This window comes from Neovison vison, chromosome 1, assembly GCF_020171115.1.
Source record: "Neovison vison isolate M4711 chromosome 1, ASM_NN_V1, whole genome shotgun sequence".
NCBI classification, from domain to species: domain Eukaryota; kingdom Metazoa; phylum Chordata; class Mammalia; order Carnivora; family Mustelidae; genus Neogale; species Neogale vison.
The window spans coordinates 211,268,586-211,340,428 of NC_058091.1; the positions used below are offsets into that span (position 1 = coordinate 211,268,586).

General features: G+C 45.0%; 1 protein-coding gene across 1 annotated transcript; it reads right to left on the reverse strand.

Annotated features, from left to right (window-relative positions):
• Positions 1-11,974: 11,974 nt before the first annotated feature.
• THBS4 (thrombospondin 4) lies at positions 11,975-55,507 on the reverse strand. The gene is made up of 22 exons (XM_044266317.1): positions 55,341-55,507; positions 49,561-49,764; positions 36,253-36,500; positions 33,822-33,930; positions 33,358-33,440; positions 32,969-33,020; positions 32,541-32,752; positions 30,854-30,991; positions 29,260-29,328; positions 27,270-27,422; positions 24,280-24,384; positions 23,609-23,716; positions 23,190-23,349; positions 21,066-21,184; positions 20,149-20,201; positions 17,466-17,659; positions 16,351-16,529; positions 15,663-15,711; positions 15,369-15,565; positions 14,607-14,779; positions 12,725-12,864; positions 11,975-12,189 (listed from the first exon to the last, which is right to left on the reverse strand). Exons 1-22 carry the CDS (start codon positions 55,426-55,428, stop codon positions 12,128-12,130), a joined length of 2,895 nt encoding a protein of 964 aa, XP_044122252.1. The 5' UTR covers positions 55,429-55,507; the 3' UTR covers positions 11,975-12,127.
• Positions 55,508-71,843: the final 16,336 nt, after the last annotated feature.

Here is a 71,843-nt window from a genome sequence, read left to right on the forward strand (position 1 = left end):
GTGTACCTGAGACCTTTCTTGTTTCTTGAGAAAAGCTTGTACCGCTATATATTTTCCTCTCAGGACTGCCTTTGTTGTGTCCCACAGATTTTGAACTGTTGTATTTTCATTATCATTTGTTTCCATGATTTTTTTCAATTCTTCTTTAATTTCCCGGTTGACCCATTCATTCTTTAGAAGGATGCTGTTTAGTCTCCATGTATTTGGGTTCTTTCCAAACTTCCTCTTGTGGTTGAGTTCTAGCTTCAGAGCATTGTGGTCTGAAAATATGCAGGGAATGATCCCAATCTTTTGATACTGGTTGAGTCCTGATTTAGGACCGAGGATGTGATCTATTCTGGAGAATGTTCCATGTGCACTAGAGAAGAATGTGTATTCTGTTGCTTTGGGATGAAATGTTCTGAATATATCTGTGATGTCCATTTCATCTAGTGTATCATTTAAGGCCTTTATTTCCCTGTTGATCTTTTGCTTGGATGATCTGTCCATTTCAGTGAGGGGAGTGTTAAAGTCCCCTACTATTATTGTATTATTGTTGATGTGTTTCTTTGATTTTGTTATTAATTGGTTTATATAGTTTGCTGCGCCCACGTTGGGGGCATAGATATTTAAAATTGTTAGATCTTCTTGTTGGACAGACCCTTTGAGTATGATATAGTGTCCTTCCTCATCTCTTATTATAGTCTTTGGCTTAAAATCTAATTGATCTGATATAAGGATTGCCACTCCTGCTTTTTTCTGATGTCCATTAGCATGGTAAATTCTTTTCCACCCCCTCACTTTAAGTCTGGAGGTGTCTTCGGGTTTAAAATGAGTTTCTTGGAGGCAACATATAGATGGGTTTTGTTTTTTTATCCATTCTGATACCCTGTGTCTTTTGATTGGGGCATTTAGCCCATTAACATTCAGGGTAACTATTGAGAGATATGATTTTAGTGCCATTGTATTGCCTGTAAGGTGACTGTTACTGTATATTGTCTCTGTTCCTTTCTGATCTACCACTTGTAGGCTCTCTCTTTGCTTAGAGGACCCCTTTCAGTATTTCCTGTAGAGCTGGTTTGGTGTTTGCAAATTCTTTCAGTTTTTGTTTGTCCTGGAAGCTTTTAATCTCTCCTTCTATTTTCAATGATAGCCTCGCTGGATATAGTATTCTTGGCTGCATGTTTTTCTCGTTTAGTGCTCTGAAAATATCATGCCAGCTCTTTCTGGCCTGCCAGGTCTCTGTGGATAAGTCAGCTGCCAATCTAATACTTTTACCATTGTATGTTACATACTTCTTTTCCCGGGCTGCTTTCAGGATTTTCTCTTTGTCACTAAGGCTTGTAAATTTTACTATTAGGTGATGGGGTGTGGGCCTATTCTTATTGATTTTGAGGGGCGTTCTCTGAACCTCCTGAATTTTGATGCTCGTTCCCTTTGCCATATTGGGGAAATTCTCCCCAATAATTCTCTCCAGTATACCTTCTGCTCCCCTCTCTCTTTCTTCTTCTTCTGGAATCCCAATTATTCTAATGTTGTTTCGTCTTATGGTGTCACTTATCTCTCGAATTCTCCCCTCATGGTCCAGTAGCTGGTTGTCCCTCTTTTGCTCAGCTTCTTTATTCTCTGTCATTTGGTCTTCTATATCGCTAATTCTTTCTTCTGCCTCATTTATCCTAGCAGTGAGAGCCTCCATTTTTGATTGAACCTCATTAATAGCTTTTTTGATTTCAACTTGGTTAGATTTTAGTTCTTTTATTTCTCCAGAAAGGGCTTTTATATCTCTGGAGAGGGTTTCTCTAATATCTTCCATGCCTTTTTCAAGCCTGGCTATAACCTTGAGAATTGTCATTTTGAACTCTAGATCTGACATATTACCAATGTCTGTATTGATTAGGTCCCTAGCCTTTGGTACTGCCTCTTGTTCTTTTTTTTGTTGTGAATTTTTCCGCCTTGTCATTTTGTCCAGCTAAGAGTATATGAAGGAGCAAGTAAAATACTAAAAGGGTGGCAACAATCCCAGGAAAATATGCTTTAACCAAATCAGAAGAGATCCCAAATCGTGAGGGGGGATTTCTCCCCCCTCACGATTGGGTGAGGGATCTCCTCTGATTGGGATCTCCTTTGATTGGGATCTCCCAATCTCTTCTGATTGGGATCTCTTCTGATTTGGGGATAAAAAGAGGTTCAAAAAGAAAGAAAGAAATAAAAGAAAAAAGAATTAAAAAAAGAATTAAAATTTAATTCAATCAAGAATTTAAAAAAGAATTAAGAAAAAAAAAGATTGAAGAGATTAGGATCTCTTCTGATTTGGGGATAAAAAGAGGTTCAAAAATAAAGAAAAAAAAGAATTAAAAAAAAGAAAATGAATAAAGAAAAGTATAAAAAAGAAAAATATATATATATTAGATAATCTAGTTAAAAAACGTTAAAAAAGAAAAGGGTAAAAGTTATAAAAAATTTTAGCAGAAGAAGAGAAAAAAATGAAAAAGAAAAAAATTAAATTAACTGCAAGACTAAAAAATCACAGAAAGCCATGAGTTCCATGGTTTGTTTTCTCCTCCTCTGGAATTCTGCTGCTCTCTCCTTGGTATTGAAACTGCACTCCTTGGTAGGTGAACTTGGTCTTGCCTGGATTTCTTGTTGATCTTCTGGGGGAGGGGCCTGTTGTAGTGATTCTCAAGTGTCTTTGCCCCAGGCGGAATTACACCGCCCTTACCAGGGGCCAGGCTGAGTGATCTGCTCGGCTTTGCTTTCAGGAGCTTTTGTTCCCTGAGCGCTTTCCGTAGAGTCCCCGAGGACGGGAATACAAATGGCGGCCTCCTGGTCTCCGGCCCGGAGGAGCCGAGAGCCCGGGGCCCCGCTCCCCAGTGCGCCCTCAGCGAACAGCTCCTAGTAACTTGCGTCTGCCTAACCTCCGGCCGCGCTCCGAGCTCACTGAGCTTGCGACCGGTTCAAGGCAACTCCGAGCTGCGAGCTTACTGTCGGCTCTGTCTCTGCAGCCAGCTTTCCCGTTCCAATATCCTCAAGCTCTGCGACACTCAGACACCCCCGATCCTTCTGTGACCCCGCGGGACCCGAGGTCACGCCGACCCCGCGTGGGCTTCGCCCCGGTTTAGCCTCCGGAGCGATGTCCCTCAGCGGAACAGACTTTTAAAGTCCTGATTTTGTGCTCCGTTGCTCCGCCGCTTGCCGGGAGCCGGCCCCTCCCCCCGGGGTCTATCTTCCCGTCGCTTTGGATTCACTTGTCCGCCAGTCCTACCTTTCCGAAAGTGGTTGTTTTTCTGTTTCTAGAATTGCTGTTCTTCTTCTCTTCGATCTGCCGATGGATTTGCAGGTGTTTGCAATCTTTAGATAAGCTCTCTAGCTGATCTCCTGCTAGCTGAGGTAGTCTCAGCCTGCTACTTCTCCGCCATCTTGACTCCTCCCCCCCCCTCCATTGTTTTTCTACTGCATTCTATCAAAAGACCAACCACAGCTATTTAGAAGAACCACCCCCCCCCGATATGGTAAGAGATATCTTAGGAAACTTCTTTTGTTGTTGAGACATATGTTCCTGACAGTGATTTCCTATTGTGTTTTATAATGTATAAATCTGATACTACTTAGGGTGCCTGGGTGGCTCATTTGGTGAAGCGTCTGCCTTCCGCTCAGGTCATGATCCTGGAGTCCTGGGATCAAGTTCTGCATCCTGCTTCCTGAGCAGTGGGGAGCCTGCTTCTCTCTCTCTCTGACCTTACCCATTTCATGCTCGTTTTCTCTTTCTCTCTCTCTCTCATAAATAAATAAATAAAATCTTAAAAATATTCCGATACTGCTTAGCAAGGTAAACTTAGTGAAGGGAGACTTGTGTGCTAGATCATAGCTTGGATAAATATTTGAAATGAATCTTTTCTTCTGGGTACTTGGAACCGAAGCTGTGACTTCTAAGAGCTGCCCCTCAAGGGTGGGGTCAAGACCTGGGTTCCCCCACCATCATGGATCACTCGGCTCAGTGGCTGTTTGTAGAATTTCTAGGTGCAGAACCTGGCTTGGTCCAAACACAGGCATTTAAAAAATTTTTTTACTTTATTTTTTCAGTGTTCCAGCATTCATTGTTTATGCACCACACCCAGTGTTCCATGCAATACATGACCTCCTTAATACCCACCACCAGGCTCACCCATCCCCCCACCTCCCTCCCCTCCAAAACCCTCAGTTTGTTTCTCAGAGTCCACAGTCTCTCATGGTTCATCTCCCCACCCCCGCCCCATTTCCTCTAACTCACTTCTCTCCATCTCCCAATGTCCCCCCTGTTATTCCTTATGCTCCACAAGTAAGTGAAACCATATGATAATTGACTGTCTCTGCTTGACTTATTTCACTCAGCATAATCTCCTCCAGTCCTGTCCATGTTGATACAAAAGTTGGGTATTCGTCCTTTCTGATGGAGGCGTAATACTCCATTGTAGATATGGACCATATCTTCTTTATCCATTCATCTGCTGAAGGGCATCTTGGCTCTTTCCACAGTTTGGCAGCTGTGGCCATTGCTGCTGTAAACATTGGAGTACAGATGGCCCTTCTTTTCACTACATCTGTATCTTTGGGGTAAATACCCGGTAGTGCAATTGCAGGATCATAGGGAAGCTCTATTTTTAATTTCTTAAGGAATCTCCACACTGTTTTCCAAAGTGGCTGCACCAACTGGCATTCCCACCAACAGTGTAAGAGGGTTCCCCTTTCTCCACATCCTCTCTAACACTTGTTGTTTCCTGTCTTGTTAATTTTGGCCATTCGAACTGGTGTAAGGTGGTATCGCAATGTAGTTTTGATTTGAATCTTCCTGATTGCTAATGACGATGAACATTTTTTCATGTGTCTGTTAGCCATTTGTATGTCTTCTTTGGAGAAGTGTCTGTTCATGTCTTCTGCCCATTTTTTGAAGTGATTATCTGTTTTTTGAGTGTTGAGTTTGAGTTCTTTATAGATCTTAGATATCAGCCTTTTGTCTGTGGTGTGATTTGCAAATATCTTCTATTCCCTAAACGCAGGCATCTTTCAGTTTTAGAAACAAATCCGAGAGAGGGAGAACAAACTGACCTGGATGAGTCAGTTTGTAGGGCTCAAGAAACTGAGCTGCGGTCCAACCTTGGTGATGTGAATTAGGAGGTAAAGCTGAGGTTGTTTGACTTCCATTTTATTTTTTTATATCATCTAATCACCCATACTTCTCTTAGCTAGTATTCTGCTGAATCAGTTTAAACTGTTGATTGGTTTCCTTGATACTTTCTTAACTTTGATTCTATTCCATTTCTTCTTCTAGAAACTACACAGGTGCAGGAGTTTTAGAATAGTGGATATGCTTGGCAGACTCCCTCTTTCTGCAGAAAAGAGGGTCCAAGTCTGCCTGCTTTGGCCTCTGGTGACAGGGTTGGAGGGACAGTGTCACCAGAAACACCTTCTGGAGTTGGGAGTGTGGGGCCTGGAGGAGGTCCTGGTTCTCCCTGTGGCCTCCTTCCTTCCCCGGAACACAGGTGTTTTGACTGTGGCCCTCATGTCCTCCCTTCCTTAACTTTTCTTCTGTCAGCTCCTGTCTGTTAGGGCTAAACAGAGCCCCGCTCCCTGCTCTTGCTCCATCCGCCTGCTTTCTCACTCCATCAGCCTGCATTCAGTTCCTAATGGGACTCCTTCCCTAATGGGTTCTCTGGACTTACGGGAACGGGAAGAGAAGGTGGTCCTTTTATTCGGGTTGTCCACCTCAGCACTCCTCATGATGGGCCTGCCTGTCCTCCCGAGCATGGCTCCCTGGGCACTGCTGTGGGGTGTAGGCCGGGTGCCCAGGCCACAGTCAGGAGCAGGTACCCCCTGAGAGGCTTCTCACGCTTTCTCACACCACATAGGGGTGCGGCAGACAAGGCCACTCTGGACCCCCACCACCTTTCTGCTCCTCCAGCCTCGGGGAAATCCCTTTTCCTTCTTCTGCCACATCCCCCCACCACCGCCCGCCCCCTCGCTGCCTTTTGAGCAACTCTGATTTCATCCCCTAAGTCTAACTTATCCAAACAGTATTCTTGGTAGCTGTTTTTCTCCTTTTCCTTTTCTGTAGGTCCCAGAAACCCAGAGAGGATCCTATACTTTAGATCATCTACATTTGGGGTGGTTCAGACCGTGGTGGGGTAGCTCCTTAAGACACTGACCCCATTTCCCTTTCATAGTACCTGTTTCCTGACGAAGCTCGAAGCTCGCATTCAGGCGGGGGAGGGGGGTGGGCTCTGAGCTTACTCCCTCAGAGCGCAATTCAGCATGTGTGAGTCAGAGCCATCACCCTGTTACCCCATCCCCTACTCCACCTCCCCTCCAGCAGCCAGTCAGTTTGTTTCCTATGATCAAGATTCTTTTACGGTTTGTCTCCCTCTCTTGTTTTTTGTCTTGTTTCACTTTAACCTCTCTTCCCCTGTGATCCTCTGTCTTGTTTCTTACATTCCTCATATCAGAGAGATCATATGATAATTGTCTTTCTCTGATGGATTTATTTCGCTTAGCATAATACCCTCTAGTTCCATCCACTTCATTGCAAAAAAAGATCTTTTTTTTTTTTTTTTGGATGACTGCTGTTTTTTAAGATCTACAGAGAGAGAGAGAGATCACAAGCAGGCATAGAGGCAGGCAGAGAGAGAGAGAGAGAGAGAGAGGAGGAAGCAGGCTCCCTGCTGAGCAGAGAGCCCGATGCGCGACTCGATCCCTGGACCCTGAGATCATGACCTGAGCCGAAGGCAGCAGCTTAACCCACTGAGCCACCCAGGTGCCCTAAGATCTTTTAATAAAGATTTTATTTACTGGGGCACCCCTCCCTCTGCCTTTGGCTCAGGTCATGATCCCAGGGTCCTGGGATTGAGCCCCACATCAGCCTTTCTGCTCCACAGGGAGCCTGCTTCCTCCTCTCTCTCTCTCCGCCTGCCTCTCTGCCTACTTATGATCTCTGTATGTCAAATAAATAAATAAAATCCTTAGAAAATAAATAAAAATAAAAAATGTATTTATTTAAGTAATCTCTATACCCAACATGGGACTCAAACTCACAACTATGAGATCAAGAGTCATGTGCTCTTCCAACTGAGCCAGCCAGGTGCCCCTTCAGTACTTTAAATATCATATATTCAGGGGTGCTTGGGTGGCTTGGTTGGTTAAATGACCTGAGTTGGTTCCAGCTCAGGTCATGATCTCATGGGTTGAGAGATGGAGCCCCATCTTCCCCTCCCATGCTCAGCAGAGGGTCTGCTTGAGATTCTCTCCCTCTGTCCCCCACAACATGCATTCACTCACTCTCACACTCTCTATAATAAATAAATCTAAAAAAAAGTACACACCATATATTTAAAGATAATTCCTAAACACTACATGACAATACTAGGATAGTGGGTTTAGTGTCTCTATACTTAATTTTAAGTTTTCTCAGGAGTAAAAAAACCCTGACCCATTAAGGAAACTACTGTCTCAAGAAATTTAGGGTAAGCTTCTCAGTGGACTGAGGTTATTTATTAACCAAAGATGTAGGCAAGGATGTAGGATATGGAGCTGAGGACACTGCAGGGGATTTTATTCATAACTTTGAAAGGAAGGCTGACTGCTCATAAACCCAGTGATTTTAGGGACCCTAAGTATATGGCCTTTAATAAGGCCTTACTCCCCTTGATTTGTATCCCCTTGATTTGTATCATCAATGACCTAGTTCTCTAGTTTCTTCCAGATCAGATTCTTTTTAGCTGTATCAGTATATTTATTCCAAGTTATCTTTCTAGTCTGGGTCATAAAGAATGCTTATAGACACTTAAATAATGGGTGACTGGATTCTGTATCTCTCTCATTCTCTTTCATTCCATAGCCCAGCATTAAAATTAATCTGAGGACAGTCACCTGTAATAGTTCTCAGATATAGAAATAATAACCTGGGAGAAGAGGAGGAAGAGCTTCCCTTTTGTTGGATGAAGGCAAAATGTGCTCTTTTTTTCTCTCTGCCCCTGCTTCCATACCCCTGGGCCTTCTCCTCATGGCATCAGTGCCCTCCTCCTTTCCCAGGAGTTCTCCCCACATCCTGTGGGAGTCTATCCTGGTATGGTCTTCTCCCACAGCAACATCCTTCTTGTTTTCCCCATCACCCCTCCCTCCCTCAGGACCCTTGGTCTCAATGAACAGTCAGGAGGAAGATAGGCAATAGAATGAGTTAATCCTAGTTGGTGAATGAGGGTTGCTCCAACTCTTAATAAGATTCAAATGAAGACCTTAATAACATGAATAGAGCTCAGAGAAACTTGAGTTTCTGCACTTGGGTTGGGTATAAACATTGAAAAGTCCTGGGTTTCAATATGGGGGAGAGGGGCCCACACAGGCCAGTCTCTTCTCATACTGTGTGGCTGGTATCGGGCTAGACTTTCTCCAATGTTTCCTGATTCTCACAAAATTTTCCACTTCTCCCCCCTTTTTTAATTTAGTCTATTTGACATGTAATATGTACATTTAAGCATTACGGCTTGTTAATTGGAGACCTTTGTAATAGAAGATTGCCATCGTAGTGATATTTAGCACTTCTATCATGTTATGTAATTATTCTTTCCTTTTGGCAGTTGGGATAATTAAGTTTTAGTCCCTTAGTAGTTTGATGATTGTAGCACAATACTGTCTATACTCATTATACTATACTTCAGATCTCTGTGACTTATTTACTACTCATTGCAAGTTTGTACTCTTAAACACCATCAGTCTTATCCTCCCCACCCCCATCCTCTGGCAAGTACCAATTTACTCTGTGTTTTGGGAGTTTGATGTTTTTAGGTTCCACATATAAGTGATATCATATGTAAGTACTTCTCTTTCTCTGACTTATCTCCCTTAGAATATTGTGCTCAAGGTCCGTCATATTGTGGCAAATGGCAGGATTTTCTCCTTTCTCGGGGCTGCACGATATTCCATTGTGGATATTTACCACACCCTTTTCATCCTCTCATCCATTGACGGGCATTCAGGTTGTTTCCATATCTTGGCCACTGTGAATGATGCTGTGGTAAACATGGGGGCGCAGATACCTGGTTGGGCTCCTGTTTTCCTTTCCTTTGGGTATATGCCCAGAAGCAGAATTGCTTGGATGGTATGGTAGACCTATTTTTAATTTTTTGAGGAAACTTGATATTGGTTTTCATAGTGATTAGACCAGTTTACTTTCTCACCAACAGTGTAAAAGTGTTCCCTTTTCACCAGATCCTCATCAGCCCCTGCTGATTCTTGTCTCACTTGGTGAAGTTGCCTGAGGGTCTTTCATGGGCCTATTGGCCATTTTGATGTCCTCTTTGGAAAACTCTTTAGTTCTTCTGTCCACTTTAAAATCAGATTTTTAAAATTATTGAGTCGTATGATTCTTTATATGTATTGAATATTAACCCTTTATCTGATGTATGGTCTGCAGAATTTTTCTCTCGTTCTGTAGGTTGTCTTTTCATTCAGTTTCTTTTCCTGTGCAAAAGTTTTTGAGATTCGTGTAGTTCTGTTGTTGACTTTTGCTTTTGCCGTTTGTGCTCTTGGCATCATATTAAAAAAAATCATTGCCAAGACCACTGTCAAGAAGCTTTTTCTGTATATTTTTTCTGATACTTCCTCATTTTAAATCTTTTTAAAAGATTTTATTTTAGAGAGAGTATGTGTATGAGAACACAGGGAGAGGGGTAGCAGACTCCCTGCTGAGCTAGGGGCCTGTCACCTGTTGGTTGTGGGGCTGGGATTTCAAGACCCTGAGATCATGACCTGAGCTGAAATCAAGAGTTGGCCACTTGACCAATGGAGTCACCCAGTTGCCCCAGTAATTCTCCATTTAAACAAAAATTTTCTGAAAGTTTCAAGCTTTCTACACCAATTTCCAAGATATTGAGGAGGGATAACTAGAAGACAAGATAGTGTACCCACCCAGTTGTATGTTGGTAAATGTTTGACGATCAGCTCTCTGGTGCCCTGCTTTGTAGTGTTTGCCAATTTCTGTGGTGTAAATATTTTTACCATGGCTAATTTCAGGCTATCAACAGCTTGACAACTAGCTCAAAAAATTCCTCAAAACTTGATGGCTGGCTCTCATGAGCTGTAAGTGCAGGCTTCAGCACATCACTGGATCTGTTTGCTCTCTGCATGTAATGACTTTTGTCCTCCCAACAATGTAATAAGCTCCCTAAGGGATGCAATTAGATCCTTGATCTCCAGCAGGCTGATGATACTAGCAGGATTAAGGAAACTTTCCTGTGGATATGCTGCTTTCTCAGAGCAATGGCAGAGCTCATGGTGGGGAGACTTGAGGGTGGGGAGGGCACAGAAAGGCTGCCTCCTCTTTCCACCAGCCTCAGGAAGGAGCGAACATGGGAGCCATAAGATGGTTTTGATAAGGAAACCAGGCTCACTGCATGTCAGATCAAGATACTGGAAGAATTCATCTCAGACTCACAACCAGATCCAGATCAACACAACCTCCCCCTAGAGATTAACATATTTCTGGCCCAGGATCTGGTATGTACTTCAATGATGAGAATGAAATCTCTCAAGAAGTAGATCTGTGGTTTTCATCAGACTGCTTAGGAAAGTGCCAGAGACTCAGTAAAAGGGCATTATTATATATGCTGCACAGTAAAAGGGCATTAAAATGGCTACAAAGGTCTAACCTAACGGTACTATTGATACAGTGGGTGGAAGAGCTCCTAGAGTCCCTAAGCACTCAGAAATAACCTTCCAGGGAGATACAAAAAGTGAGGAAAAGGAGAAGATCGAAAGAGATCTCCAACCAAGTGAACTTGTCCTCCTAAGGTTTTTTGGAATTGGGAAAGATTTGTAGATATAGAACCACAGACTGGGAAAAACCCTTGAGAGCAACATGGCACAGAAATCCTTGGAAGGCAGGTCATGGAGCAGAATCCCCCTGGGAGACTAGACAGTCTCAGTGGAGGGAACAGTTGGTAGGCCTGAATTCGGGCCACTCACTGAAAACCTTGATGTGGGAGATCAAATGTTCTGCATTATGAGGCAACATCTGTCTGTTGGGTTTCCATGTGTGGGTAGATACCGCGAAACCCTCTGTATCTCTCATTGGTCATGCGTCTGCCCTTGTATTTTCTGCCTACTGAAATCATGCTCCAACTGTGGTGACCGTGTCTCTCCTTTATTTAGGATTCACGAGACCTCCGGGAATTGGGGAATAGAGGGATCGTTTACTACCCAGCAATATTCTTTGAAGGAGAATTCTTAGGGAATTTGTAAAAACTTGCCAGGATCTTTGCCTTACAAACGGAATGGTAGAAAGGCTAGTGTAGAGATGAGGCACATCTCTGTACCACACTCATGGGATGTCAGGGAGACCATCATAGTTGGAGCACATATTGCGAGGAGCTGTTTGAGTTGTAGGAGGGATTACAAGCTCCATCTGCACTGCTGTCTCATAACTTAAGAGGCGGCCAGCCCACCAGCCAGCAAACACGTACTGGGTATTTACTACATCCAGGTACTAAGCTGGGCGTGGGGGATACGGATGACAGTAAAACAGGGTCCTTTAGCTCAGTAAGTTTGCCTTCCACTAGGGGGAGCCAAATCTACAAGCATAACAGGCCCTGAAGGTGCTGGTGTAGAAGGTGTGTGTGGAGTGGGGGAGGGGGTCAGAAAAGATTGAACAAATTTGCTCCAGGATTGGTCAGGAAAAGTCTTCTTGGAAAAGGCTCCCCTGAGCAGGTGTTTTTGAGGCTCCTTCCCCAGAAGAGGGAAGCTGCTAATGGCACTGTTAGCCTTTTCTGTGAAAGGAAGCTGGGATGACCACAGAGGAGCTCTCTGGTGTGAGACTTCTGACTCACACACTTGCTCAGTCTCAAGGACTGACCCGGTCTGAACACTGAAAAAGACGCCCCTTCAAATTCAATGTGCATCCCTCCGAGAACAACACACACACCCTCAAAGCCTGAGCCACACGTAAGCAATATCTGAGTAATATGGTTTTTAGAAATTTCTCTTCTTTATTGCCACATTCATATAAAAAGTTTTATATATCTGGACTGGTAAAAGAAAGCCACGGTGTATATAAAAAAAGTGGTAGGAAGTTAAAAAATATAGGGCTTTAGTGTTTGGAAAAGCAGTTACGGACTGCCTCCTTGGTTTAATTATCCAGGCGATCGAAATTCTGGGTTTGAAACTCTTGGAAGTCCTCTGGGATGGTGTCTGCAAACAAGAACAGGCACAGAGTAGGTTAGGAAGGCTTCTTCCACTGGGATCCTGGTCCATCTCATGCTGTGCAAGCGTCCTGTAGGGGTCGCTGTTAGCCCGAGCAACAGGCCCCAGAAGGCTCCACAGCCATTTTCTACCTCCGGCTGCTTTGCAAATTGTTGGCTTAAAGCCCAGGAGTGCTCATTCACAGGCCTGAAGGAAATTAGCAGGCAGAATGGATTTTGAGTGTGATTATGTTTGAGCCATAAGAAAATAAAGGCTGCCTGTAAATTAAATCTGACTGAATTTCTCACTGAACCCCCAAATCCTAAGCCAAGCAGTTAAATTCTATGGGTCTCAATTTCCTCATCTATCAAATAGGAAAAAAAAAAATCTACCATTTACTTCAGTTACACAGAGATGGTTACATGTTCATGAATACAGGGCACGGGCTTTGGGCTCCTGGGAGGAAAATGTGCTATAAACATAAGGTGGTGTTACTTGATGGATTCTAATTCTGATATTGTATAGTAACGAGAATGTACGTTACCATTGCAGCGATACTTGAGGTTGGACCAAATGATGTTTTCTTGGGAGAAGCAGAACACGCCAAGCCGGCCTCCACGCATGGTGGTGTCTATGGTGACCCCAGAGTCAGCCACCAACTCGGAGCCTTCATAAAATCGCACTCTGCAGACAACACAGCCCAAGCCAGTCACCAGGAAACTCACACCGAGGTCAAGGTCAGACCCACTTCTTTGCTGCTTCATAATCCATTTTCACAGGCCTCAATTGTGCTCTAGCTGTTGCCCCTTCCCTACTAGACTGGGAGCTCCACATGGTCAAGGACTGTATGTTCATGCCCACCAAAATTCTCGGTCTCCAAAGGTCCGACACGATGTTGGGCCCACAAACTCGATGGGTACCTGCTGCAGAGTTACACCACACTACGACCTAGGACCAAGAGCCTTGGTGACCTCACTGTCCTTTGGGTTACCTTGTCGAGACATCATGCTTCACAACCACTGCTTTTCCTTTGTTCTGAATGACAGAATCTGCTGGAATCTCAGAATAGTGATCCCGGCCGGGGGGCAGTAGTGCTCCCTAAAAAAGGGTTTTAGAAATTTGCGGGGACATTTCTGGCTGTTTCTTTGGCATTTCATGATAGAAGCCAGGGATGCTGAAGGGCTTACAAGGCCCTGGAGAGAACAAAAGCTTGTCTTGCAAGCCGTATGCATTTGGAGAGTTCCTCCAGACACTTGCGTAGGTGAAGAGCCCGTTTATAATTATCTGGACCTAGAACCTAACTTCCTTTTACTTGTGAACATCAGGTATTTTCTGCACTGCTTTAATATATACTGAATTTTCTGGGGTAAATTGAGAAATGATGGAGCACTTTGTTTTGCGTAAAAAGAGCTGTTCTCCCTTTTAGACCTTAAGTCACCAGCAGAACAATTTGCATTAGAATGTCGCTGCCTCCATTTCCTGTCGTGGAGTTGTGGTGTCTAGGCACTGGCGTGATTTTGTTATACATTCTTATTTGTCTGTTATAGGGGTTAGGGATCAGATTGTATTTTCTACAGTTTCATTCTGAGACAGAAAAGGAGGCACTAGCCTTCACAGGGCTGAGACCACGATCATCTATCTTCCTGTGTGACAAACAGTACATTGGACTTAATGTCTCACAGAAGAACAAAACGTGAACTAGCCGTCCTGATTGTTTTTTCACGAGGCTGCCTTCCTGCCCTGATCAGTACTCCTTCCTCAGTGTGCTATGTCAGAGGCCTCCGTGTTGATCTGCAAGTCTGAGGACTGAGAGTAAATACATGGTCTCAGTTTCAAGGATGCAGCCTAAGCCATCCGCGGCTGCTGAGAATAGTTTTGAGTGTTTTTCAATCGTTCTAGAGGGAAAGGAGGCAGATTGTGTGGGCTCCCAGGAAGATTAGTTCCTGCCCCATGTGGGAAGGCCTGGCAGTGAGGAGAACAAGGTAAAATGAGATCCAGGCATGGCCTTCATAGTGTTTCTAGACCAGCAGGGAAGGACCATAGGGACTCACGGCAGTGTGCTGTGACCTCTTCATGAATAAGCTGCCATCCAGGGCAGGGGCAGAGGGGAGGCTGAACCCCATCTCCCCCACACTGGTCGGCATGGCAGAAAGGGGAGCATCAGTTGGGCACCTCCATCCTCCAATGCTGAGACCCCCGCCCCCACCCTGCTGTGAAGAAGGTCCCTTTAACCCTCAGCTTGGCCCTAATGTCCATGTGGTTGGTCGGGGCTTGGGTGTCTCCTTCCTACTTCTTTGCTGGGAGCTGTAGTCAGACGTCTCGGCAGTCCTGGAGGCCATCCTGGGTCAACTCTGTGATGCAGGAGTTGGGTGTGGGGGGGGAGCTTTGCTTCCTCTGCCTGGTGAGGAGCTGTGTCCTGCACGTACCTGATGTAGCCCACCTGGGGCCTGTGCTGCAGGAACCAGCGGTAGGAGACCTTATCCTTCCAGCCCACGTTCCTTGAGTCCTTCCATAGCAGCCGGACCTGGTCACTGGTGTCCCCCGTGTGCCACAGGGAGTTGCGGAGATGCTCCCCGGGGCCCGTCTTAGACTTCACAGCCTGAAAAGGATATAGGCAAGGTTCTAGAATAGAGGGCACAGCCCACCCATCCTGGGTCCCTCGGGTGCTGACTTCATGGTTATGATCTGGCTGCCTTGGATCTGGATAAAAGCATAAACACTTAAATGCCCTTTCTACTGAGGTCACCCTTAGTCCTTGAGTCATCAACACTGGCTGACACCCCATTAACCCATTCCATGTTTTTCCTGCTGTGAATCCCTTGCTCCCCACATCTGTCCAAGGAGTGCTCAAAAGGCTGCCTTTTCTCCCAGCAGGAGTGACAGAGGTAGCATCTCTAGACCGAGCTGGCCCTAGCGCAGGAACAGACGAGCCAGTTTCTGGCAGTGTGCACCTGCTGACATGTCCCCGGAGTGTCCCCGGGGTCCCCCCCAACTCCCCGTCAGTCACCCAGAGGTTAGGATGTGGCTTGTACAAAGGAATGAAGGCAAGGCCCTGGGTGGGCCCTGCCCTGAACTCAAGCATAAACACCTCAGTTTCACAGATGAACTAAATGCCCTATGGGAGAACAGGACTTAAAAGGAGGGTGAAGGGCTCTGAGGGGAGATGACGGACTGAGAACCGTGGCTACCTTAAGCTGGATGCCAGGCTCGGCGACAGCCCGGAATGGCGTAGCTTGCCAGTACGTCTGCTCTGTCTGCTTCCACATGACCACATAGAAGCTGGAGCTGTCCTGGTAACCGAAGATGAAGCCGGCATAGTCGTCGTCTGTCTGGGTGTTCACGTGGAAGGTCCCTTCAAAGTCAACTCCGTTAAAGGCCGTGTACCCTGGAGGGATCAGAAGCAGGTCAGAAGAGCAGACCAGCCCTGGAAGGAGCTGCAAAGACTGGATTCTAGCCACGGGGTGCAGAGGACCTGGACCTACCCACTGCCAGGCCGGGGTCGCTGTTCATGGTCTGCACAATCTCCATGCCCTGCAGAGACATTTGAAAAGAGTTCAGGGCCGCCGCAGAGGATGGAGAAGCTCGAGGAAGCCCAGGGCCTCCGGCGCGCTGGGGAGCGGTCAGCGAGCTCTGACCTCCACACAAAGATGCATGATCTGAGCAACTGCTCTACCTCGGTCTGTGCTCCAAGAAAGCACAGACTTGTGAGGGGAAAAGAAAAAGCGGAACAGAAAGAATTTTGCTAGAACTGTAATGAAGGGTCTGCTGGATCCGCTTGATTTGGGGAGAACATACACTTCTGATGAACGTGACTGGCTCGGTAACACTAAAATGTCTCAGCCTCTCTGTGCCAGCCTGCTGCAGTCTGATGAGGAGGATGTGGGGGAGGTGGTCTTTGGGAAAGTGCACGAGCAAGGCTTTAGGGCCGGCCTGGAGCTCCATCCCCGCGTGCTCCGCCATGCCCTGCGGTGCTCCACTGAGCCGGCATTGCAGACAGGTGAGGCTCTGTCTCCCATGTGAGCTGGGGCTAGTGGTCATGCTCGGTCACAGGACTACCGTGAGGAGTTCCCTGCAGCCCGGGTCGGTGCCCCCTCCCACGGTTACCTGCCTCTGCCACAAGGGCTGTGCTGAGAGGTAGCACTGCACTGCTGTTGGCCACATGGCACGTACCTGGTTTAGGACCACCCAGTTGGGATCGATCTGGGCATCCCCTTCGGGGTCCAGGACCACAGTCTGGTAGGCTCTGAAGTCGGTCAGGGTGACCTCTGCATTCTCCGGGCAGACATCTATCCGATCGATAACCTGGTCCTGGTCAAAGTCTGTCTCGCAGAGGTCTCCCACGCCGTCGCCTGAGTGGGGTGGGGGAGGAGGACGGGAGCCGGCTGCCACCCACACACCCCACTGCTCCTTGACAGAGACAGGGCTGGGCCAGGAGCTGAAGGGAACCCAGGCCCCACCCAGCTGACGTTTTCAGTGTCGGCAGAAGAGCCCAGAATCAGCTACGTCCGTGGTGGCCCTGGGCCCCACTCTGGGGTCTATATGGTGGGCTGGTGAACCCCACTGTGTGTGACCGAAAGAACTTCCTGGGGGCAGAGTGGAAGACAACTGTTCAAAGCTGATAAGAAACGCTGCAGGTTCTCTAGGGAGACCGGTGTTCACGGACTGGTGGATCTTAAGGCTGACCTTACAGCAAATGCCCATAGCACTTTCTCTAGAGCATATGAATAACAGGGGAATTATTGTCACCAGAGTGTCTCTAAGACCATGATTTCTATTGATCCTTGGGAGGAATCTGGCTCATGGTATGTTTTGTTCAGCTGACATGGTATTAAAATACGTGAATGAAATACTGTCTAGCTGTGGGTGGACATGCCCTCACCAGCTCACTATGGTCCTCACTGCTGTGTCCCGTCTCTGGCTTTGCACGTGCTTTTCCCTACCGGCCCAGCCCGGTCTAAGCCAGTTGCTGCCATGCCCTTCTCTCTGTCCTGCTCCTTCTCTGTGACTCCTGGGGGAAAGCAGCAGGCAAGATGGTGGAGCAGTTGCCCAGGCCCCTGGAGTGGGAGCATGTGGCTGCTTCCCTGTCCCATGTGACCGCATCCCAGAGCTGCTCTGAAGCCACAAAGCAGCTCTTCTCTGAAGAGTTAGAGAATGGTGTCTACTGGCCATCCACTGTCCACACAAGCTGTAGCTGCTTGGAGAAGCTCTGGGAGAGGCCTGACCATGTGCCTAAGGGGAGCCTGGGTGGAGGAGGTCCCACACCATCCTGGGCTGGGCCCACTTACTGTTGCTGTCCTCCTGGGCTGGGTTAGGGACCAGCCGGCAGTTGTCCGGTCCAGGGGGCACCAGGTCTGGGATGCCATCATTGTCATCGTCGTCATCACACTCGTCCCCGATCCCATCCTTATCAGTGTCCAGCTGGGCACTGTTGATGACCGTGGGACAGTTGTCTGTGCTGTCCTGGTGCCCATCTCCATCACTGTGGGAGAAAGAAGAGGTGACGTGTGGCACCGGTGAGCAGACAACAGGGATAAGAAACGAAGGGTGTTTGGGGGCTTGTCTTTTGTCAAACCCATTTGTCTTCAGACAAGCCTGGCCTCTGGGCCTCAGAGATCCTTTTTCTACTTCCCCATCTTGTTGAAACAAGTAGAGCATATCCTACTTAAGTTAAAGGGTGATTCCTGATGTTGTGACCAGATGTTCCTCTCAGTCCCTGGGGACTCTGATCACTGCCAACCTCCCCCAACCCAGAGAACGTACAGTGTGAATCCTGGCTCAGCCACTTACCAGCATGTGACCCCACTGTGGCTCAGTGTCCTCATCTGTAAAACGGGCATAACCGAGCCTACCTCGTAGGGTTGTTACGAAGATTAAATGCTTATGTGATGAGAATTTTTCATGCTACATTTGAATCTATGACGAAGCATTTCTATGTGCCGGCTCCTGGAAAGCCCTGCGGTGTTTTCTAGTCCTCTCCTATTCCCTGCCCAGCAGACCCAAGGCGGTTCAGACCTGAATGCCACAGGGAGAATGAGAGAAGAAGGCCACCCCTTTCTGAGAGGGGAACGTGGAGGCTGGGCTCACTCCTTCTCTCGAGCACTTCTCAGAACTCTTGTTCTCTGTCCACGTGACAATTGTTTGTTCTCCAGGCCTAACGGCCACCCAAGGATGAGACTGCCCTGTCCCCAGAGGTTTCCCTGGGTTAATGGAGGCCTCCCACGGCAGCTCTGAATCAGAGCGGATGCTCCCTTCACCCCGCTCTTCCTGTGGCCTCTCCCAGGCAAGGGTAGGACAGGGGAGGGAAGCTAGAGATGAGTCCATGCCCCTCAGGCCCCGTTTCCCAGATGGGTCCCAGAGAAAATGAGGCCCACCTGGATAAGCAGAAAATGACACGGTTCCAACAGTGGAATGCCTGTGACTATAGCAGGGCTGTTTTTTAAGGAAGATTGAGCTATTTCCATTAGAAGCCATTCTATAGAGCCTTGAACATTTTTTTGCAAAAACAAGCAGTTCCTGTCCTCCTCCCCAAGGTTCAAGTTTGTGGGAATTAAAATGGAGCAGAATGAGTCAGTTGTTTTAGACAAATATCTAGAGGCTGACAGGGTAGGATCTCTTGGAGATTCCTTGGATGGCAGTCAGGGCAAGAGGACCCGCCCCAGGGAACATTCTTGATGCCCACCACTTAGGGGGATTTAAGGGTACCAGTCCCACCACCTTTGCAGCAATGGTGACCTCCCATGTCAGACTCTGGTGCTGACTTGCCTCTCCCCATGCCATGGTAACAGTAACACAGCTACGGCTTGTTGCCGGTCACCCAAGGGCCAGCCTTCTGCCGGGAGCTTTACCTACTTTCTCGTTCATTTTTATCCAAGGCAGCAAGGCACATTTCATTCTCTCTACTTTGCAGAGGAGGAAATTGAGAGTGCACTTGAGAAGCACATTTTAAGTTCACTTGGCTCGCATAGACTCGGCCTCAAGGACGCTGAGCACAAGGACCGAGGTGGGGCTTCCTAGGAGCTGTCCTTTCATAGGGTTGGGCTCGGGAACCACTGTCTGTAGGGCACCCTAGGAGAGGAGGTTGGGAAGGGAATCCCTCTTTCTTCCTGCCCTGCCTTCCCAAATCCCTTACCTCTCACATCCCTGTCCTGCCACCTCCCTAAGCCTTCCAGCTACAGATGAGAGGGGACAGAGCCCTTCTGACTGCAGGTGCCCTCAAGGCAGACATGATCTTGTCTAACGTTCCCGGTGACATTCCTGGTGACGATCAGATCCTGGATCTGATCCAGCCCCGTGTCTTAATACAGGACTGTCTCCATGTGGGGCTAGGAGGGTTGACAAAACTCCCTTGCCCAGAACACTACCCCCCAAATAACAGATACAGAATGAGCAAATTCCAAGGACAATGAAATCACGGTGCTCCCTCAGCCAACTGTCTATTCTGGGATCATGGGGAAGCCTTCCTGGGCTGAAAGAGTACAATAATAAAACAGCTAACCCTACCGAATGCTTCTATGTAAGGGAAACTGTAATGTGCACTCTGTCCATTAACTCAGCCTTCACAAAAGACCTATGAGCTACATGTCACTGTCATCCCCATTTTTCCGGTAAGCCTTCTGGGGCACAGAGACCAGTGACTTGCTTAAGCCTAGCCCATTTGTAAGTGAAGGGGCTGGGGTGTGCATCTAGCAAGTCCTCCAGACCCCAGCTCTGAAGCACGATGGCCCATGGCCTCTCCTGTAATACAGTCTCACTCGCTGGAGTGCCCCGTGGCCCCTCCTGACCCTGTCACCCCACTATGGAGAACTTTCAAAGAGGTGTGGTGACTCTGACCAGCCCACCAGTGGCTCAATCTCTCTCAATCTATTCAGAGAGATCCCAAAGCGAGGCAGCAGCAGCAAGCTCTGAAGGCTAAAATGGTCTCCGAATTTTTCATCTGGCCCTGATGCAGCTGGGGGAAAAGGGTCCTACCTGTCCTGATTGGTGTCACAGGAGTCCCCAACCAGATCGTTATCCACATCAGACTGCAAAGAGAACAGAACATGTTATTTACCCCTAGGCCTTCACGGACAGAATGTTCCAGAGAAGGCAGACCTGGCCCTTCATCCCCGCATCTCAGGAATTATTTCTCTGGAATTGGGTTGGTGTAGAACTGCAAAAGGACAACACCATATTGGTGTAGGCACAATGCTGAATTGTCAAGAAAGCCTTCCAAAATATCAAGCCACATGGCGGGGCTGCCTACACACCAGATGAGCTGATTGGAGAGGGCGCCGGGGCAGGACGCTGGCAGGTGGAGACGTGCAACTCTGGCACGGGTCGGAGGGGAGCCGGCCAAAGGCCTGGGGACAAGGCAAACGGATTTTGCTTCGGCATGTTGGAATTGAGCCAGAGTGGGAGTGAGTCACAGAGGGCAACAAGGACGCCCCTCTCGCAGAGCTTTAAAAATACATGACACATCCTATCCAATTATCTAGACAGGAAGGAGGAGTGAGAAGGGAAACAACACGTCGCTGACTGAACTGCATCTGAGGCATCCATACATGGGTCCTGTAGGGCTTTGGGGTCTCAAAGGACACAAGGCTCCCAGTGGTTAGCCGCCATGTTGCATGCTCCTCTCAACAAACCCACAGGTTTGGGGCATCACTCAACTCCTTCTCCTCACCTCACGGGCAGTCTGCAACATGTGAGACCTGCCCAGGAGGCCTCAGCACCCCCATGGCAGTCTTCCTAGAGCCTCCAGGCCAGAAGTATACAATCCCACCACCTCTGCTCCGGGAGGCACATGGCAACAGCAAGGAGCTGAGCTGGGATCTTTAAGAGTGTCTTAAAGACTCTTTGCACAGGGGAGCTCAGTCTGGAGTCTGAATCCCCCAAAAGCTACTCACCTGGTTAGGGTTGCTGACATCAGGACAGCTGTCACAGGCATCCCCCACACCATCCGCATCCCTGTCCTGCTGGTCACGGTTGGGAACTCTTGGGCAGTTGTCCAGAATATTCTTTATTCCTGCAAGAAAGGAACACTTCCCTGAGTCAAGTGAATATTGCAGAGAGTCTTAGAACACGGACTTCTAGGCGCTAAGAGAGCAGCCCTGTACCCAGGCGCTTGGGGAGTGACTTGTGCCTGGGCCGTCATCCCAGAGCCACTACATTTCTCAGCAGTTATCTGCAAGTAACATCAAAGGATGGATTCTGAGAGACTTAACAATGAGGGTGACCTGAGGCCTTTCCCCATGGAGTTTTAAGTTGTCCAAGATGTCAAGGGCTATCACTGCAACCAGACGAGGAGGTCACGAGGGAAAGGTCTCACCCTGGAGAGGGGCCTTGTTGGGGTGTGAGCAAAGACAGACCCTGAGGGCAGGGGCGGTGGCGTACCAGAGCCAGGCCCACCGTGTCCCTATCTTCTCAGCTTTTGTCTCACCGCGTCCTTTCATATCAGCAGCCTGTCCTTAGTCACGGCAGGAGTGGTATTTCTGTCACGGAAACTGGCAAATGCTGCAACTTGGGGCTTTTTTATTTTGTTGAGCTGGTTCGCCACATACCACTGGATCTGGCCATCAGTCAGGCTTATAGAAGACGAAGTCGTGTTTCAGGGAGGCATAGGGTATTCTGGAGTGGGGGCTGTGTGGTGGTTGGGTGGGTGGAGGGAACGGGGTATATTTCTGGAAAGATTTTCCTTCAAGGCCCTTGTCATGTGAAATGTTTTTCAGAAACGATGAGATCCAGTCTATACCTGAATGACAGTCATCTATGTGTTATGCAAATGACATGGGAACAAATGTCCTTTGGGGCACCCTGGCGGCTCAGTTGGTGAAACGGCTGCCTCTTGATTTCAGCTCAGGTCTCGATTTCAGGGTCTTGAGATCAAAGCCCCTTGTGGAGCTCAGCAGGGAGTCTGCTTGAGGTTCTTTCTCTCTCCCTTCCCACCCCCTGCACTCTCTCTTTTTCAAATAAATAAATAAATCTTAAAAAAGAAAAAAAAAAACCCCAAACATGTCCTTCTTCACATCCAGAGAGGCTCCAGCGCTCACGCTGGGCTCCCGGGGGTGCCATTCGCACAGCCCACACTCGTGAAGGCCCCTTCAGTGGAGCCAGGAGCTGGGCACTGCAGCTCTTCTGCCCCCACCTTCTTCCCGGAATAGGCAGGACATGGACTCATCTCCCAGGAGAAGCCCGACTCTCCACAGGAGCAGCCAGACCCAGCTGTAGCCCGCGACCCTGCTCGAGGCCCCCTCATTCCACTCTCCACTTCTAGGGCTCTTGGGCGTGGAGAGGATGCTGGAGGAGGTGGTGGGGGAGATATACTTTCTCTGGGAGGACAGAGGCCGTACAAAGACACAGCCCTGACAAGACACTGCTTAAAGTAATTCCTACAAAGCTTCTGGCAATGATGTAGAGTTCCAGGAACACTCAGAGTTAATAAATAGGGGAGTGGGTTATGGAGCCTCCTTCCATTGAAACAAGGGGTCCAGGGGCATGTGGGCTACTTAGTCGGTTAAGTATATGAATCTCAATTTCAGCTCAGGTCATGATCTCCGGCTTGTGAGATTGAGCCCTGTGTCCGGCTCTGCAGTGGGCATGAAGCCTGCTTAAACATTCTCCCTCTCCCTCTGCCTGTCCCCACCTCTCCCTCTCAAGAAAAAAAAAAAAAGTAAACAGGTGGGCCAGACACAGATCACGGGGAACCACTTGGTGTGGGAGGACTTCCGAGTTAGCAATTCTTTTTTTTAAAGATTTATTTATTTATTTATTTAACCAAGAGAGATCACAAGTAGACAGAGAGGCAGGCAGAGAGAGAGAGAGACAGAAGCAGGCTCCCTGCTGAGCAGAGAGCCCGATGTGGGACTCAATCCCAGGACCCTGAGATCATGACCTGAGCTGAAGGCAGAAGCTTAACCCACTGAGCCACCCAGGCGCCCCCCGAGTTAGCAATTCTATTTCTGTTCCTAATAGAGAACAAGGGCAAAAGGACAAAGGAGTCCCAAATAAAAGACAAAGCAAGACAAGCCCACCGTCTCCATCCATGTCATCATCACAGGCATCTCCTTTTCCATCCCCATCAGTGTCTTTCTGGTCATTATTCAGGACAGTCCGGCAGTTATCACAGGCATCCCCAAAGATATCTTTGTCACTGTTCCTTTGGTCCACGTTGTGAGTCAGGACACAGTTATCCTAAAGGGTCAGAAGACCAAACACTCAGATTCTACAAAGTCCCTCCCAAGTTGCTGGTCCTGTGGTAGAGGCGGGTCAGCCAGCCTCCGTCCCTGTGGTCCCATGCGGTCAGCGCTCAGGACAGAAAGTCACAATGCCACAGAGTCACAGGCGTGGAAACCAACGCTTGGGATGACCTGTGTAAACAGGTGATTTCACGGGCTTTCTTCCACCGTCCCTGGCATGTGGCACTTCCCTGACCCTCCCGACGAGCACGTACCTGCTCGTTGAGAATCCCATCTCCATCAGCGTCCTCGTCACAAGCGTCCCCAATGCCATCTCTATCTGCGTCTTCCTGGCCAGAGTTTGGCACATACTTGCAGTTGTCCTAGGGAGAAGAAACAGGGCTCAGAGAGACTTCTACATCCGACTCGATTTTTCAATTTTATTGATGCATACGTGAAAAAACTCTAATATATGTGAAGCACACGGTGATGATTTAACATACATTTATATTGTGAAATGATTCCCACCGTGGAGTTAACATGTCCCGCCCCTCACATACTGACCTTTTTTCCCCTTGAGAACGTTTAAGTTCTGCCCTTCCAGTGAACTTCAATTAGACAGTGTAGTGTTATCAATGAAAGTCACCATGTTACACACGACAGCCTCAGACCTTATTCATCTGATCACTGAAAGTCTTTACCCTTTTACCAACTTCTCCCTACTTCCCCCACCCTCATCTACCTCTGTCTTAAGTCAGAAAGGATTTCCAACCTCAATGCTGACCGCACCCACCTGACTTCACCTGGATGGCTGCCTTGTGATGTGTGAGAGGCAGCTACGTGAAAAATGCCATTTTCAGTGGAACCCATAGCATCTCTCCCTGAGAGAAGACAGGGCCCTGGAAGCCACGGTGGGTGCAGTTTTTCTCCCGTGTGTCCCCCTTACCTTCTTGCAGTTCCTGGCAGAGCACGGCAGTTCTTCGTCAGGGTAACTGTCGATGTCCACGTCCTTCCCACAGATATAGCCATCACCAGCCCAGCCAACGCCACACTGTGAAGGTAAAGGCCAGCACATGCTCGGGGAGCTGAGGTGTGTGTGTGTGGGGGGGCACTGACAAAGGCCGCTGCTCTGAACCTGGGAATCCCTGCTCCCCAGTGCACAGCCCCAGAGGGAGGGCCCAGAGCTATATAGCCCTGCTGGGTAGGATTCTAAAATTATTATTTTTCAAATAGTCTAATGAATCAGAAGGTAAGAAGGACATAGAGTGAAAACTCCTTCCCATTCCTGTTCCCTTGGCTTAGGCCATCTGTTCTTCCATATACCATAAGAGACAACACAATGCAGACAGGCAGACAGACATTCTTTTCCGTCTTTGATCTTTTGACGCCATTGAGAGCCCATATATCCACCGTTCTTCACCTTATTTTAAAAAATGAGCATCGTACCTTGGCGCTCTTTCCGTATCACTCCACGGAGGCTCACGCCGTTCTTTTTAATGGTCACAGACGCAGGATGCGTAAAGTGGTAGGCGTGTGCCTCCATGAAGTCACCCAGTGTTCTACGGGTGCCTGTCCGGTTTTTAAAAACGTTTTTCTCTATTGCCAACAATGCCACAACAAGGGATTCTAGTACATTTGTCCTTCCGCGCCTGTACTGGTTTCTCAGTGTGGAATTTCTGGTTCAATGGGTCTTTGTAATTTTGAGTTACTGTTGAAATGTTCTCCATGTGACTGTCTCATTTCCTCTCCCAGCAGAAACGCATGCGTGTGGCTTCTGTGGCACTTCCCTTGCCATTCTTGAACTACAGTTCTACTTCTGCACTTTACAGTATTTTAGATTAGTTCTCAACAACAACAAAAAAAATAACTTTTCAAGGTGCTTTACCTCTATTCATGCTCTTTTAACAGGACTCCCCCAGGTACAGTGTTGGGTTCTCTTTGTCCCTGGAGAAGTCTACCCAAGTACCCTGCCACCAACAGCCACTGCCAGCGTAACAGGCATGAAGAGTTTTCCTCTATCAGATTGTATAACCATAGTCTCCACTCTATACAATGACACTGCAAGGTTGCTGTGATCCTATTGTACCAGAGATGGCCAGAGATGGCAAACCAGAGAGAAAAAAAATGGTTCCCTCCACGGTGCCCTGGGCATGAGGTGGGACCGGGAACTCAGCCTAGGACCAGGATAGGCGCCTGCGGGGGCGGGGGGGGGCAGGCAGGACCCCAGGAACACAGAAGAGGAGGACCTGGAAAAGAGGAGGGAACCAGAAAGGCAGGGTGGGGGATGAAGCAGAGCGTCTGCGGAACAGAAACAGGGCCAAGGGAAAAGAAACTTTCCATGAATAAACGTTAAATTTCTTGGCCTTGCTAATCCGAGTGCGGTGATTGAAGACCAGGGACTTCCTGGGCGGCACGCTGCCTGTTCTCAATCATCCAGGCGCTCCTTCTGCAACCAGGGATTTAGAAGGCAGGAGGCCAAAGACGGCCCTCCCTATAGGGCCCCTATTTCCGCTCAATTGCTTCAACCAGCCTTCAGAAGGCCTGGAGAGCTCAGCCAAGGGGTATGGTCCTTGACTCATTTTAATGAAGGAAAAATTTCCTCTAGGAACAAATACATTTTTAATGAGCCATTTTCTGGCAGATTAAATTATTTTAGTAGTCACACCAAGTATATTAATCCTTTCCCATCTGTCGTTGTGCCTTATTACAAATTCAAAAACATATTAAGAGCCCCATCACCCACCATCCCAGGGAAGTCATTAATTTGTTCGCAGAAAATTAGGATTTTACACATAGATTCACCCTTGCCTCTCAATGGTAATAAACATGCCCAGGCAACTGGAATTAGGAAAACTGTGGGGTTTTCCCCTCTGACCCAGCTTGCTCCTTCATCAGGACGTTGTCACAGACTATCTGTGCCACCAGAGAGAACGGATGCTATTATTATATTTCTTTCTTTAACTTCGGCCTGATTCTTCGCATTTTCCCTATTTGAAAAGCAATATGCTTGCTGTGTAACATTTTGTGAGCCTAACGCTGAAGAAGCCCGCGTTCAAGGTAGAAAGAAGGGTCAGGAGATCAATGGGAACCTGCAGATTCCAGAACCGGAAGGGCCCCGCTGCCCAGGGCCTGGCCTAGCAGGAAGGCAGGCGACCTGGCCTAGCAGGAAGGCAGTCCTGAGGACCCTAGAGCCTGGGATTTGGGAGTGGAGGGCAGGCACAGGCCTGCTTCTTGACCTACGGCTCCCCACACCCCTGCCTGGCACAGCACCAGCCTCAGCCTGTAACGGTCCCGCTCTCTCCCCAGCCGCCTCCTCCCCAGATGGGCTCCAGGGGAACAGAGAGGGAGGAGAGTGACCGTCCACTGAGCTATTCCTGAATCCGGGTGTAGGCGGACACGGAGTGGTGCCGTGGGCCCCCTACTGCTTCCTGAGGGGAGACAGTGGCCCTCGGAGAGTGTCTGGCAGCTCACCCCTTCACTGTCCCCTGCTGCCGGGAGTAATTCTGAGGACAGTTAGAAAGGATAGCAGCGTGCTCCTTAGTTACACAAACAAATAAGAGGGTAGATGGGAGGAAGGGAGAGGAGGTTCCCTCCCAGCTTGCTTCTCGCTTCTTGGCCCATTGCAGTGGGTGCCTGGAAATGGAGGGGGGGCTCCTCTGCTGATGTGCCCGAGGATAGGGTGTCGACCCCCGGCCGAGAGAGAGAGAGAGAGAGAGAGAGAGAGAGAGAGAGAGAAAAGGCAACTGATGTGAAATGGACTTGAGACTGCTCTCCAGGAGCTCAGCAAACCCTGTGACGGTTACAGTCTGTGCTTATCTCCATGGGAATGTTTTCACTTTTGAGCACTTTCTTCCGAGAAGCAAGCAGAACCCCGGGCAGGGGTGGTATTTAAGATGGAGGACGAAAACCTGGTAAAGCAGGTGACCAATAACTCACCACACAGGTCACATCGCCGTGCCTCTCTTGGATGCACTGCGCATTCACGCTGCAAGGATTCAGCTCAGGATTTCGGCAGTTCCTTTCGGTTTTGCACCCCCTTGTCTGATCACCCGTGTACCCTGGTTTGCAGGGCCCACAGCGGTAAGATCCCTGCAGGGAACAAAGATCAGACCATGAGCCGTGGGCTCAGAACCATGAGCAAAGCTACCGCGATCATGTTTGTTTTCACACGTACTCGATGATGCCGGGAAGACACAACCTCCCCTGCCTGCCTCGCCGCGTGCATGCCCTAAGATTGTGGGAATGCAGAGGAAGATGCCACCAGCCCGGGAGTGGCAGCGAGCCACGCAGATGTGAGGGAGGAAGGCTGGAATGAGCCACTGTCACTGGCCTGCCAGCTCCAGTGTGAGGACAAAAGGGGAAAGGACTGATGGCGCCCATGAAGCTCTGGGAGGCGGGGTGAGGATTTATTCTGGGGACAAGGGAGGTGGTTTGATTGAAAAGCAGGTTAGGGGGGAAGAAAAAGGTTTTGTGGTTTTTTTTTTTTTTTACCATTCCTTTGGCTTTTTTACAACTGAGTGATGGAGAACAGGAGTGCAGAGAAATGTCAGTGGCCTTGCCCTGAGAATTCTCAACGAGCGAGGCGGTGCCGGTGGCCAGTGAGCTAGCTGTCGGCTCCACGGCAACGGTGCTGCCCGGGCCAGCCATGACTTCATGGTTTTTAAAAACAGCTTGACTGAGATCAAATTTACATTTCATGAGTGACATCCGTGTAAAGTCTATAGCTCAAGGATTCTGGTCACAAGCAGCCTCCCGCTTGCCACGGCCAAAGGGTGCTCTTTGGTGGCCCCTCCTGACCTGTCAGCCTCACGGGATGGCTCCGTGGGGCCAGGTCTCCCCTTTTCTTTGCTCCTGCTCTTTTGCCTCTGCCCCTTCCTGAGGTTCGCTGGAGTTCTACTTTCTAGAGAGCTCCACCATCTGGTTTCCTTCCCCCAGGTGGTGTGAGTGATTCCCTTCAGGTCAGAGTTTCCCAAATCGATATCGGCACACGAGGTGAGACAGCCCAGGGGAGAAGCCCAGAAGCAACGGCAGCAGAGTGTGTGGATGAGAACACAGGCTCTGTGGCCAGACCGGAAGCCTTAGGAGATGGTAGGCCTGGGCCCCATTACCTTCCCACAGCTCAGCGTCATCAACTCTAAAATGGGAATAATAGTGCCTAGAGACAAAATGGTTGTCAAGATTCAAATATGTGATTTGTTATTTATAAAATGTTTTTACATACAAGGCAACTAGGAACCTAGAGATGGGATAACTTTCCCATGGACCTCAAGTGGGAAGCCGCCATTTTGTCATGGACTCAGTGGCTCTCTTGTGGACAGTTTACTGGGCCACACCTCTATCCTGCAATCAGTGGACAAGAACTTTCAGAAATATACATATATTTCTGAATATATACCAGAATATACATTTTGGACCCCCCCCAAGGGCTAAGCATTTTAATACAAATGACTTTTGAAAAGATTCCTAAAAATAATGAATACTCTTTGGGGATTGTGTCATCACCAATACAATGCATATTCTGAACCATATAAACTCAGAAGATCTTCACGTTTTTAAAATACAAGACCAATGGTTTACTCAATACATTTTTTTCTGAAAGCCTAACATGGCAACTTCAATTAAAGTCTGGCATTATAAAATTTTTTATATAAAAAATTTCATATATATAAAATTTATATATAATTATAAATTTTTACATATAAAAATTACTTATAAGATTATTCTTACATGGAAAGCTCTTTTTCAATATGAACTTTTATCTTCATTTGCCAATCAGATACATTGTGCCCATCTGTTCTATGTGTGTTTTGGGGTTATGATTTATAAACATACACTTGTTTCAATAACTGGTCTGCTTTGATAATGAAAAATACTTACCAAAGTGTTCTATGAAAAAATGAAAAATGAAAAATGAAAAAATACTTACCAAAGTGTTAATACAGATAGAATTGAGAACACATGCTCCATTTCGACACTCATCAACGTCGGTGCAGACCTAGTGCAGGAAAGTTCAGAGAGATACTCTGTTTAAACAGAAATGCAAATAAATTTTGCTTTGTTTTGATAGATTTGTGTGAAGGCATGGAATTTCAGGTACAATGCTAAGAGGAGCATTATTTTAGCCACCTCTTTGTTTTTGTATCACTCTGTACCTAACCCAATTTCAAGTGATAGCTGCCGATCCGGTATTTCACAAGAAGTATGGTGTTGACATTAGCCAGCACCCTGGGGATTTTCCTACTCCAGGGCTAATTTTTCTGTTAATTTTCTGGCTTCTATTCCCACATTATATGTGTAACATAGATTTGAAGCTCCTAGCAGTATACTGTACAACCCTGAAGCTTTGATTTGTTGTGGGCAATTTCCCTTTTTGTCGACCATGTCCCAGAGATGACATCCAGCTTCCTTGTCCCTTGTGAGGGCTAGCGGTTTTCTCATCTCCTTCTAACAGGTAGGGTAGCTCTTTGAAGCTGTGTCTTTCTGCAGGGGCGTTAGGACTTTCCCAAGGTGTGCATAGATGCTCAAACCCCAGATCCCCACTCCTAGGGCCGACACCCAGCTCCCATGTCCCATGAACTTGAATTTGTTAGGCTGTGGCGAGCTGACTCTCTTCTACTTCAGTTCCGTCTACCACACTGCTGGAAATCTTACTAGCTCACGTAAAGCACTGACTGTTTCATTTTGTCTATTCTCCTTGGTTTGGTCTTGGAGATTTTGTCTTTAGAAGAGAGGAAGAAAAACTCTGGGTCATTACTCTAACGGCTTCTTGTCACTCCTACGTGTCCAGCTTGCCTCCTTTTTCTAGTCTAAAAAACGATGCCCTCTAGAGTCCTTTGATAGGCAGCTAGAAAATAACAAACCCCTGCCCTTCTTCAATCTAATAATTTCGCTAAGGTAGTAAAATATATTTATAGACCAACCATTTTCAAGGGCTGAAAACATCAAAAAGAATTTCACAGTCAGTGAGTTAAATAACAGCCACGATATAGTAGAACATTTAGAAATAAAATGGAGACTGTCACAAAGTGCTCAAGTGCTTTATGGCAATTTATAGCTTATAAAGAAGAAGGGGGTTTCCTCAGGGGATTATTTCTACTCTTGAATTAGTCTCATCTCTGAAACAGCTTCTTAGCAGCCACAGTGACTCTATAAAAGTGACCTAATTTTTCAAAGCTTTTATTTGTTTCCCTGATTCTCAAGTTATTCTGTGGGACAAAATGTTCAATGGCTAACAGAAGAGGCTGGAAATCTCGCCGCGTGTTTAGTATTACCTCACTCACTGTTCTCCTAGTGATGCTCTATTATCCTGACTTAACAGCTTCCTTCCTACTAGACATGATGAACATAATTGCTCAGAAATGAGCGGAAAGCGTCCTCATTTGCCCGCAGGGCCCTGTGACATTCCATGTGGCACTGGCTGTTCAAAGAGGTTATAATGAAAGAGGTGGGAACAAACCAAAGTTTTTCAGTTGGTAATTCAGATTAAAAAAATGAATAGAAAGACCATCACTTCAGCCCACCTGCTTGTTTGACTTGGCGAAACTGATGCCGACACCCTGTACCACGGGCCCAGTGAAGCCCACCGGGCAGGCCTCACACCGGAAGCCGGGAGCCAAGTTCACACAGCGCACACCTGGGTAGCAGGGATGGTATTTGCACTGGAAAGGAAAACAAAAATAAATAAATAAATAAACAAATAAAACAAAACAAAAAACAAAAATAAAAAACAAAGTCTTCAGCCTCACAGGGAAAACACAAACTTTCATTCATCTACTCGGATGTGCTCCTTTGCCTAACCATCCATTAGTTGGTGCCCAAAGTGGTAAAAGGAAATAAAAGCTTCTTATTTCATCGTTACCCACAGAATCCCAGACACACACAGGATGGGGTTACATTTCAGTGGGCTTTGCTGAATCACGGGAGAATGGCACGGCCAAGTGAAAAGGTCCTTCCTGATCACCAGTCTACCTCCCAGTATCAATTCCCTGATATTCTACCTTGTAATTGAAAAATCGCCGTGAAAGGACAGTGCTCCGGGACCACTTGTTAGCTGGCTGTTAGATGAATCCAAACACACTACTGGGCCAACTTCTCCACTGAAGAGATCGAGAGAAGACCGAGCCAGAGCACTTGTGTCTTTGTAAGATGTGGTCTATCAGGGCTGTGCCTGCCTTCATGTCCTCTCAAGTCCACAGCTCTTCCAAAGCTCTCTGTGGAGTCTAGGAGACTGGTTTTTTGTTTTTTTTTTTTTTCCTAACCACTTCAACTAATGTAAAAAACATGACCACTTCCTGCACTTTCAAAAGGAGGAAAATTCCAGCTCACAGATAGAAACCAGATGCAGTTCTGTGACACATGCACAATGATTCTCCAATTGAGGGATTACTACAGACCATCTTAATTGCTTACTACTCAGGAGGTAATTAGCCCAGTCCTACCATGAGCCTGCAGAGCTGTGTGTGTGTGTGTGTGTGCGCGTGCGCGTGCACGCACGCACACCCCTAAATTCCTTGCATGCCCCTTCTTTCTTCTTCTAGCCTGGTGGGAAGAGAAAGGCATATTCTCACGGTAGCCTTGCTACACATGTGAATACTGCTTTGGGACTGGACTCAAGACTGGTTAGCTGTGCCCTTGAATCAGTCTCCTGCAGAGGCTTTGCCAGCCCGCCCAGCAGCCTGTACTCGCTGTATGTGTGTCTCTGGCTCTGTCCTTCAGCACTTCTGATTACTCACAGATTACAGGCCCTCCTCAAACAGGTCTTGTTGGTTTGAGAAGCCCGTCTGCACTTCCAGTTTAGGAAGGCTGAAGAAATTAGTTGCAAGCCCTGAAATACACCCTAACACAGATCTCCTCTGCCCCCAAAGGTAGAAGTGTAGAAATATCAAAACTGTAATGCTGATTGCACAGCAGAAATAATCAGCGTTGGAAGCACCAATGTCTGCAGGGCAGCAACACCGCCTGGGGGACGAGCTGCAGACAGAACAAGGAGACATGATCCATGCCGCCACCATGGTGTGTCCTGCCTACTCTGTCCCCCTGCTCGCGGTCGCTCGTGCTCTCTCAGGGTTCACAAGGGTGTAGTTGTTATGTCACCTGGAGGACACCCCAAGTCCTCCACCTTGCTGGAGGACACCCCAGGACAGCCACCTGGCTGCAGGGTGTCCAAGACACTTAGGGAGCCCCCACGCCGTCGAGGTGAACTGTTACCTCATCGATATCAGAACAGGTGACCCCGTTTCCTGTGTAGCCGTCAGGGCAGGGCCCACACTGGAAGCCGTCTCTGGTGTCCATACAGCGGACGCCGCGGAAACACGAGTTGGAGTCACAGCGACGCACGGGTGGTATTGGGGGTGTCGGGGGGGCGGGGGGCGCCGGGGGCATCAGTGTGTTTGGGGTTGGAGACTGAAAGCTGAGTGGACCTAGAGAAAAGCAACAATCCGTAGACCTACTGACCACCAGCAAAACACACACAGCTGGTACAAAACGAAGTTTGGTTTCCCAACAAGCCCTCCCTTCCCTCCAACTTGGTGCCAACCATCCAGAAGCCACCGTCGGTGTCGCCTCACCCCAGGCCCTCCACCATCCTCCCCTGCCCAAACAACTCCGAACAAAGCAGCTACTGGAACAGCACTTACCGCAAGCCTGGCACTCAGCGATAGTGTTCCGCAAAAATGAGGTTTCCTTGACCTTGAGAAATGGGGAAGAAAAAACAAGATGGAAAAGGAGATCTGAGATGTAATCTGGGAATGAAAGCATTCCCGGGTAGCAATCTAGTAAACGCTTCTTAAAGAAGTGCTCAGGTATCCCTTGAGGGCTCCCTCTCTGCTCCAAGCCACCGTGTTTCTCACGTATCCGACCCCCATTTCCAGAGCCCTCCTAATAGACCTCCAGGGAGCTGGATGCAAGAGGCGCCTGAGGTCGGCCTCCCGCCTGCCTGCCCACTTCTACTGCCTCTGCAGCACTGCTCACTCGTACAATGAGCGTCTCTGGCAGGACCAGGGTTTTCTGATGTCCTTGCCATTACCTGCTGTCTCAGAAGATCCTTCACCTCTCCCAGTAGCTGGTTTAGCTGCATCATTTGCCCCAGGAACTGCCGATTAAAGTCTCCTGTAGCAACAGCAAAAAAGCAAAGGCCTTCAGCCGTGAGCAGACGCTCCTCCAGTGCCTTGAAAACCAGTGACTTCCCAGGGAACCATCACAACAAATACCTAACGTACAGGAATTTAACTTGGGGTTATTCATCTAATTCACCTAAAAAATGATACTGAGGCTACTGGCTGTTAGCCCACATTCCTGAGCTATAAAAACAAAAGTGCAATGGACATATTTTCTTGTCCTGGACTTTGGCACAAGAGACTGATCTCTGTAGACACATCCTATTGGGGTTCTCTGCCGAAGTCCCCCTTTCAGGGGTGGGACCCAGGGCCCTTGGGGCCTGAGGCTTTATCTGGACCGATGGAGGTGTGCCACCCGCCCCAGAGCCCACACCTGTGCTTGCCGTGGCCAGCGGCTCACTCTGCTGCAGGAAGCAGTCCTGCAGGCTGGCCACCTGGAACAGCGAGCCTCTCACCACCAACTTCAGCTCTTCCAAGAAGTCCTGGAAGAAATCACATCCATACCACATGCTGCTGCTGCTGCTCAGAAGCTAATGTGCTCGCATACTCACACACTTTTCCTAACAGCCTAAGTAGCCCTGTATCCTTGGACTCGAACATCTTACATAGTTCTGTGGGTTTGATTTTGTTCCTGAAACCGGCCAGCCCTATCCTCTTGACTGAAGCAAATATGGAAGGAGCCAACAGCCTAGGGAACATTTGAGCCTCCAGCTTGGCCTGAGGGTGCATCAAGGTGGATCTGAGGCCAGGAAAGGCTTTGAGTTTCATGGTAAGCAAGTTATTTTATGTCAGGAGCCTATTAAGAATTGTCTGGCCTTTATTTATGGAGCTTAGACCATAATAAATAAGATACTGATCTCAATTTTAAACATGATTGTTTTTAGGATGTCTTAGCTCCAAGTTTTAGCGAAGTCCCTGATCGTCCCAGGCTAGGAGAATGAATAAGCGGTATACTCTAGGGTTATTAGGTAGCTGGGATCGTATGTTTACATTTTGGGTTGATGTCAATCATTTATTGTTAGTCCCAAGGTCAATTTCCTTACTGCTTTATCTTGTAACTTTTAATCGGACCATTATATGTTCATGACAGAAAGAGTTTATGTGAATTGCCAATGTAAAGTCATCACCTTTTAATTTAAAAATGAGGATGCTGAGGATTTTCAGAGTTCTACTTTATGACGCGTACAACATGTGTTATATAATGGATATTGTTATATCCATTATATTGTTATATAATGGATATTGTTTTGGACGTCAGGCTATGAGCTCTGTGGGGGCAGGGCCATGACTGTTTTGCCTCCTATGCTTTCCCTAATGCCTAGAATATACCTATTTGTTAATTCACTGAATAAATGAGGTGACTGTGAAGATAGAGTGTGAGGGTCTCTGATCATCTAAGGATTAGAACTTTTGAAAAAATTCCAGTAGGTATAGTTTCTGTTGACCCTGTCACGGCTGACTCCTGGCTTTTGGAAATTGACTATATTTGGTGGTAGACATGAATTTCTGAAATGTCAGTGACACAATTTCTATCATTCTGATTATTTGGGCTCCCCTAGGGATTCAGAAATAAAGTTCAGCATATTTCTCTCTTCACTATTTTTTTTTTATCTATGGAAATCTATACTAAGTATGTAAACATCTTTCTCTCTTTTTCTGCAAAAACAAAACAAAATCCTTGAATTTTAGCTTTCTTGAAATTTCTGCTTGAAGATGCTTCCTATTTTCCAAGCACAAAATTCTAGTATCAGATTAATAGTTTTACATTATTATATAAAACTTCTCAGCATTCCTAGTTGTAATGGATATTACTATTTATTCCCAGCCTCTTTGTACAAAGGGCTCAGAGCAGCTTGTAACTAAAGCATGTATAATAAAATAATAAAACATAAATGCAAAGTGAGGATTGAGGCACAGAAAATAACATTATGGGCCATAACAGATGAACACAGTTACTGATTTTGGCATTGACTTCCATATCAGATAAAATTCAGGAACTATGATCAGTTATAGTTATAATTAATGGAAAGGACAAAGAATGCTAGTTCTTCATAGGAAACTATCTCCTAACACAAATTTTTTAAAAGAAATACATGCAGCAATTTTTACAGTAGGTGCCATGATATAATGAAAAATACCATCAACATGGCATAAAACAGACAACAGACGTGGTGGAACTTTCAAAGCCTTGTGGAACTAAGTTGGCAATGAGGTCCCTTTTGTTAGGGATGCTCTAATAAGACCTTTGAAAAATATTGTTTCTAAGTTCTTGGCAGCTTCCAATCATTCTTTATCACTTTTGTTAAAGTAATAAATACTATCATCATAGAAAGATTAAAATTATATCATCTACTGCCCTAAGATTTTGTTTTTGTTTTTTGTTGTTTGAAATAATTTCCATGCCCAACATGGGGCTCGAACTCATGACCCTACGATCAAGAGTCACATGTTCTACCAACTGAGCCAGCCAGGCATCCCTTAAGATTGTTTTCTTTAATTTTTGCTAATCCTTTCCAACTTTGCAATTATGTCCAAAAGGTCTTCATTTAGCATCTAAAGCAGCAGCTTTCCATTTTAGCTTCCCATTAGAATCGGTATTTTTAAAAATACCTACACCTTGGCACCATTTCAATCGATTCTGATTCCCTTGATCCTGAGGGTGGGCCCTCTAGCAAGAGTTTAAGTTCCCCAGGTGATTAGAATTATGCAGTCAGACCCACTCCTGACCTCGGCACATTCCTCTGCCCTCCCTGAGCCTGGGCAGCCCATCCTTCCAGGTTGGAGGATGGTTTGTGTGTTCCTACCTGCGCCTTCCTCTGGAAAGTCCTCAGTTCAATGGACTCGGGACTCTGGGAGGGGCTGGAAAAGGCTCTGGGGAGATGGCGCACAGAATCCACTTGGGTGCAGTCCACATAGAGTTCTACGGAGCCAGCCCCTTGCTGCAAGTTGCTTAGTCTCAGGAGGACCCTGTGCCGCCTGCCATCCGCCAACTGCAGGTTGTTGAAAACCACCAAATGAATCTTCCCGTCATTCCTCAGGTAACGGAGGATGGCTGGAAGCAAGCACATACCAGTCAATGATGAGATAAGGGGCGTGGGGCTGGGGGCTGGGGCAGGTCTCTGCTGAGCCTCTAGGTCACAAGGCCCAGTTACAGAAAAGAATCCAAGGAAGCTGGAAGCAGAAATATTTAACACCTTAAGTGCCATCCATTGTTCTAGGCACGGGTAAGCCACTCTGTTACTGAGGATGCTTTGTGCTCATGCAAAGACAGTAGGTGGTAAATCTGAAAACACGCTATTTCAGACAGCAATAAGTACAATGAGCAAGCAGAACGCATTGGAAGTCAACTGAAATCCAAGTAAGCTCTTCAACGCATAAATTAATTGACCAAATATTTCCTGAGCACTACACTGGGGGGCTGGGCGCTGCCCTGAGCTGCTTTCAACATTTAATTTCTAGCAAATTGCAAACTAGCAAATTGGAATAACTCCAGATGACAAAAGTGAAGCTCAGGAAAGGGAAGGCACTTGCTCAAGGACGTCTTAAGTGGCAGGACCAGAATTTGAAACTGACTGTGGCTTATTCCATGACTAAAAGAAGGTGATGTATGGATAGGCCTGTGTAAGCATATACCGAATGGAGCAGGATCTGTCATACTGTCCCTCAACAACCCATCTTCAGTTTAACAATGCTCAGAGAACCGAAGATACCCATGGTCGCAAAAGAAGGACTAGAAGAGGATCCACCACCTCATTTTCTCTTTGTTTTTTTTTTGTTGTTGTTGTTTTTTCTATGTAGGTAGCTGTCTATTCACTTAACTTATTAAGCTCAAGCATTTTCACTTTTTTGTTAAATGAAAATTCAGACATATTTTAGGATTCTAGTTTTCTGTCTGTTTTTACTCTATTATGGTCTTGAATTTGTTGAGCCCTGAGCTAAAAATCTATTCCTGGCTGCTGAGCCTTTGGGAGTAAAGCCCATTGGGTGAGGTTTGCAATAAAGACCAAAGTGAATTGCTTCCAAGGGCTTAGCGAGCCTACCAAGAACACCTCCAGATCCATTCAAAGGTACCGTTGCCAAACCCAAGTTCATTACCAGAAACAATCATTTCAGAAATATATAAGAAAAATTTGGCACAACACGTATGTATAAAAAGAGAGGGTGGGCTGGCTACTTAAATTATGATATAATCATGAAATGGAATACTATGGAATAGGTGCATGCTAAAACCCCAAAAATGTTTCCAGTGTTTTGCTGAGTGAAAAAAGTGTTGAGTCACCGAGTAATCGCATACAGAAAAAATATACAGAATATTAGAAGGAAATATGTCAACATTAATGTGGTCATTGCTGGTTGCTTGGATGATGAATTTTTCCTCTCGTTCATCTTTATTGTCTAATTTTTGCACAAGAAACATGAATTACTTATACAATACACAAAAAAGAAGCAATGACTTACACACCTATACCCAGACTGTGTTTCCGTCAAGCTGTATGCTTTGTAGCAAGTAACTTGGACTATTTTTCCTCAGGTACCTTTTCTGTACCAACTTGGTGCTGCCTCATGGAGTCACCAGCCTATTTATGTTGTGGTGCTGCCAGAGAAAATAATCACTACTGTGAAACTTTTGAGTTTACTTGAAGACTTCCTCCAAATATATTACACTTTCTAGGTTGTTATTCCCACAAGACTAGGTCTGCTTTTCCATTTGACCATGGCTGGAGAGGGCCAGATGGCTTTAGGTTCTGTACTGTAGAGAGACGCCAGGAGGAGTAAGGAGATCTTCTTTTCTGCTTATGTGGTCACCACAGCTTGCTTACTAAGAGAAAAGAATTGGTAAGACTTGGCAAGACAAGACTGGCTAGAAGGCCTTCGTAGGACAATAGTAGAGTACTATGTTTCCTGAAGTAAAGGACTGATAAGACATAAATCACTGTGGTATGAAAAGAAAGAACAGGAAGGAAGAAAAGAGGAGTAAAAATTCTTGAGATATTGTAAATACAGGATACCATAGAATTTTTACCCCTCTATTTAATATTGTTGAGAATTTAGGTAGTAACTGCATAGCTGGAAACTGGAGGCACATATGGTACCCAAAAGGGGGAAAACTGAACAAAACATGTCTTTTTAAAGACTTTATTTGAGAGAGAGAGAGAGAAGGGAGAGAGCAGAGGGAGAGGGACAAGCAGACATGGGGCTTGATCCCACTACCCTGAGACCCGAAGACCACGACGTGAGCCGAAACCAAGAGTCAGACGCTTAACTGCCTGAGCCACCCAGGTCTCCCACTAGTTCAACTTTTAAAACTCTTATTTCTTTACTATTTTAAATAGTTTACAAGTACCTGGAGTTTTTATAGGCCTATGAAAATGCCACTGGGACCACCAAACTTCAATGAGGTCACAGACACGTAGAGTCAACACGTCCTTATTCTCCTTGCAGCTACAATCCAGACTCCTCATATTTTTTTAAAAAAAGATTTTTATTTATTTGACACAGAGAGAGATCACAAGTAGGCAGAGAGAGTGGGAGAAGCAGGCTCCCCGCTAAGCAGAGAGCCCGATGCGGGGCTCGATCCCAGGACCCTGAGATCATGACCTGAGCTGAAGGCAGAGGCTTAACCCACTGAGCCATCCAGGCATCCCCAGACTCCATATATTAACATGTTGGAGAGGATACCCCTAGTGGCTTAAAACAAACGGTCTTGGTTTTCTTCCCCAACCTGGTATTTCTGTGGAATTCAAAGGAAACATATTGTTATGGGCATCTTGTCTGCTTTTTAACAGGCCTTCCAGGGCATGTGGGCCATGATTTCTTTTCACAACTGAATCACCAAGTTTAATTTCATAAATAGTACCCAGCGGAATACTTTGCATATAACAGGTGCCCACTGAACACTGTGCCTGTGCACTTTCGATGAATAATGAAACGATGGCACTGAAAGCATTTCATATATATAAATTAGAAAGTTTGGAGAGTGGCAATTCAACATCCATTGCAGGCAGCAAAACCTCCTGTCGTGTTCATGCTGTCATTTAAGGGCATTCTACACTTCTGCCTTGCTCTGTGTTGCAATGCAATACTGAAATGACAAATTCCTTGTGCTCCTAGATCTTGTGACAATAGTAAGAAGAAAAAGGAAAAAAAAAAAAAAGGACAAGAAGAATTATGGAAACTTCCGTCTTCACGGTGTCTGTTCGCAGAAAAATTATCAAGTGCATTGACATTTGCCATTCTTCATATTTGATCCAGTCATTCGCATTCCTCTTATGGCTTCCATTCTTCATTTTTCTGTTTTATTGCAAACTCCTTACTTCAGTGCTTCAATACTTATTTTATCTTCAGAGGAGTAAGACTACCCCAGAGGGCAGACAGGCACCTGCTCAGGAAGCTCAATGTTTTCACATCAGTCATAGCAACTCCAGAAACAGTTGAAAGCTCTGGCTCCAGGAGCCTGCAGCCTGCTGGGTAGACGTGTCCCTGACCTTCTGCAGAGACAGCGCCACTGGAACAGCAGAGAACAGACATAGAGAACAGACATGGCTGCCTTCTTCTCTCTAGTCCCATTTCCCAGTGTTCACATAGCCCTAGCTTAGCCCAACACACACACACACACACACACACACAGCGGACAGAGAGCAAAACAGAGGGGAAGTACTACAGCGCCAGGAACACAATCATTTCCTCCTCCAGCAGGAGTGCAGAGCCAGCCTCCTGAAGCTGGAAGCAGTGATCTTCTCCTGGGTCCTCCACCCCTCTGCCCATCACCACCTCTAGGAGAACTCCACTCGGGAAAACAGTCATTGGGCGCATCTTTGTTCCTTCAGCGGAGACTTGCTGAGCTCTCATGCTCTCTCTTCACTCACCACTAGCTGAAATCAGCATCTTGGGGCTCTCAACCCGGTTCTCTCAGGGCCAGGACAAAGACCCGTGCACATCTGATTATAACCCAAGGTTGCAGGGCTCCGTGTGGTGTCTCCCACCTCTATGCCCTTCTATCGCTGGATGTGACCCCAGATTCCTGACTCACCTTCCTACTGAAGTTTTCTTGTGGCAATTCTTCTGGATTGACAGCTTGAGCTCCTTTTAGGACTCTTCTGATCAAGTGAATTGCCTTCTCAAAGCCACACGCCACAAGCAAATGAAATCTTTTAATAGCGCTCTAGTGGTTCATACGTCATACCTGAACACCTCGTCCCAGGACTAGCTGCAACCTTCCCCTGGCATCATTCCCCTCTGTGCTGCTGATGCCCACCAAGATGAACAACCTGTCTTACGTTTTCACCTCTCTCTAGCTTTCTCTGGCTTCCCTCGTCCTTCCCTCTCTGTGAAATGTTCTCTTCTCTATCCCTCTCTTTCCTGACCCATCACTGCTGCACAGCGGAAGCCAACATCCAGCTCCAATGCATCCTCCCTGAAGTCTTCCTTCCTCCCCACGCCTGGCAATTGTTCTCATTCCTGTTCCCATAACACCTGCTCTGGGCTTTTCTAGCTCAACGTTCCCAGGATGCACAGTCTGGTCATGGCCCAGATTCCTGATAACTTATGTGACCCTGGGCCGGTTCATTTTGATAAGGGTCCATTTCTTTTTCTTTTTTCTTTTTTTTTTTTTTTAAAGATTTTATTTATTTATTTGACAGAAATCACAAGTAGGCAGAGAGGCAGGCGGCAGGGGGTAGGGGAGGGAAGCAGGCTCCCCGCTGAACAGAGAGCCCGATGCGGGGCTCCATCCCAGGACCCCGGGACCATGACCTGAGCCGAAGGCAGAGGCTCCAGCCCACTGAGCCACCCAGATGCTCCAAGGGTCCATTTCTTAAACTATTAAATGGAGCTAATAATAATTGCCTTTTCTGTCTCGTTTCAGTGGTAGCCAAACATGAAAATGCAGAAACTATAAACTGCTACACAACGGTGGGTTGTGTTTCTTATCTTCTCTATTAGAGCACTTGAGACTAGGATTCTATTTCTTACTAATTTTCTCATACGTATACCATAGCATCTGACAACACCAAATACAACTATCAACTGAATGAAAAATAGATCAAACAGAGTACTCATTGTATCCACTCTGATTTATTTATTTTTTTACCCACAGTCTCTTCCACAATGTGGGGGAGGCAGGTTCTATTGGTTTCTTTTTGAAAATCCTTTCCTTCTAAACTTCGCGTCTTTGCACACTGGACAATTTGGGGTCTGATTTTATGGCTCTATTTCCAGGCCTGGATACCAGCCTGACACCAGAACCGCAGAGCCTAGCCTGATTAAAGACCATCTCCCGGCCTGGCAGGAGATGAAAGTGCAAACCCCAGCAATGAGGATTGGACATACTGTTTTCTTGGAAAAGAATTCTCAAAAGGTGCTGTTTAAAAAGTAGACTTGGTAGTCAAAAATATTATGATGGACTGAATGTCAAAGCAATGAAGGAGGATACCAGCTTTCAAGGACTGGAAATGATAATATTTTGTCTGCTTGGGGAAAAGAGTTCAGAGTGACCTGGCCTGCGGGCAGCAAGCGTGCAAAGGTAGTCTGGGGCTTTCTGCTTTGCTTGGCAAATGACTTTGCTCTTTGGCACTTTTAAATATATGATGAAAGCCACTGCTGTCAACCTTTCCTCTTCTTTTTAAATAATTGTACATTAAAAAAAAAGCCTTCTTGCCATTAATGTCTCTTGTGATGGATACTCTTGTTTGCCTTTGCTTATTTATCTTCATGCCCTATACACTGGGTCTTTGTAACTTCAGTGCTTTGGAAAGACATATAAAAGGTAAATCATCAAATCGCTTTTCTTGAAAGTACTCTGGGTGACTCCCAGGTGTGACGGATGCAGTCTGGAAGTTCTGAAGTCTTCTTATAGCAGTTTGAACAAAGGTAAAGTACACAGAGTGTACCTACCTACCTACACACGCGCGCGCACGTGTGCACTCACACACACACACACACACACACACACACACACGCCCTGTGCAAGGAAACCATCCAGGGAAAGGAAGCACAGTGAGGATATTAAACATCTGCAGAGGGCTTTATATTTTGAAAAGTTATGAGATTCATCATGTCCGCAGCTCTCTGGGGGACGGCAAAGCTGTGATTGTGTACAAAATCCCAAGGTCAGCTTGCAGGAGAGAGTTGCCAAGCAATTCCTTAAGCGCCCATGGAACCTCTCTGGCCTTAGCAGAACCACAGAATATGAGGACTGTAAGTCATCTAGCTCAGCATCTCACTTCACAAATCCTTTCAATGAAAGGATAGCCTCTACCAGCACATTTTCAGGAACAAGGAGCTAATTACTTTGCAGAGAAACCCATTTCACTTTTGGATCACTTGCCAAGATTTTCCAAATACAGGGCCAATATCTGTTCCCTCTGACTCCCACTTACACAATGTGGTGGGAGTCAGAGGGAACAGACAGTAACTATACTGTAACTGTACTATAACTATACTGTAACTACACTCTTCAGAGCTATAGACAGATTGAGTCTTATCCTTCATCTAAACGCTATTCTTCAAATATCTGAAGACAGCTTTCATCTCTCTCATGTCTTCTATCTGGTTCCTTTACTTCTCCAGATCCTTTAACATTTTTATTTGTGAGGTCATAAAAAAAATGGGGTCTAGACGACTACTGTTTTGGCGACTCTCCTTAAGGCAATTCTGGAGTTGAGAATGTCCCTGTGAAATGTGTCCAGGATGAGACAATATTCTAGATGTGGCCTGGACACTTAGCAACAAGGTGGGACTCCTTAGCTCCCTTAATCTGGCCACATAAATGCATTAATGAAGCCTAAAATTTAAGGAGATTTTTAAAAAAACTGTTATATCGCTATATCTTTGCATTCATTCATTCAGCAAACATTTCTAAACATCTGCTAAAGGTTAGGCTGTGTGCTCAACACTACTTGGTTCCTAATGTTGTTGACTGGAACTCCTTGGGTAGGTGTCTTATATCTTGTACTTTGGCATTTTATTTTTTACTCCTAAATGATGGACTTACATTTATTCCCATTCAATTTCACCTGACTGATTGTGGCATATTTGTCGGAATGGCAGGACCTTGTTAATCTTGATGACAGCATCTAACATGTTCCACCGTCTTTTCCAGCTATGCTATGTACTATTTGCAAACATGATAAAACACTCTTTATGTCTTCACCTAAGTCACTGATATGTTCAGTGGTTCAATGCCCAAGATAGAGCCTTGTCAAAAACTCTAGATGCTTTGCTACAAAACAACTTACCAGCCTCTATCAGTACTATTTATCTAGCTCATTCTTTTTTTTATAGTATCCAGAAAGGTATAATGAATGACTTCGTAAGATTCTTTTCTGATGCCAAGATATGTCATGCTCACAGCATCTTTGTGATCTATCAGCTTAGAATCTTTACTTTTAAAAAAGTTCAGCATACCTTTTAGCGAACTCATTTACCTTCAAATAATCCCAGCTTTCTTTCCCAGGTAATCCCCCAATACAAAGATAATAGTATAACCCTCCAGGAGTTTGTCCTAAATTTCACTAAAATTCTTTCCATTTTCTGTACATGACCACTTTAAAATTGAGCTAATTCAAGGGTACCTCACAAGAGTACTGTGAAGATTAAAAAGAAAATGAGTGTTGAGCCTTCAGCACAGTCCTGGTACATTATAGGTCTCCATAAATATTAATATCTGACACACCTCATTATCCACCGTCTGTACTGGGTTCAGAATTCTAATTTTGAAACCCTTCTCTCTCTCTCTCATACTGTATTTCTCTCTAGCCCACAGGCTTCCCTGTGAACCATTAGTCTATTTGACACATCCTATCCTTAGGCTAAGGAGCTTGACTGTCTGCAGTCATTACTGCAAATTCTTGGGGTTCCCTTCCTTACCACAGCACCAAGTTGTTCCTCTGTGGCAATCAAATTAAGACTAAAAAAGCAGTTCTTGTTTGCTTTCTCTCTCTCTCTCTCTTTTTTTTTTTTAAAGTTTTTATTTACTTGAGAGAGAACATGTGCATGGGAGTGAGGGAAGGGCAGAGGGTGAGGGAGAAAAAGACACCCAACTGAGCAGGGAGCCTCAGTTGCAAGACTAGATCCCAGGACCCTGGGATCATGACCTGAGCTGAAGGCAGTGGCTTAACCAACTGAGCCACCCAGGCACCCCTCGTTTGCTTTTTCTGAAAGGTGAAGGCCTTTTCAGGGCAAGTCAAGAGTTTGCCAAATCATCTTGAGAAGAGAGCTGTCGAAAAAGTAGAGATCTTTCTCTCTCGCTCTTTCTTTCTACCTACCTTATAGAAGCTTACGGAAAAACCTCAAATTTTTATTGGGCTTTGCAGTCTAAAAAAAATTATACTTTATATAATTCAGTTCTTGCAATCAACCTGCGAGGTAGCTATTATCACCCCCACTCTAGAGACAATAAACCAGGGCTAAGCAATTTAGAGACATATTCGTGGGGACACAGCTGTTAAAATTTTTAACTGTGACTCAAACTCAAAATACTAACTGGAAAGTTGCCCTATGCTAGATACAAGAAAAGCATCACCCAGATCTTCTGTCCAGCCAGGTGGTTTCTACAGAATGCTTATTTCTATCAAGATTCTACCACCTGTATTGCTAACAACTGATAGATCATTTGTACCAGAAATACTGTATTTCCTTTATAACCTCATCTAAATGGTCTTCAAAATTCATTAATTCCTTAATGAATTCGAGCCAGACCTACTATGTGCCAGACATTGTGCACTTCTGGAATTTGCGCAATACCTCGTCTCATGTCTTCTTAAACAAGGCTACTCTTCTCCACCTCCATTTATTCTATTCAATTTGCCCATGAGCTACTCCTATCTACAATGCACTGTGCTAAGTGCTGTGACAGACACAGACATGAGCTAAGGGAGGCTCAGCACCTGCTTTGATGGAGCTTACAACGTACTGGAGAGAAGACCTACAGGTAATTCAAGTACAAGGCAAGCTAAGGTTAGCACCTTCTACAGGACAAAGTTCTATGATAAAAGATGTCAGAAGGAATAGGAGATGGGTCTTGCATCTGTAGGATTCGGCAACTGAAGACAGTGCAGGAAATGCCCCAGTGGGGAGGGTAAATGGATGGAGAAGGACAGACAGCATGGGTGGGCCCAGGGAATGGAAACTAGTACACCCGGCTCAAGTGCAGTCTACATGCAGGGTTGGAAGGAGGGATGCATTGGAAAAGTGGTTGGGGGTCATGCAGCAGAAAATCATGACTGCCCAGCAAGGACACCTGTACCTTATTCAGTTTAGAATGGGAAGTCACTAAACATCTCTGCCGTAAGGCATAATTTGTTCCAAGTTATGCTTATAAACAGTATTGAGGCAGCCACGGGAAGGAGGACTTGGAAGTGTGAGAGCAGAAGCAGAGAGCTCAGCAGCAAACCTGTGCTTCACGGTCTTCATGGAATCCACTTTGGTTTACTATAGGAACGCATCTAGGGCCCTAGACAATGACTGGGGCTCACCTTCTGGGAGGAGGATTCTCCCCCACGCCCCTCCAGTTATGTCAGGCCCTCACCGATGAACACTTCATGGGGAGTCACAACCACATGCCCCACCCTTTCCGGGAGCTAATGGCCCCAGTGAGTTCTCCTTGTTCACATCAGAAAGCCTGCCTCTCCTTCCTAGAACCTTCAGCTTCACCAGTGCTGGCAAATCTTTGTATTTTTCCCTATTGCTCCAGTGAAGCTTCTCTATGTTAAATTCTTCAAGTCTCCAAACTCTGGTATAAATTGCTCTTTGTTTTCTGAGAATTTTGACTACTGGATTCTGTTGGGAAATATTTATAAAAAGAATTCTAGGTGCCTAGTGGGTTAAAGCCTCTGCCTTCGGCTCAGGTCATGATCCCAGGGTCATGGGATCGAGCCCTGCGTTGGGCTCTCTGCTCAGTGGGGAGCCTGCTTCCTCCTCTCTCTCTCTCTGCCTGCCTCTCTGTCTGCTTGTGATCTCTGTCAAATAAATAAATAAAGTCTTTAAAAAAATTAAAAGAATTCTAAGGGAGGATGGGAATGAAGATGGTGGCCTTCGAGTCTCTGGTCCTGTAGGAGCTCCTAAGGAGCTCCTAAGCATGACATCAGAGAAAAGCCGGCAATCATTCCCACCTCCCTGGTCTCCGGCCCACTGCACTCTTGAGCTCACTGGGCCTGTGACTGAGCATTTCTATCTCTGGCACACGGCCCTGTTTGGAGTCTCCAAACTCAGCAGATTCCTGCAGTGTGTTCCCGCAAGGCTCACTGCAGAGGAGGAAGGAGGGAGGGGGTCTCCCCAGATCTGTGACTTGTGGGGTCCCTGCTCGAAGAGCACTGGCCTGACTGCCTGGGATCGTGGTTTAAGGTGATGAATATCTCCACTTGGATGTGTTTCTGGCATCTCACCATTAATTCTCAAGGGAGGACACTGCAGGGTCAGGGGAGATAAGACGCCAGCATGGTAGGAGGACCCAAGTCTTGCTCCTCCCTTGAGCACAGCTGGATGACTATTGAATCGTTCTGAATACTCAAGCAATTACCCTGAGGACTGATAGAGCAAAGTACACGAAGAAGTTAAGAAGAGGCTACTTGGAGAAGAGTCTTTGTCCAGCACGGAGACCAACAAGGGGCTTGAACTCACAACCTTCAGATCAAAACCTGAGCAGAGATGAAGAGTTGGATACTTAACTGTCTGAGCCAACCCAGGTGCCCCAAGATTTTGTTTCTCATTAAAAAAGTTTGCTTTCTATGGGTGCCTGGGTGGCTTAGTGGGTTAAGTCTCTGCCTTCAGCTCAGGTCATGATCTCAGGGTCCTGGGATCCGGCGGCATCGGGCTCTCTGCTCAGCAGGGAGCCTGCTTCACCCTCTCCTTGCCTGCCTCTCTGCCCACCTGTGATCTCTGTCTGTGTGTCAAATAAATAAATAAAATCTTTTTTAAAAAGTATGTTTTCTAAATAGTGTTCAGGAAATGCTGTTCATTGTTTTATTTTATATATTAATAGTATCAGCATGAATATACTGATGATAATAAGTATCTAGTATGTAATTGCTTATACACAATTCAGATCACTTGAATATTTGCATTATTACTGGAAATATTTCTACCCAACTGTTCTAATTTTCAATTATGATTATGGTTTGACTTATAGAAGCTAATATGCACTTATAAGCGACATTAAATTTGAATCCACTAAAACAGAAAAAAAAAAAAAAGAATTCTAAAAGCTCTTTATCTTTTCCAAGGCTGGAAGGTAGAGAAGTGTTCATCAACATGGAGATTAGCTGGTATTTACAGGCCAATCCTATGACTGATGGTTATCCAAAGGAAACACCAACACCCTGACCCCTCCACTCCCATCTAGCATTACCTCGGCGCATATAGAGCAAACAGAAACAGTCAGTTCCGGGAAGTTCCTGCCTTGCTTTTCCGGACAACAGATTCTTCCACAATAGGCTCACACATACCGGCCCATTTCGAAACCGAGAGGGTGATTCACTGAGGGTGAACAGCGAGATGCTGGGCTTTTCACTCTACAGAGGGCCCTTTGGCCACTAAGCTGGGTGAGCTAAACGAAAATCTTCCAATGCATCTAAAATACAGTTCTATGAGAAGCTACTGACCCTTGGATAAAGAAGGGTGGTTTTTATAGACCACAAACAGAATAGCCTGTTAGTGGCACATGAGCAGTTCTTTCAGGGATGAGAGGCAAATGGGGCTGAGTCAAGGCAGAGAGAGAAGTGAAGTCACCTTCCATTGGGGCTACGGATGGGGCAAAGGGCACAGGAGTGCTTAGACCATCCCTGAGCCATGTTCCCAGACTCCCTTCACTACTGGAGACCTCACCACAGCCCCTGAAGGAGCCTGAGGTACAGATGGAGCTGGAGCCGGAGTTGGGGAGGGGGAGAAGGAAGGGGGATGTTGGATTGACACACCAAGGGGTTAAAATCCCATTCCTTCTTGCTGTCAACTCTGGAGTCTCACGAAAGCTAAGAATGAGGAATTTCTTCCAGCTCCTAACACCTGAAAATGTGAGAGTTCAATCACAATTGGAATCTGATAGTCTGACGCAGCGCAAGCGAAGCAAGCTGAAATAAACATGAAATCTCTCCAGAAGCACCGGTCCTCCTTCCTTTCTTTTATTAAAAGCACGCAGCAGCAGGAACACGTATCTGTCACATTCCTCAATAAGCAGGAACAGGTGGTGTCCTCAGGGCACGGGTGGAGGGGAAAGATGAAAAAATAGTGACCTTTCTCTCTGCGAGTCACTTCTTAGTATTCATAGTAACTTATGCTGATAGTGGAACATCTGACAGCAAGCAACCAAACAGGTGTCAGACAGGTAGAAAGGAGAGCTGTTCATTCAGTGCCACTGACAGGTGTATTTTCCCTATCATGTCCAGGAGAGTGCTTGCAGAGCTGGGAGCGAGGTCTGCTAAGCCACATGTTCCCAAGGGAACAGAACGATTGGGGTGGGAGGCTGCTCTAGGCTGCAGGTTTGTGTCCGTCCCTCCCTCCCAATTTATGTGTTGAAGCCCCAACCTTCCATGTGGTGGTATTAGGAAGTGGGTCTTTGGGAAGTTATTAGGTTTAAATTAGGTCACGAGGGTGGGACCCTCAGGATGGCATTTGTAGCCTTATAAGGAAAGGAAGCTCTCTCTCTCCACTTGCTTGCTCAGATAGGAAAGGCCCTGTGAGGACAGAGGAGGAAGGTGACAGCACCCAGGCTTGCTCCAGAAACAAAATCTGCCAGCACCTTGATCTGGGACTTCTCGGACTCCAACTGTGAGAAATCAATGTCTGCTGTCTCAGCCACCCAGTCTATAATATTTACTCTAACATCCCAAACTAAGACAGTGGCCTAAAGGTCGTGGGTCCTGTTCCTTTCTAATCTGGATCCCGAATAACAGGTGGTCAGGCATATTGGCCCTAATCAATTCTTCATTCTTGTGCCATATATCAACTTGCCCTCCCCAAACAGGTCAATGTACAATAAGAAGAACTGGGTACTGAAAACTGAAATGAGTGACGGATGAAAATAAAATTATAAAAGGGAAGCATCTTAAGGCAAGTCGACCCCAAATGCTGGAATGGGAAAAGATGACTCTTAAGAAAATGATCTCTGCCAACGTGCTTACCTTTGTTCAAGCGTCCCATCACAGTGAATTCCAAGTATTTGCTGTTGTCCGTTGAAGAGTAAAGGCCAAAGATGGTGGCTGAACTTTTCGTGTGCAGCTTGAAGGTGGCGATCACGTAGACCTCATTCAGGGTGGGGTCTGTCAGGACTGGCTGCAGAACACCTGGGTTCAGCCTCTGGCTGGAGGATGGGAGAAGGTCAAAGACTGGGGAGAACAGGGAGAAGGGGATCATCAGTGAAAGAAGTTTCAGACAAATCTGCTTTTTTGAGGGGGCACGGTTTGACAGCAAGATCTAAGTAATGTCAACGAACACGGTTATTTTTTCACAGGGCTCACATCACCCATTCTTCCTTATCACTCTTATAGTGATTGGACATGTAAACCAGAAAAAGTACAACACAATTCTCCTCACTAGGTCATGACTAGGAGACCAGGAGAAGACTAAATTTGCAAACTCTAAATTGCATCTGGCTGAAGAAGTGGCTCTGAAAATACCCACTAGGAAAAGCTTACTACTGGCTTAGAGAACAAAGGGGACAGGTGAGAACACACAAATCACAGTTTCTCTTATGTCCCCAAGCAGTGGAGGTCTGCCTTAGGGTCCCTCATGTACCTGGTGTACCAGAGACAACTGTACTTTCCTGGGCAGTGATAAATAATACAGAGAATGCAGAAGAAAGCATGGCTGTGGTAGGACACAGTCTGTCCACAAAATGACTTGCTGCCTCTGTTAGACCCAAGTGATTCCCTTTATGCATTTACAGTTCTCTCTTATTTCCCTGTTAAAATTCCTGATGCAGGGGCACCTCGCTGGCCCTTCACTTCAGTCAGTGAAGTACGCAACTCCTGATCTTGGCATTGTGAGTTCGAGCACGCTGGGCATAGGGCTTACTTTAAAAAAAAAAAAAAAAAAATCCTGACATAAAAACAAAACAATGGGGTTTCTCTTTCTTAACTGTAACCTGTCTGATAGAGGTGGTCTACAAAAACTAGAATCCGAACTTGTGTTTATATAAATTGCTTTTAAGACAGCAGTACTTTCAAGCTTTGCCGTATTTATGCAAATTCTAAGAGTATACATCCGGAGTTATTTTATTTTTTAAGATTTCATTTATTTATTTGACAGAGATCACAAGAAGGCAGAGAGGCAGGGAGAAAGCAGGCTCCCTGCTGAGCAGAGAGCCGGATGCGGGGCTCAATCCCAGGACCCTGAGACTATGACCCAAGCTGAAGGCAGAGGCCCAACCCACTGAGCCACCCAGGTGCCCCCAGAGTTATTTTAAAGGCAAAGTCCAAATGGGCAATACTAGAAGTTACTTAGCATTTGTTGGTTTATACAAATATTATTTGAACAATTCCAAACCTGCAGGAACTTTAGCCTCTAACACTGTCTAATAATTTTTATTTTATGTTCCAAGATTCATTTTTTATGCACCACACCCAGTGCTCCATGCAAAACATGCCCTCCTTAGTACCTACCACCAGGCTTGCACATCCCCCCCGCCAAAACCCCAGTTTGTTTCTCAGAGTTCACAGTCTCTCATGCTTCGTCTCCCCCTCCAATTTCCCCCAATTCACTTTTCCTATCCTCCTCCTAATGTCCTCCGTGTTATTCCTTATGTTCCAAAAGTAAGTGAAACCATATGATAACTGACTCTCTCTGCTTGATTTATTTCACTCAGCATAATCTCCTCCAGTCCCATCCATGTTGATACAAAAGTTGGGTATTCATCCTTTCTGATGGAGGCATAATACTCCATTGTATACATGGACCACATCTTCTTTATCCATTCGTCTGTTGAAGGGCATTTTGGCTCCTTCCACAGTTTGGTGATTGTGGTCATTGCAGCTGTGAAGATTGGGGTACATATGGCCCTTTTCTTCATTACATCTGTATTTGGGGGGTAAATACCCATACAACTGTCTAACAAAACTGTCTAATAATTTTTAAAGATTTTATTATCTATCTATCAGAGAGACCTCACAGACCTTTCCTCCCTGCTGGGGAAACAGCAGGCAGAGGGAGAAACAGACTCCCCAGTGAGCAAGGAGCCCCATGTGGGGCTCAATCCCAGGGACATGAGACCATGACCCGAGCCCAAAGCAAACACTTAGTCAACTGAACTACTCAGGCACCCCCGCAAATAAAAAGATTTCAAAGACAGAACAACAGAATGCTAACGTGAATAGTAGCTTTCTTTGGATTGTATAGGTATACATTTATTTACTTTACTTTGGCTTACTCAATTTTTTATTTTTATTTTTACAATGAACAGGTGTTGGGTTTGCAGTAGGAAAAAAATAAAAGTTACAAAACAAACAGGCAAAAACCTAGCTACTCAAGAATGTTTACTCTTTAAAAGACAATCCGTCTTTATACTATATCTGTATTGTTTCTTTTCTGTGTCCTTAGGGTCTTAGAAAATAATGAATTTGATCCTAGAAGTATTGGAAAGCAAAAAATCTATTATGTTCCTTCCAGTACTCCACATTCTCCCAAAACTTGAATACTGCTGCCTACTGTACTCTAAAAGGGAAACAGAATTTTTTTTTAAAGATTTTTATTTATTTATTTGACAGATGAGAAGTAGTCAGAGAGGCAGGCAGAGAGAGAGAGAGGAGGAAGCAGGCTCCCCGCCGAGCAGAGAGCCCGACGCGGGGCTCGATCCCAGGACCCTGAGACTAGACCCGAGCCGAAGGCAGAGGCTTTAACCCACTGAACCACCCAGGAGCCCCGGGAAACAAAATTTTTTAATTTCCAAAGAACTGGAAGCTTTACTTTTCCACCAGGGCAGTGAGAACAAAGAGACAGTATGTCTAGAAGTTCCATTCAGGACAAGGAATCTGCAGATGTGAGTTTAAGGCATGTGAATTGCATTCAAAACTAAACTCTTCCTATCCCTGATTCTTGATCTATGATTATGTTCATAATTTAGCTCAAGCTAAATTTACTCTATTTCGATCTGCAAGGTTCATCTACTCCATTGGCTGCTCTCTCTAGGGGCAGAGTTGGGATTAGTCAGTAACGAGTTTGGAAAGTGTTTTGAAAAGGAAATGAGACACAACAATTTCCTATTAATGTTATTACATTTTAGTAATAGTGCTGGGATCTAAGCAACCTTCTAGTGTTAGAGGTGAAATTACTACTACCAATCAGCCCAGCCACCGCGGTATGAAAATTGAATACATACTAATAAGACGAGCAAGGCAGCTCAGAGGAGAAAGGATATAAACAAATTATTCACTTGAGCTGATGATTATAAGACTAATTAACTCAATAAAAGAATGTATCAGAAACTTGACTTAATCTGATAATCTCCAGCAACTAAATTAACTGGGTAATTTAGGTAGTATAGCCTGATTACAAGTCCCATTAAATAGGCATCTTTAAGCAGCAGCAAAATCCCTATGATAGCACGCCATGAAGTTGTGTCTTCAAACGTCAAGAATTCATATAACACAAAATATTATAGCCATAAATTCAAAACTGCCAGATAATGTCTTCAACCAGAAAACTTCTGAATTGCGTTAAAAAGCTTCCTTTCTAACATCAAAAAGCAAAGGCAACAAAAGCAACAATAACTAAGTGGGACTGCATCAAAAGAGCTTCACACAGCAGAAGAAACCTGGGACAAAATGAAAAGATAACATACAAATGAGAGAAAATACTTACAAATCCTATGCGATACGTGACTAATATCCAAAATATATAAAGAAATGATACAATTCAATAGTAAAAAAACCAAACAATCTGATTTTCAAGTGGGCAGAAGACCTGAACAGACATTTCTCCAAAGAAGACCTACAGGTGGCCAACAGGCACAAGAGAATGTGTTCGACATCAGTAATTATCATGGAAATGCAAATTAAAACCACAATGAGTAATCACCACACACCTGTTAGAAAGGCTATTATCAAAGAGAAATAACAAATGTGGATGAGAATGTGGAACAAAGGGACTTCTTGTGCACTGTTGGTGGGAATGTAAATTGGTGCAGCCACTATGGAAAACATTATGGAGGATACTCAAAAAACTAAAAATAGAACTACATACAATCCAGCAATTCCACTGATGTGTATTTATTTAAAAAAAAAAAAAAACCCAAAATGAAACCCAAACCCCAAAAACACTAATTCAAAAAGATATACGCAGGTTCATGTTCACTGCAGCATTATTTACAACCGCCAAGAGATGGAAACAACCCAAGTGCCCATTAACAATGAACGAATAAAGAAGATGTGGTATATGAATATAATGAAATATCATTTAGCCATAAAAAGGAATGAAATCTCACCATTTGTGACAACATGGATGGATCCTGAGGGCATTATGCTAAGTGAAATAAGCGAGACACACAAACACAAATACTTTACTTTAGAAGTGGAATCTTCAACAACAACAACCCAAGCTCATAGAAAGAGAACAGATTGGGATGGGGAAAATGGGTGAAAGGTGTCAAAAGGAACAAAACTGCAGTTATACAATAAATAACTCACAAGGATTTAAAGTGCAGCATGATAACTATAATCAATAATATGATATTGTCTATTTGGAAGTTGCTGAGAGAGAAGACCTCAAAAGTTCTCATTGCAAGAAAATGATTTTTTGTAATCCTGTATGGTGACAGATGTTAACTTGATTTATGGTGGTGATCATTTCACAGTGTATACAACTGCGGAATCATTGTTCACCTTCCTAGAAGAGCGGTCACAGTGATGATAAATTACAGCATTTCAAATAGTTCAAGGCCAACTAAACGCAGAACATTACCCCCTGAAACCACTATTTGGTTGCCCGGTCTAAAAATCAAAAGGTTATTTGGGGAAATGCAAAGTTTAGAAGGGGGGGCGGCTACTGCAATGGGAGGGAAAGGAATTTGAGAATTCCCTCAGGCATTTTTCACTCTGGCTTTGTGAGGAGTAACAACGTTTACTTGGACCTGTGTGACTCTTCCAGCTTTATTTCATTAGTGAGAACACATCAACAGGTGAAGGTCATTACTGAGTGCCTAGTTAGAGTGCTAAGATCTTTTCTCACTTAAATAATTTCTTCCTTTTGGCCTTTACAAAAAAAAAAAAAAAATCAGTTTAAGCTTAAGTGCTTCTGCCCAACAGTTATCTTCACCCCAATCTCAATAAGGGGTTTGAAGATTATTCAAGTGTCTTTTTGGGGTATTTTCCGATTCTTTATAACAGAAACACCGACTTCTCAGTCCTTCCTGCTCTATTTATCTCAGGAATCAGATCACGCCAACTCCCCAAGGAGGCTTTGGGGTCCAAACAAACAGCAGAAAACAGCGAGTTGTGGGGCAAACAGAACTACGCTGTGCCCTTCTGGGGGATGACCCTCAGACTTTCTGGGGGGAAGATTACTCCCGCGGGAGAATTTAGGGGGCCAAGGGCGAGGGGATGGTCCGCCAGAGAGAGCCCCAGGGGACAGAACCTGGATTTCACCCCACTCCAGACAGGACCCGTTAGAGGTCTAAAGCACGGCGGTAAACTCGGAAATGAACCCCACTTCTTCGCACAGACTGAAAAGTTTCGCATCCCCTAAGCTGTCGTTTAGGAAATTGGTCTCATCGCTGCATAATGGACTCAGAAGATGTTGTACTGTAATCACCGCGTCCAGTTACAAAATGCTGTGACTCGGGCCCCAGAGGGACAGTGAGGTGCCAGGGGCCGAGCAGCGCGCACGGAGTTGGTTCCTCCTGCCGTTCAAGCGGAACGCGAAGGAGGGACCCGGGGACGGTCGCCCCCCGCCCCGGCGCGAGCCCACTTACCCTGGGGGGTGGCTTGGGCGCCGGCCCCCAGCCGCGGCGGCAGAGCCAGGTGCAGCAGGAGGAAGGCGGCTGCGAGCGGGGCCAGCATGTTGGCTCTTCCTGCAGCCGCGGGCGGTCGCGGGCGAAGGCAACTCAGCCGTGCCTCGCTGTCCCCTGCGGGGTACGTTCTCCGTCCGGCCCCGCGGGCGGCGCAGGTGGAGGGAGCGCGAGGCGTGTGCGGGGCGCGGCGTCCCGGGCTGCCGTCGGGGGCGGTGCTGGCGTCCGGACGCCGAGCGGAGCTGAGTGCGCTCGCGGCTCTACTGAGCGGCGGCCGCCCGGCTCTTTATGGTCTGGCCGGCCGGGGCCGGGGGAGGGCCGAGGCCGGGGCGGCCCCCTTGGCGGGGAAGCCGGTTTGCCGGGAAGAGAGGGGGCGGCCGGAGCGGGGAGCGTGGGCGGCGGGGCGAAAGGCCCGGGTGCCGGGTGGGGAAGCCGACCCGGCCGAGCGGAACCGGGGCTGGGCGCAGTCAGCGGCCGCTGCCCGGCGAGGCGCTTTGGAGGAGCGGGAAGCCGGGGCTGCGATAGGCGCACAGGACGGGCTAGAGATGGAGAGGAAGAGGGGAGCCAAAGGGGGAACAAAGTGACCCTGTCCCGCTAGCGTTAGGCACCGTCAGCCCCGCCACCTCCTCTACTCCTTTTGTTTTCTAAAAGCAGAATTTGGAGAGGCTTTTTAACACCCGTCGTAGATTCCCTTGCGAAGGAACCCTGAAGGCTCTCCAGGAACGCCTGCTTCCTCAAGTGGTCCAGGGAACAATTGATTTTTATTTCTTCAAGCTTTTCTTGGGTGCTTCAAACGTTGCGTATTTTTTTCCCCCATCAAGTTTTGAGACCTGAACAGCGAACGTTTGAAAGCTTTGAGTTTTTAAAGGAAATAAAACACATCCCAAGGAATTGTTCTAGAAAGGACGGTGGTGCTTTATGGAAAATTTATTTTCAGTCTAGTTTCCACTCTGTCTGCCCACTTCTGTTCCGTCTTCCCCAAAGATTCCATGTGACAGCTGAAAGGTATCGGAGTAGGGAACATACTGAAAGAGAGGGAAGGAACGTAAGGAATTGGTCTTTTTGCTGGGTAGTAGGAGGTAGGTGAGTTCTCCCAGAAATAATGTGGATTAAGTAGAAGAAAAAATATTTCAGAACAATGGCAAAAAGTTTCCCTGTTGGAAAATCTTGAGTATTGGAGAAGATCCAGCAAAGCATTTCTATGCTATCTTCATGTCTCAGAGAACTTCATATTGGAGTTTGATCTGCCACAAGCTGGAAGATTAACTCAACATCTTATTTTCAAACTCTACTAGAATAACCCTCACCAGTTATGAGTACGGTCATAACTAGTGACCTGGGGATTTGTGAGCTATCTTAACATAGCTCTTCTATTTGACGTCTGTCTTCATATAATGTCCCATTACACTGACGTCACTCTGGAATGGGTCACCATCTACCTACATATGAGAGTGTGCTGTAGAGACAAAGTGTACGTGTTTCTGGCCTTGTGATTGTGTACTAATGACATGAGTGAAGAATCTTCAAATCTTCAAACTGTGTCCTCAACAATGGCCTGAGTTAGAAGGTGCTCCAGGCTCCCACCTTCTGCTTTAAGCAGGACTTCAGAGTCAGCAGGGCTAAACTGTAAAGTTATCTGAAGGCAGATCTTATTTTTAAAGACATTTTTGTTTAGTCATCTTTGTTAGGTAACTCCAATTCTTAGAATATTCCCAGCAAAATAGCTTGCCCAGGGGTGCACACAATAAATTTTGGTTGAACCTGCGTGACTAATAAGTGTAAGGATCAATAAGAGAACCCAGTGACTTTCTGCTAGTCTAGCGTACTTACAATTTAGTTCTGCTTCTAAAGAGCCTGACTTTTGAGGAAGCCATTCACTGGAGAATCTCAGTCAGCTTTTTCTTTATATCTTCAAGAGGAAATTTGATGACAGTGATTACAATACAATCCATTAAACTGGATATGAAATCAATGATAAAGGAAATGAAAGAGTTAATCAGTGTCTAGTCTGTGCCACCTCATTAAAATATCTGTTGTTGCACTTATTTCACTGAATTTTAATTTAATAATGGATTGTTTAATTTTTCTCCAATATCAGACTGTGACCTTCTTAGCACTGTCTCATTTCTTTTTGTAGCCCCATTGCCTGGTGCCTAGCATGTACTAGTGAGTAACTTGTTGAATTGACTTTTCTTCTCTCAGCACTGTCAAGTAGGATAAGAGGTTGTGATATGTTAGTAATCTGTTTGTGCGGTAGGTTGCAAAAATTGTCGCAATTCTATCTATACATCTTTTTGCTCTTCTATCTATGCTTCTAGGTTTGGCCATGTAATTTCCTTGGCCCACACATATTAGAAAAAAAATTGCCATATTCAGAAGCTTAAGTATTTGTGTGATTGGGCTTGCTTACTCTTTCACTTCTGCCTTTGTCATGAAAGCATGGCTGTGCTAGCTTGCTGGAGGATGAGAGACACAGAGCAAAGCTTCGTCACCACAGTTGCCCTGGGCATAGCCACCTGAGATCAGCTGACAGCTGATTCAGACAGGTGAAGGAGTTCAGTCAAGATAGGCAGAGCTGTGTAGCCAACTCCAGACGTGTGAACAATAAAAGTTTATTTTGTATGTCATAAGATTTTAAGATTGTTATGTAATATTATTGTAGCAATAGGTAGCTGATAAACTAGGTATCCTCCCATTTATAACTGTTTTATACAGAGCATAACTCCATGTTTTATGTTTGCTTACAGCTTTCAAGCTCTACCATTCCCCCTTCCCATTTACCCCACATCGGAGCTACCTGACAAGAAAGCCTGGGTGCTCCTTCCTTTGGTGCTGGCAGGAAGTTCCAAATGTGGGAGCCCTAGACCATGCCCAGGAATCCTCACCCCAGCCCCACCCCCTGACCACCAGGAATTCCCCCAAACAATGTCCTTTCCCTGCTCTTCCAAGCCATCTTCACACCAGCTTGGGAGCCCATCCTGCTCTTGGCAGAAAGCCTCCTTATTTGGGTAATAAACTTTTCCAAACCCTTCTGCTGCACATGTGGCACTGTCATCAGTCTAAACATCCGAATTTCATTTTGGGTGTGGAGATACCCATCCTGCTCCTGCTCCTGTGTTCCTTAGTAGTGGGGAAGTTACTCATTATTACATACTGCTATCTGACACAACTAAGAAGTTTTACACATATTTGTTAATTGATATTTGGATAAGATTATCATGAGTTAGGTTAAGTTTTCCACTTGAATTCTTGAAGGGAGTGGAAATGGAAAATAATTATTAACATTTAAAGATGACTTAAAGGGAATATGGTTTATACCCTAATGTGTGATAACATGTATGCCACAGCCCTGGAAAATGTAGACCGCGAGCTACTATGCAGTTTAATGTTAATAACAAAGGAAGGTACTTGATTCACTGACAGGATAATAACTTCTCTAGAAACTAGTTAGCACAAATAAGGAACTGATAAGTAGGGGGCTTCAGATTAGTGTACGGTTAAAAGTAAACAGGTTTTTTCCCCCCCAAGAACTTAAAAGACAGCAATTTAGGCACTGAAGATTAGTGAAGCAAAAAACAAATGTGTAAAATCACTCATTTTCAATCTCACTAAGGGTCTAAGTAGATTATTAAAAAAAAAAACTCTCATTAAGCTTCTTTAATATACTTTACCAAATACCGTGTAGAAATTCCTTAGAAAAATGCAGTTGTGTGGACCATTACTACAAATAACTATGTCTACCCGACTTGAAGTCCAGAGAGAGTTTTGACAACTAGCATTTCTTCTTCTTCTTCTTTTAGATTTATTTATTTATTTATTTATTTGAGAGAGAGTGCGAGACAGAGAGAGAGCGCACACTTAGGGGCGGCGGGGGTTGGGGGAGACTGTGAGAAGAGACAGAGAGAGAGGGAGACAGAGTCTCAGGCAGACTCCACAATCAGCAGGGCTGTAGCCCACAACCCTGAGATCATGACCTGAGCTAAAACCAAGAATTGGATGTTTAGCCACATGCATCACCCAAGCACCCTGCCTCAAGCATTTCTTAAAGTAACTTCTTTCCTTTAATAGATAATACATTAATCCATCCGCATGGTAGTTCCTTCAATGTCAAGTGATAACAATGATTACTGTGCCAAGACAATACCAACTTTAGGGCCAGATGTCTAAATATATTTGCTAAGAAAATACGATACAAATTGCAATAAAATACTAGGATATAGAGCAAAGCTGCAAAAAGTACTAAAATGCTACTCATTTGGATGTAAGGAGTTTAGGATTAGGGATAATTTGCTCCGAACTGAAGTTTACCTATGGACAGAAAAAAGGTTTAGACACAAATAAATAGTATCACTGGAATCCTTGGGTACATGTTTAACCTAACTAAAGGAACAAACATATGAAGGATTTTAGTTAACTGTCAACAGGAAAATTGGTACTGCTAATTACTGTGAGCCCTAATGAGGCTCATGGTAATTAATGAGTTCATAAAGGAATTGGACTAGATACGTACAATTTTTCCAATTCCAAATTCTTTTTTTTGAAGATTTTATTTATTTGAGAGAGAAAAAGAGAGAGAGAATGAGTGGGGTGAGGGGCAGGGAGAAGCAGGCTCTCTGCTGAGCAGGAAGCCAGATACAGGGCTTGATCCTGGACCCTCAGGATCATGACCTCAGAGGAAGGCTGAGCCACCCAGGTGCCCTTCCAATTCCAAATTCTAAAATTATGTGGGTGTTGCTATCTAGTTAGTGACAAAAGTTTAGAATTGGAAAGAATATTTGTCTATTGCATATAAAATCTTAGAGTTTCTTCTCATTAATGTGATCAGTTAAGCAACAAATAATTACTATGTGTCCATCGCTAACTCACTCAAAAAATATTTACTTAGAGACTTCTAGAATGTGCATAGCACTGTTAGACAACTGGCATGCAAGGATGAATAAAACACAGTTCTTGTTCTCCCGCTCATAGTCTACTCAGAGATGCAGATGATATAAGAAATATGACAAGGGCTATCATACACAGGTGTCCCAAGAAATAAGGAAATATTTGAAGTAACTTGTAGTTAGAATTAGAAAAATGTTCCTAGAAGAGATGGATTTCTATTTGGGTCATGAAGAATGAGAAGATATTCTGCAGGTGCCAAAAAGCTTTTGGACCTTCCTCACAGTTACAAGATGGCTGCTGCAGCTCCAAACGTCATATCTTTACATGACATGATGCAAAAGTAGGAAGGAAGAAGATGAGTCTTCTGTTCTTGTCTCTCTCACTTTTGCTGTCACTCTCTCTCTCTTTTTTTAAAAAGTGGGAAAAACCTTTCTCAGGAGCACCCAAATAGATTTCTCGGGTTTAAAATTGTCTAGGAGTAGATCACAGATATACCCACATCTTATCTACCAGGAGGGGTGGGAAGTGATGGCTAGGGTCCAGCATCTATTGTGGGAGTAGACTGTACCAGGAAGGAAGAGAAAGAGGACAATGGATAGCTGATGATATCAACATGGTCAGCCACAGAGTCTGTGTCTACCATTTTGTTAGTGTTCACCACAGTGCTGGGTGCTTACAGGCCGGGGGTGGGGGCGGTTGTCTTCGGCAAATGGTCTTTATTCTCTTGTGATGTTCATAGTGTCAAAAAACAAGTAAAGCTAGAGGAGAAGTGAGGTATTGGTAAATCAGAGTAAGAAGGAGGCTGTGGGGAAAAAAGTAACTGATGCAGGAAAAAGTGGAAGGGAAAAAAAGATAACTTCAACTTTGATAGGTCTAATGGGAAGCATACTCTTTTTTTTTTTTTTAAAGATTTTATTTATTTATTTGACAGAGAGAGATCACAAGCAGGCAGAGAGGCAGGCAGAGAGAGAGAGAGAGAGGAGGAAGCAGGCTTCCTGCTGAGCAGAGAGCCCGATGCGGGACTCAATCCCAGGACCCTGAGATCATGACCTGAGCCGAAGGCAGCAGCTTAACCCACTGAGCCACCCAGGCACCCGGGAAGCATACTCTTAATAAATAAGTTCTGGGCCAGGAATTGGCAAACTGGTCCATTGTCTGTTCTTCTGGTCTCAGCAAACAGAGTTTTTACAGTTTTTAAAGGATAGGAAAAAAAAAAACAAGAGTATTATTTCTGAAATGTGAGAATTATGTAAAATTTAAGCTATAAATAAAGTTTTATTGGATCACAGTCATGTTCACTCATCTGTGGCTACTTTTGTTACATCACTGCAAGGATGAGCCATTGCAACAGAGCGCCTATGGCCTGCAAAGGCCTCAAGTCTTTACTCCGTGACCCTCTATAGAAAAAGTTACCAAGCTCTGTTTTAAATCATACATTTTCTGAAAAATCCTATCTATTAAGTTAGGCTTAATTATTAAGCAGAGACAAAAAAGGAGGGGTGGGTGGGAAGGAAGAAGAAGCAAATATTAATGGACTCCTGTTGTTGATACCCTATTCCTTACTCTACAATCCTGCTCAGACCTAGGAGTTGAGGGACATGACATGAGTTACATCCTGCTGCCTAGTACCACAAACTAACAAACATTAAATCTACTGTTCCTCTCCCTCCTCTTTCTAGATATAGTATTTTCCCAGCGGCATCAAAATGGACCAACTTTATATTGGTTTCAGGAGAAACGGGAGGGACTTGGTTACTAACCTGAAAAATGGGTAATGAAAATGTGATTCCTCTTATGGGAGATGTGAACTGCAAACCTATTTTATTATTCCGTTTGAACATTGACTTTCATTGATATATAGCATGTGTTCCGTCCTACATGTCATTTAAAAATGAAATTCCAACTTAACGTAATTCTCAGAAAGAGATTTCCTTGTGGGATTCTGGCATGTCCCCTCCCAGAAGTCGTTCTGAGTGTGGATCTAATTCCTAGTGATGATTATTCTGGCCGCTGCATTTAAAAATTGGCCAGCGGGAAAGGAAAATAGACCTGACCAATTCAGGAAAGTTAAAGCTGTGCCAGAAAACACCAGAAGTGAGCAAAAGTAGCAGAGGAACTGGGGAACAAGAAAAGAGAAGGAGAGCATGGGAAGGAAAGACGAGAAGGCAGCAAAGCGTCCCTCAAGGACAAGCTTATTGTGTCTGGGGTTGCCACATGCTGATTCCTTTTAAAACACCTGTCAGAGAGTCCCATGTCCTCCCTCATACCTGCCTCTTTCATTGCCCCACATACCCTCCCTCTCCCCCAGCCCCTAACTTGAGAGCTCATTTCCGGCGGCGCCCTCTAGGGGGAGCTAGGGAGCTCCGAGGCAGCTCCCTGAAGGGGCCGCGGGAGGCGTGGCTTCGTGCCAGTCCTTTGAGGACTGTCGTTCCTCTTATCTTGGTCAGGGCAGTAGTCTTTCAGCACTGTCTGCGGTCCCGCTAGTTAAGCAGCTAAAATCAAAGGCCTGCAGGCTTGCCTTAGCACAATCTATCAGAGCTTCTCCTGAGACATTTGATGAATTTTTTTTCACTTTCATCTGCATAACGCAGCTTACTTACACACGCACTGTGTCCACGTTCGTGCTCACGTGTCTGTGCATGTACATGCATGAGCACACACATACACCTCATCTTCCTCTTTTTTTCTGTGGAAGAGCCTTAGTACCCCCACATAATCATAGCGATCGATCTTAAATATCTCATTAAGTCGCTCATATATTTGACTCGATCTTCACAATGAGGTGTGAGAGGTAGGATGGTTATAATTCCCACTGTAAAGGCTAGAAAACTAAAGGTCTGGGAGGTTGCATAATCTTCCCAAGGAAATGCCAGAGCTTGGAGTCACACTCAGGTTTCTGACCCCGGCCCCAGCCCCAGCAGCCTTCTACTCTGTGGTGCTATCCCAGGGAGCAGGAAATATCTGACCAACGCATTAAACTCTGCTGCCTGGGCAGATTAAGTGAAGTGAGGCCATAAGAATGAATTTCTTGGTGTTCATTTAACTATATATGAAAATGCTCTATAAATGAAAATATATGCTCTATAAATGAAAATGCTCTATAAAACTCAGTTTTCTAGTATTTACTTTTTCTTTTTCTAAGCTTTCTTTTTAAAGATTTTATTTTATTTATTTGACAGAGATCTCAAGTAGGCAGAGAGGCAGGCAGAGAGAGAGAGAGAAGCAGGCTCCCTGCTGAGCAGAGAGCCTAATTCGGGGCTCGACCCCAGGACCCTGGGATCATGACCTGAGCCAAAGGCAGAGGCTTTAACCCACTGAGCCACCCAAGTGCCCCTCTTTCTCTACGCTTCTTAAAGACCATTGCCAAAATGGCGAGGTCAGCAGCACAGTATATGATGACTTCCCCTGCACAGTGAAGGAATGCTATGTCTACTCTGGGGAAGTGGCCTGGAGGAGCCACACAGGCCTAAGCACTTATTAGGGGTATGGTTTGGGAATTCGCTTGGGCTCTTGTGTGGGTGGGGTGGGGTTTCCTTTTCTTCAGCAGGAACTGCGATGCCACAGATCTTGAGAGCTGTAGGAGAGGCATCTCTAGGGTGGTGGCTGGCCTATTGTGGCTTTCAGTCAGTATTCCTAGGTTGTTTATTCCTAGGTTGTTTATTCCTAGGTTGGGGCTGTGACTCTCGAGATCTGAAGCGGACATCCCAGACATGTGAATTTGAAACACTTCTGAGCAGAGTTGGTGCCAACGAGCAGGGGTAGTGTCCTGGCTAGGACTGCAGCAGATTCTGTGCAAAACCACACTGCCTGGTTTTGTTCCTGGCTCCATCACCGTCACCGTGTGCCCTTGGGCAGCCATTCAGTTTCTCTGCTCTGAGACCGAGTGTCACCCTAAAATAGGGATGTTAATGGTACCGGCTGTGAGGTGAATGGAGATACCAGTGGCACTTTTTAGGTGAAAGAATAAACATTTGACCTAGTGCCTGGCATATAGTTGTTTCATTAGTATCTTTTCTTTCTTTCTTTCTTTTTAATGTTAAATTTTATATTGTCTTTACCACTTTTGATCTTCTGAACAATTTTATTGAGCAAAATAAGATAAAAGATTACATGTTTATTTTATCTTCAGGAATGTAAAGGTCTAATTATTCAAACAGTTTTTTATTATAAAACTAAACTCTGAAGGTATCTACAGAGTTGGCTTTTATTCTCTCTTTAAATCAGTCTAACATTAGTATCTTTTCTTTCTTTTTTCTTTATTTCTTTGGTGGGGTTCAGGTATTTTCCTTTGTCACTGTGTTAGTTAATCTATTATTGTCCTGAGCCTGAATGAGAGGAATTGGAGAAGCAGTAGGTTGCCTTGACAATCTTTAAACAGCAGAGCACATCCTCCCAGGGAAAGGGCACCCAAACCTCTTGTAAAAAGAAGAAAAGGGAAGCAGGATTGAGAGGAAATGTTAATTACCCTGACTACAAGCAAAATTAATGCTTTTGGCTGTTTTGGTAACCTAGGGCAAAAATGGAGCTCCAAAATCAAGGAGGAGGAGGATTATCAAAGAGGTTGTGCTACTATATACAGAAACAGAATAATCTTACTCCTGAGTGACTCTGTGCGTACAGGGACACCTAGATATGTTGGCCAACACACAGATCAGAGAAATAGAGTTTGGGGGCTGGTTCAGGCCAAGGAAGATCCCAGAATAAAAAGAGCCTCCATCCACAACCTCCATGTAACTGACATTGGAGAATAATTATTCTATTATAATCAGGGACTATGGAACATCATGGAATGTTAGGATTCTGAGGTTGGCTTGTTGCAGAATAATGTTTCTTTTCTTTTCTTTCTCTATTTTCTTTAATAAATGTTTCCCTTCATCCATTCAGGCTGGTGTTCACACCACTGAGAGAACTGGTGATAGCTTACTTAGCCATTTAAGGGAGAGGTTCACCCTGGTTCTTAACTGGAGGCTTGTGTTAAGGGAAGTGTGACATCCTGGAGTATCTGGTCCAGGGCTCCCAAGTCCACTACACTAAAAAGAAAATGTGGGGGATATTGGCTTAAGTAGCCTGCTCCTCATATAAGCAAACAAATGAAGCATGAAAGAAGGGATGTATTGCTCTTGTCAACAGGGCTGTTTCCACTGTTGTTAGGAAAGGTGTTTATGACTCACTGAGAAGGTGTTCTTTCATGACCCAGCCTCTCTTCACATATACATTTTTGGGCACAGAATGTAGAATTATGACTTTACAATAAATTGAATAAATGAGTTTCATAACTTAGAGGAAAAGATAGGCTTGATGGAGTACTCTTTTGTTTTGAGACAACTATGTTTCCAACTGGTAGATGAAAGGTAAATATACTGGATTTATGTATTAAGGCCAGGGGCTTTATAATAATGATATGATAAGGCATATTTTTTCAAAATGTGCTTATGGCTTTAATTGCTATTTAAATCTCTACAGGAATTGAGAAAAAAACAATACCTTTCATTTAAAATATTGTTGCATGAAGACTTCTATTTCTTCTAGTATCATATGGCAAGAAGCCCTAAATGATTCTCCTAGTAAAAACAATTAAAACTTGGGGGTGGAAAATATTTTATTTTTTTTTAGAAGACTTTATTTATCTGTTTGTCAGAGAGAAAGAGGGAGGGAGAGAGAGACAGAGAGCACAAGCAGGGGGAGTGGCAGGCAGAGGAAGAAGCAGGTTCCCTGCTGAGCAAGGAACCCAATGGGCACCTCAATCCCAGGACCCTGGGATCCTGACCTGAGCTGAAGGGAGATATTTAACTGACTGAGCCACCCAGGCATCTCTGGGGTGGAAAATATTTTACAAATTAGATGAATTACTCAGCTGCAACAAAGGAAGAAATCCACAGAGGCCAAATATAAAGTTAAAGCATGAATCCTGGAAGGTAGATGAGCAGGAAAATCAGCTTTTACCCTGAGAGTATCTGATAAACCCTGGGATACTGAACTTCTGTTTTATCAGCTTCCTAGGTTGAAGGGATTTTTAAAAGCTTGTCTTTCCTAGGGCAAAGAGTCTAATACAGGACCGCCCCCTCCCCCAACTTCCAGATAAAGCTGAGACCTCAAGAAGTTACATCCTCCGTGTAAGAGAAGATTAGAAATAAGCCCTCTGTCCAGAAGGGGGGAACAAGATTTGCCTGTCTTCATGTTGGTCCTTGTGAAGGGGAGAAAAAGTTATGGCTAGAGCCTCAAAATTTATGGCTAGAGCCTTCCCTCATGTGATTTTTTGTTTATTTGTTTTTGCCTTTTCTCACAAAATTTAAAAGTTTGAATGTTTAAAAACCTACAAAAAAGTCCAGAGAAGAGCACAACCAATAGTTCTCCTAGAATCACCAGTTTCTCTTCCTAGGCCTATGTGTGTGTGTGTGTGTGTGTGTGTGTGTTTAGATAACCATCTGGGGTTTTTGTTTGAACCAACTGAAATGAAGTTATAAGCACAGGACACTTTATCCTTAAATACTTGAACAGGCATCTCCTAGAACAAAGATATCCTCTTATATAATCACTGTATCATTATCTCACCTAAGAGAAGTAATGATAAGTCCATAATATCATTTAATATATACTTTGTATTCTAATATTGTCTCCCAAATATGTCTTAAAAGAGAAAAACAAGTTGATTAAAGTGAATGCATTACATTTGATTGTTCTGTTTCTTTAGTTTCTTTTTTTCTATTTAATTAAAAAGAATAAGCTCCCTTTTCTTTTTCACATGTGTGACAATGACTTTTTTTTTTTTTTTTTTTTTAAGAATTTGGGCCAACAGTCATATTCTGTTTGATCAGTTTTTTTCTGGGTTTGACCAGTTTTTTTCCTCACGACTAGATTCAGGTGAAATGTTTTCATCATGAATGCTTCATAGCTGATATTGGTCCTTATTGTTCTGTAGATCCAGATTCATGCTAATATACAGTGTGAAAAACTCAGAAAACTGGTAGTGCCTGTAGTCACTGAAGTCACAGGAAATTCTCTCTGGGGGACAGGAACTTTAACCCAGTTTTCAAAAAATTCCTACAGATAATGTTCCGAAGAATATAAGCCCACAATAAAAAGAAAATTACAGAACACTCAAAGAAACAAGGATCATAAGTGAGAATCAACAGAAACAACAGAGAACAGAATTACACTTTTATAGACTTTCAAACTATATAATTAGTACATTTAGTATGCCTCAAGAAATAAAAGAGAAGCCTAAAAGTAAGAACAAGAAACACACAAAAAGTATTAAATAAAACATCAAGTGTATTTGAAATAGACCTAGAAGTGAAAAATATCATTGAAATTAAAAACAATGTATGGATTAAACAACATATTGGACAATATTAAGAGATAACCAGTGAAGCAGGAGATAAAGCTAAAGGAATTATACAGAATATAACACAGAGGAACAATATTAAAAAGAAATTTGAGAAATTACAAGTAAAGGAAGATAGAGTGAGAAAGTCCAATTGTCTAATTGAAGTTCTAGGTGGAAACATTAGAAAGAATGAAAAAGTGACAGTGTTTGAAGAGATAATGGCTGAGAATTTTTCAGAATTCTTGAAAGACTCTAAAGCATAGAATCCCAACAAATCCTCAACAGGATAAAAAAGCAGAAAATCACAAAATTTCAGAAGACCGAGGTCAAAGAGAAGATCTTAAGAGCAGCCAAAGATAAAAGACAAATCACCTCAAATAAATAAAAGTTAAAATTACAGCACTGTTTTCAACAGTCGTTGTGGAAGCCAGAAGATAAGAAATATTGCCTTTAATGTGCTGAGAAAAGAATTATCAATCCCAAACTCTACAATTAGTGAAAAGTTCTTTTAAGAATGAGGGCAAAATAAAGACATTTAAGGCAAATAAAAACTCAGTAAATTCTTACAAAATGAAATTCTGAAGGATATATTTCAGATTCAGAGAAAATGAACTCAGATTGAAAGTCTGAAATGCAAGAAGAGATGGTAAACAAAGACATTCATAAATAAATAAATATAAACATTGGTCATATAAAACAACAACAATGATGTTTCATTTGTAGAATTACAAAGCAAGATAGAACCAAACTAGCATAAACTATAAAATTAGGAGGGAAATAATTTGATAGAGTCTTATAATGTCCTTGAACTTCTCAGGAGCAGGTAAAAATACTGATTAAACTTAGATGTTATTAAATATTAAAAAATGTATGCTAACATCTGGAAGAATAGACAAAGGATGCATTGCTCTAGTAAAACGAAGAAAACAAGGAAAACAAAACCCTCAAAAATCACAGAATTCTTTTGTTTTTTGTGTTACCAAACTGTATTGTGGGATGGTGTCATCCCTATTACTGAGTTTTTCTTATATAAAGATGTAAATAAAAATTTTCTTTCCACTTCAATGCCAATAAAAGCACTTTGATGGGGCACCTGGGTGGTTCAGTGGGTTAAAGCCTCTGCCTTCGGCTCAGGTCATGATCCCAGGGTCCTGGGATGGAGCCCCGCAGTGGGTTCTCTGTTCAGCAGGGAGCCTGCTTCCCTTCCTCTCTCTCTCTCTCTCTCTTTCTCGGCCTGCCCCTCTGCCTACTTGTGATCGCTCTCTCTCTGTCAAATAAATAAATAAAATCTTTTTAAAAAATTGAGTGGGACAATAAATAAAAGTGATTAAAGCAAATAGAATCTTGAAATCTGGAAAGCAGCAACTATGTTGCCTGTTCTTTAGTATTCTTTGTTACTGGGAGTGACGTATGGGTTAATCTGCTCTTCTTTGAATCTGTTCATCTAAGGTTAGAATCACAAGCAGTTTACTAGGCTTAGGGTTTTTAGTAGCTGCTAGTGGTTACAAAACACCAACAAGACAAGTCTTATGAAAAAGAAAAAGAAAAACCCATTACTTTACATTGTCAGTTTTTTACTGACCAACTTTTAGAGCTAGTAATTCTAAACGTGATAATATATGTATCTTTATTTCACTATTTATGAACATAGTTTTGTCCCTCAAAGAGAAATTATAACAGGGAAAGAACCTGCCCTCCCTTGATATAATGAAGTTGATTATGGCAGTGGAATTTGTTATAAGATTTCATCTCACTTGATTCGATTTATGCTAAAAATAACTTCCTTTCTCAGAGGAATCCCACTCAAAAAAATCAGTGGAGACATTCAAAAGATCAGAAAATAAAAGGGAAATGCAATAAAATAAAACGACATTTTAAGACTACAGTGTAGGTGTTACATGGGAGGAGGGCAACAATGGGGTGACCCCACGAATTAGACTATGAAAGGGAATAGCTTTTCACTGGCTGAGCACGTGTAATGGGTCAACCCAGTGTGTAGCCATATCTCGGAGTATGACCTGTCTTGATGAAAGATCTTCACACATTTATGGAAGGATTGATTCAGTCAGAAAGGGAATCAGTCAGACATTGGTGTTTGGAAATGGGCGGCACGGGAAGAGTCGTTGAGGCAAAAGTTGGCAGTGGACATATGAGTACTGTCCGTGGAAGGGCTGTCCTGGCCCTGAACACAACCCTTCTGGTCCAAGAAGCAGGGAGGCCACACGGTGGAAATGGATACGTCAGGTAATTACAGGCTGACCCCATTCAGTAGCACCTTTGCTGCTTGCCAGACAACTTTCTGTTAAATTGGATTCCTTGCAGTTTGTCTAAGAATGTGCATGCCAGGCTGATGTGAATGTCAGCCTCCTAAAAGACGCCTTGACTTTTAATGACAATACTGACAGTCTGCTGATTATTCTCCAGCCTCCTTCACACACTGACAAGAGAAGAGTTTCTATATGTCTAAGACTGAATTCCAGATTCTGGGCTCTGGCAATTTCACCGTGGAAAGGAACACTCTCCTTGCGAGTCTGTCTTCCAGTCTTCCCTGTGACACCTGACCTCCCCAGACACCTTCTCCATGAATGTCCACAATCAGCAATCATTTTCCTAATGACGAGGATGGTGTTGTTCCAGTGAAACACGTGATTATCAGAGGTTCCTTAATGGGGGGCGGGGATATGTGCGAGAAGGCATAGAGATATCAGCTCCAGAAGACGACTTCACCTCTCCTAGTAAATCTCACAGAGGTATTGGTTGCCCACCCCTCAGCCCTCAGGTTAGACCACCTTTAGCTCTTTAAAACTGTAGACCTCTGTTGAAGTTCTCTTACTTGTGGCCAAGCATGCCAGCCCCAGACGGGCATCATTTGCCTTGGTGACAAGGAAGCAGCCTGGATACCTGGATCACCTCAGGGAAGTCCATACCTGACGTAGTCAACTCTCACTTAGCTTTTGCTGCCACCAACTTGGGGCTAAAGAAACTAAAACTTTCCCCCATCCCCTTACTGAGTATTCGAATGCCCCAAAGAAAAAGTATGATAGGGTCGCACCTTTTTCCTTGCTTCATCTTTTCTCATCTAAATTTGGATAATGTTCTAAGGTTGAGTACCGAACGTTAATTATGTTAAAGGATGTACGATTCCTATGAGAAGATTACTTACCAGAATGGTGGCATTTCCAAGTTCACAGGAGTTAACACATTTCAACTGGAAAAGGGCATTAGAAGGACCTTGGCTTTATCTGAATCTGCTAGTGATGAAATAAACTATTACAGAAAGGGTGACTCTCTTCCCTCCTTTCTGTACAGGGATAAGCTGAGGTTCAAAAAGGTGAAGGTGCTTCTCCAGAAAGAGGGGTAGGCTAGGATGAAAACCTAATGCTCCAGGCTCCTGGTGCAGCGTTCACTCCACTTCCTCACTGAAATAGGGTGCTGTAAATGAAGGTCTTCATTTGACTCTTATGGGCATCCCAGTTAACAGAGGCATACACCATACCTCCTTGCCTATTTTCTTCACTCTAGCTCACCTCAGAGTCTCTTCTCCACTTCCCTCATACCCACATTTTTCTACCTTGGGCTATACCTACACATGCTCCTGAGTGAATACCAGCAACTCCTCCCTGGTGTTGGCCACTTTCTTCCTCTCTTCCTCCAACCACTGGCCAATACCACAGCCCTGGGCCCCAGCACCCCTTGGTCTCAACCAGCCTCACGCTGCTGTGGCCACCAAGGGTCCTGCTGCATCCACAGAGCACCATTCATGCTTCTACCGGAAATACCACCAGGTCTGCCAGGGACCATTGTCATGTCTGCTGGAGATCATTTCTACATCTGTTGCGAACCATATTGATGCCTATATTAGGTACTGCTGTCACATGAGCTTGGGGACTGAAGTCATGTTTGCTGGAAAAATCTATCACCTTTGCTGGGTATCACCTCTTGCTTTGGATCCTGTGGGATTTCCGAGCTGTGCAGCATGGTGAAGGGAAGTTTGAGGGCTTCCCTCTCCCCCGGGCAGGTGGAAAATATATATATATACATTGTAGGAATTGGTGGTGGTGCCAAGGCAACACTGCCTTGTACCCCAAAGCCTTACTGAGTTTTTCATGAAACAGCTCTTTTCATAATTCACTTATAATCCCACCTCGTCATGGAATTTGATGATGAATTACTGAGAAGGTGGGCCAGGAAATGGAGCTAAGAGCTGGGCACCTCCAAACTGTACTCATATTCTCTCTTTCTGAGTTGTTTTGTTT

What these genes read in the sequence shown, in the direction of transcription:
- THBS4 (XM_044266317.1), bottom strand. Translation starts at nt 55,428, where the DNA reads ATGCTGGCCCCGCTCGCAGCCGCCTTCCTCCTGCTGCACCTGGCTCTG. An exon ending in ATGGGATTCTCAACGAGCAG is followed by an intron (nt 23,350 to 23,608) that starts GTACGTGCTCGT and finishes CTGACCCTTTAG; the next exon opens with GATAACTGTGTCCTGACTCA. An exon ending in CCCCAGGTGGGCTACATCAG is followed by an intron (nt 12,865 to 14,606) that starts GTACGTGCAGGA and finishes TGTTGTCTGCAG; the next exon opens with AGTGCGATTTTATGAAGGCT.